The sequence below is a fragment of the Hordeum vulgare genome, chromosome 7H (assembly GCF_904849725.1).
Source record: "Hordeum vulgare subsp. vulgare chromosome 7H, MorexV3_pseudomolecules_assembly, whole genome shotgun sequence".
In the NCBI taxonomy this organism is placed as follows: domain Eukaryota; kingdom Viridiplantae; phylum Streptophyta; class Magnoliopsida; order Poales; family Poaceae; genus Hordeum; species Hordeum vulgare.
This window is the reverse complement of record NC_058524.1, coordinates 41,573,170-41,645,258: the sequence shown is the minus strand read 5'-3', so window position 1 is coordinate 41,645,258 and position 72,089 is coordinate 41,573,170. Positions and strand designations below refer to the sequence as shown.

Genomic DNA, 72,089 nt, shown 5'->3' with positions numbered 1-72,089 from the left:
GTATCAATCGGATCGATCAGGCATGTCTGTCGTCGTCGTCGCCGCTGCCGACTCGCCGCTGTCGTTTGTAGCAGTCCACGTCGTCGACGTCTTGGTTGGCTTTCTCGCAGGCGTCGATCCACTCGTGGTAGATGTCGACGGGCTCGGTGAGGTGGTGCGCCGCGGTGTGGTAGGCCTCCTGGCAGACGTAGCAGACGGCACTGGCGACGAAGAGCTTGAGGTCGATGGTGCATGCGACGCCGTCGGGGTGGTTGCAGAAGGGGCAGCAGAAGGTGGTCTCCAGCTTCGGCGCCGGCTTCTTTCGCGACGCCATCTTGGAGCTCATCGACTTGCGCTTCGCCATCTCGATCACCGCACCACGAGATCGCGATCGCAGGTAGGAGGTTCCGGCAGCAAAACAAAAGCTTCGAGGCGTAGGTGCAGGAGAGAGAGAGAGAGAGGCGATGTGTTGGTAGGGAAAGGGTTGGGCGTGCTGCCTTATATAGGATGTGTCCACTCCGACTCTAGCTCCAAGATCTTGGGCGGCAGCAATACATTGCGTGGTGTGGCGGTGCAACGAAGCTGTTACCGAGTCGGAGCCGGATTCTGGCGCCCAGTCGATCAACCAAAGCCAGTGCCAGGCATGCAGACTGTTTTTAATTTTTATTTTTTGAAGCAACATATTTCATTAGACAATCTGTTCACAGACACTATCACTAGTGGAAAACGGACCTTTGGCCGGGACCCTTTAGTCCCGGCCTGCCTCTGGTCCCGACTAAAGGCCCGGCCACGTCGCCCCAAATCGCAATGCCTCCCTCGAGGCTTTAGTCCCGGCCCGTAAGGAGCCTTTAGTCCCGGTTCGTGTCCCAAACCGGGACTAAAGGACTACGCGGTGTGCAGCCCGCATGTGCGCCACCTTTAGTTCCGGTTTGTGTCTCAAACCGGAACTAAAGTCCTCTGCCTATATATAGCACAACCCCCCTCTCCCCTCTTCCTTGCATTTTTCTTGGATGGAGGATTGTGGGTGTGTGCTAGCTCTCCACTTTTTTTTGATGCACTAGAGGTGTTTGTTGAAATGTGTGTTAGAGCGATGCCGCTTCAGTTCACCGAACACAACTACGATATGAGATGCCTGAGCCACGCTTAAACCTCTTCCTCTTTATTTCTACTTATTCTAAAAGGTTAGCAACTATATTTCCTCGTTTAGACCGTGCGGTACTAATTTTTAGGATCGTGATTGTATTTGATATACTGTCGTATAACGCAGATGAGCCATCCATGGATGTACGGTGATCGACGCACAGCCGCTTACAGAGAAGGCGTGCATTCTTTTCGAGATGAAATCATGGCGGGGTTTCATGATATGGAGCTTGACATAGCTGGACCCGAAGATGAGAGGACACTCGGAGAAGTACTGGGTGGAGTCATCCTATGGGACAAGAACTACATCAAGCTTCCAGGCTCGGCCCCAAGGACAACACCGTCTCTGAGTCGTCGCAGGTCACCTACACCTCCATTACCTCCAAGCCCTTCACATGACGTCGGCCAGCACAACACGAGTCCATCTCGATCACCGCCGCCGGACTTGGATCGTCCGTCTCCGCCGCCGCCCGCTCCGGATACTAAGCGGAAGCGTGCCAGCAAGAACGCTCCGCCGACGATTTCTAAGCGACGGAGCCCCCCAAAGCGCAAATTGTCGCCCCTCCCAAAGGTACCTCATGCTAATCTTCCTATCAGACCTTATGATCGTACCCCCGAGGAAAACGCCAGGATAGCAAAGGAACATCATGATGCGCAGATGAAAAAGAAGGAACCCGAGCCCCGCCCGGAATACACCGAGAAGCAAATAGCATTTGCAAAATACTTCAGACCCTTCCATCACAGTATGACTTACACCATAAGCCTGATGACTTACTATACACGCACATTGCAGAAGGAAGTGAAAAAGAGCAGATCACGTGCAAGTGCAAGTGGGAGCAAATCAAGTTCAACTACAAGCAAGAAAAAATCAGACGTTCCTCAGCTTGGACAACAGGCCAAACAGTCGATCCCACCCCTCAGGATGTTAACCGAGAATGTGCCCCCTCCGGTGCAGGGGCAAGATTTGAAATTAGCAAAGAAGTGGGCGGATGAATGGGGTATCCCGGTTGAAGACATTCTGGCTTTCCAAGATGACAGGTTACCCAAGGCTGTGGTAGCCGCTAAGCCACAATTTGTCATCGGAGCGCCTTTGGTGAGCAAAGATGATCTCCCAACAAATATGTGTTACTTGCATACATGGTACTTCAGTGAATCAAAGAATGGGAGAACGATGATCGTGGTGAGTGTCCCACGGGAGTACTACGGCCGCCCCGAAGAAATCCATATCGACTTTGATGAACTTTTCCAGATGTACAATGGCAACGCCCTCGACAAATCGCTTATGAGTTGCTATTGTTTGTAAGTTTTTCAATTCGTTGTCTACATATAACTTGTTTAGTTATTTTAATTCATTGTCTATATATAATTTGTACTCTATTATGCAGAATGAAGATTCTGGATTATAAAAGTAAGGACATCCTAAATATTGGGTTTATTGACCCAGATAAAATACATATAGCGACGCTAACTGATAAACCCAAGAAGACGGAGGAAAACCTTCTAAGGTTTCTAACAGATCAAAATTTCTGTGACCACATACTGTTTCCATACAACTTCAGGTGAGGGTCTTTACTCTGCTGTGTCCATTCATTTATAAATGTAATTGATAAGTTACTGACACACACACACACACACACACACACACACACACACATATATATATATACATGTGCAGCTTTCATTGGATTCTGTTGGACATTCAAATTGATAAGGGAAGAGTTGATGCCTTCGACCCATTATCGAGACCCTTGGAACAGTTCCAAAGCCTGCAGGACATGCTCCAAGGGTAATTTCAATAATTCTTGCGCTCTATCGGTCTCTTTCGATGATTTTCTGATATATCAATTAACGAAAAACTTAGCAAATCATTATCCTTGTCGGGCAGGGTTTGGAAGCGGTTCAAGTGCGTGACTCCCGGTATCGAGCCTGAGAAGCTGACCTTTAGAGCGGCTCAGGTAAGTAGTAGTATGATATACTTCTATTTTCAATACATTTATGATGCTAGATTATTATTTTGATTATATATATTATATTCTCGTAAAGTGCGACCAGCAGCCACGGGGGACGCATCTATGCGGATACTATGTTTGCGAGACCATTCGCACGTTTACCTCTGAGCATAAGGATCACAGATTTGACGTAAGCAATGAACATTCACACCTCTATTTTTACCCGTCATTCTTTGTTATCATGATTGATATTCGTATTCATCTCCTCTTCTTATATAGTACACGTCCATAAGGGAGAAGGTCCTACCAGAGCAACGCGCGATTGCTGCAGAGGAGCTTGCGACCTTTTTGAGGACGGAACCTATAGATGACAAAGGACGATTTAGTGTAGCTAGGGGCCATTACTCATGTGTGTCCATGTAATCGAATAGACGGGCTCTAGTCCCGATAATTCAGATCTCCATATAATTGTATATATATGCTCGCTTGTAAGATAAGTTAATCTTATATATATATATATGCATAATTATTTTTATTTAGAATTATATGAAAACTAATTCCCGAACACCAAACGAGGCATCACGTTAATCCCCCGAACACCTAAACCCTAAAACCCTAAAACCCAAAAATAAACAAAATATGAAACTCTTTAGTCCCGGTCCGTGTAATGAACCGGGACTAAAGGGCCTGCCCCTGAGGGCGCTACGAGGCGCCCACGTGGAGCACCTTTAGCCCCGGCTTGGAACAGGGCCGGGACTAAAGGTTAGGCCTTTAGTACCGCCCCTTTAGTCCCGGTTGGTGAACCGGGACTAAATCCCCTTACGGGCCGGGGCTAAAGGCCCTGTCCCCACTAGTGTATACGTATGGTCATCATAAGAGACAAACATGCTTATGAGAGCATCTCCAACAGGCGCCCAAAAACTGCTCTGTGCGCTAAAACATCCGTTTTTTGGGCGCCGGACTGCTCCAGCAGAAGCTGCAAAACACTACGCGCGCTAAAAACTTTTGGGCGCGCGCTAAAAAACGCTATCGCGGCAGCATATTTGGTGCGCCGGCTTGCGCGCGCAGCAAACTCTGAGCTGCTGCAGATGGGACCGCTGGATCGACTAGATTGGGCGCCGCACTAGCGCGCGTCTGTTGGAGATGCTCCGGTCCCCGTGCTTCAAAACTGCTACAGTGGCGCGCTAAAAAAATTATTGGGCGCGGATTTTTAGCGCTGTCGTTGGAGATGCTCTGAAGCCTGCAACTTTGCACAAAAAAAATCTGGAAGAAGTAGAATTACTATTTCACCCTTGAAGAAACTTGTGCCTAGTCGAAATTTAGTCCATAAGCGTCCTTTCTTCGTCATCATGGTAACGCCGGGAAAAGAGAAGGCCAACCGCCATACTGAGATCTAGGAGAGTATACCATCACATACAAAGATACTTTTCGAGCCGATGAATGGGACCGTCGCAAGCGACGAGACCAAGACTTTGTGGCACGTCGGCCGGAGATCTTCCCCATGGTCACCAGATCTCGAAGCAGTCAACTTCATCCGATCTAGTCTAAGAAGAGGAACACCGCCGCTTGCCGTCATTCACGCATCTAACTGCAAGACAACAAACACAACTACAATAGGCGACACAGTCGCCACCTGTGAGAGCGCCGATGGCGGACCACCAGACACGAACCTCACCGGATCCATAGGTCGGGAAGACGATCGGGCCGCTTGCCCCGTGACACCATTGATTGGAGAGACGCCGAGATGAAGGAAGAGCATAGACAAATTATTCCGATGCGGCGTCGTCTCCTCCATGAAAACAACGCCTCAAGTAAACACTAGACCAACCCAAACTACATGCGAGAACAGAAGCACTAGGGTCCTCACCCCCTCCCATCGTCGGAGGAGCGGACGGAGGAGGCATGGACGGCGGGCAGCGGCGCATATCCCTTTTTATGGGAAGGGTGGTTGATATGGGAACCGCGTGTGTTTGCTTTCGCATAGATTATTTCAGAATGGTGGAAATCCAACAACCATGAAGGACATACAGAAATAGCTACTTATGTTACAACGATAAGCTGGGAGAAGAGGGGAGGACCGACATAGGATATCTAGGCATAGATTATGACCGAGAGAATCTGCAACTTAGGGTAACTCGAACACGTCGATGCAAACTGTCTCTGCATGTCCGTGTGGGTCGAAATGGACAGAAACCACGGCCACTGCGCCGAGGCAAACGGACGAGCGTTCACATATTGCCAGCACATGATCCATTTGTTACTCAATTCTGGGCCGTTTTTGCGTCAGGGCAGACACAGCATGGACGCGCGCAACGCCCACCCTTGTCCTCTCCTTGGCCGTCAGTCGATCGCACATTGGCCATTCCACTCCCATTCCCATCGACATCCAACACACCCTTCCCTCGCCGCCGCCGCCGCCCCTGTTCCAATTCTATGTTTCCTAGGCTGCCGCCCACACCCACATACCTCCCCAGTAGCACGCCACACCAGCGGGGCACCATTCTTGCCAATGTTGGTGGACTATATTCTTTGTTGTCATAGCCCCCCCCCCAATTGTCCACACCACCCTCTTACATCTGCCGCCACCAACAACACTCCAAGCTCGGCTACTTGGCTCGTCGATCGTCGCATGGGCGCCTCCACATTCACATGTGTGTTGCCTGGTCAGGGAGAGATCTGGGGCTCTTCACCGGCCGGCTTCTTCACCACGCCCGCAAGGTGTTCGACGTTTTTCTCGCAAGGTACAAATGGATAATGGCGATGGGTACTGTTTCAAAGACTTCATTTACGATTTGGATAATTTGTCGTCCAACGATGAGGAGATTGTGGTTGCGACTTTGGTCGTCCATGACAACATTAGTAGGCAGCGGTCGATGTTCAGGGGCTCGGTTCGGGGCATGTTCTGGCGTTGAATCACAACAGAGAGAGTGGCCATTGCCTACTCTGGGAGGACTACTTCCAGTCCGTTGACCCACTCTTCAAACGCAACATATTCCGGCGTCGCTTCCGGATGGCTAGACATGTGTTCAATCATATACATGACAAGGTGGTGGTGTAGGATAAATATTTCAAATGTAAGGAGGATGGCCTGCGAAAGGTTGGCTTTCCCTCTTCATTAGAAATTCACTCCAACTATTCAGATGCTTGCATACAAAAGACCTGGTAATTTATTAATGAGTATGTTCGCATGAGCGAGCCCATGTGCCTAGGCTTCATGTATATGTTCTGGAAGGCTGCGATAGCAGTATTTGCCCGAAATTCTTCAGAGAGCCAAATGTTGCAGATACAACCCGATTGTTTGCGATCAATGCCGATATGGCTTCCGGGATGCTTGGTTGCATAGACTGCGTGCATTGGGAGTGGAAGAACTACACTTCTGCTTGTCACTGACAGTATATGGGCCGAGTGAAACTTTGCACTATCATACTTGAGGTCGTGGCTTCACAAGATCTCTAGATTTGATAGTCTGTCTTTGCATGGCCGTCTACCACAATGACGTTAATGTGCTTCAACGCTCTCCGGTGTTGGCAAAGCTTGCATAAAGCAACTGCCCAGAGGTCATCATTGAGATCAACGGCCACCCCACTACAACAAAGGATACTACTTAGCTGATGGTATCTATCCTTAGTGGACTACTCTTGTCAAAACAATCTCCAACACGAAAGGAGAGAAGAGGCAGAGATTTATCGAGCACAGGAGAGTGCTAGAAAGGATGTGGAGCGTGCTTTCGGTGTTCTTCAATCTCGACGGGGCATCGTACAATATCCTGCTAGAACTACCGAGAAGTTACTGGAGGTGATGACTGCTTGTGTGTTCATTAGTCATACACAATATGATCATAGAGGATGAGCATGAGGATGAAATCTTCGATCACGGATTTCAGTTTTAGGATGAAAATGTTATGCTTGAGCATGGAGGAGCGGCGACATTTGCATTGTTCGTCGAATTTCATTACCAAATGCATGTTTAATTAATTAACTCACATTCAACTACAAGATGATTTGATTGAGCATATGTGGGTTCACCTTGTCAACCAATAAATGTATTGACTGCTTTTTTTCTTCAAATATATTTGTGACAATTTAATTTTTATTTGGTTTGTAAGGTATGAAATTTTATTTGATTGTGAAACTATGATATTTGTATTTGATTAAATTACGCCATGTTTTAGTAATGTTTTTGACATGTATGAAAAAAGCAAAAATATGGCCGCATACCGACCAAGCGGAGGAAAAAGCATCACTGCATTGGGCATACTGCCCACCTAAACACTGTCAAAGGCCAAAACACCGAATCAAATGTACAGAAAATGGACAAAATCCATATCGGTTTGTGTCACCGCTTTGGAGTTGTCCGTAGGATACATCGACAAACTTGTTCCAATGAGTACAGAATACGAATATCGTGTCATGGGTTTATTCAGTAATCAGGACAAAAGGAAACAAATCATGAGGGCCTCGGGAGTTTCTATTGGGCACTTCAGGCGCGAGAGAGGCTCCGTAGCCCCCACGGGTTGTCCGGTCCATGTACATGTTTATATTTGATGAAACAAAATCTGGAAAAAATAGCCAAAAACAAAAACAATTCGAAAATTAAAAATAAGTTCATTAATTTGAAAAAAATGTAAACTTGAAAAAAAGTTTGTTAATCTGAAAAGGTTTGCCGATTCTAGAAAACAAGTTCGTCAATATTGAAGAATGTGAATCAATTTGAAAAAAAACATTGATTTTGCAGAAATTTCTACAAAATTCATCATTTCTTAAACTTCATGGATTTTGAAAAACTTCATCAGATTTTGCAAAAAACAATCACAAATTGAAAATGTTACACGTTTAAAGAAAACTTTACTGATTTTGACAAAAAATCAGGAAATTGAAGTAAATTGAAAAGAAAAGTAAAAGTAAAAAACGGAAGTAAAAGTAATTGAGGGAGAATTTATCACAACAAGGCGTTGTGGTTGGGTGGTATATCAGGGACAAAAGATCCCTGCTTCAATTTCAGAAAAAAAAAAAGATCCATCACACACGCGTTAGTTTTTTCATGCACAATAAAGGATGCCTGAACCGCCATCAAACACAATAAGCTACGCAGAAGGGGTGAACGCTGGCGCTATCCACGTCGGCAAGGCTTTACTGTACGCAGCGATGAAAAAAAGGAAAGAAATCTTATGAAGGGAGTAAAAGGCCTCTGTACGCACGTACGCAGCCCAACCCAAACACTCCACGTTCTCTACCACCACATGCAACCTATCATCTCTCTATCTCTCGTCCGCATCTTCTTTCGGCGGCATCTTCTCCGAGCGAGGCGGCAGCCTGGGAGACGCGGTGCTCCCGCCGTCCAGATCGAACCGAGCGGAAGGGGAGAACAACCACCGCCTTCTCATGTTGCTCGTCTCCACCGCGCCTCGTCTGCGCCGCATGGTGATGACCGGCGTCTTAGCCGGCGTTGGTGGCCGTGGTCAACCCCTCGACTTTCGTAGCTTCAGGAAGACCGGCACTAACGAGGTCCCCAGCCTCCGCGACTTTCACGGTTCGTCTCTTTGATCCCCAGCCTCCGTGGTTTCCACGAGATCCCAATGCCGGTTGGTTTGCCCGGTCTCAGATGCGCTACAGATAGGGGACCCATGTGTTGGGTAGACTGCTAGCTTCAAAATCGAGCATGGATTATTTGAATTTTGCAACTGATCGTTTAACTGTTGAAACTGGAACTTCCCAGGGGCATGTTCTTCACTGGCGTCATGAGAGAGTGGGGGCGAGGATGAGGCCTCTTCATTTGGCAAGGTAAGATCCACACTTCTCTTTCGGTTTTCCATCGAAATGTTGATTCTTAATCCTAGATTAGCAACTTCCTTACAAGAGCAAGAGGATATCCAATATGTTATTGTCTACAAGTAGTTGGCTAATTTATTTCATACCCTTTATATGATTGACGTCTCCTACTTCTGTTCTGATTTCTTCTTCTTGCTTTTGCTGCTCCTTTGGATTTTTGTTGGGGTATTTTAGCTGTTTGTTGAGTGTTTGGTCCTTTGATTTTAGCTGTTCACTTTCTTTTTCTTCTCCTTCTTTGTTTTTTCTTTTTCGATGATCTTCTCCTGATCTACACTGTACGGTTCATGCGTTGTTTCGTCTCATGATATTTAATCATACATTCATGTCACATGTTATTCGGAGAAGCTGAGGAACATATCGCTGCTGACGAAAATAAGTGAATCTGTGAATTGGAGGATATGTTCTCACCTTCTTAATGCTCACATCCTCTTCCCTTTAATTTGAATGCTACTTAACCAGCTTCCATTGCCAGCAAATGAAAAAGTCTCTAGAGCATTAGACTATTCTGGGTCATTTTATAGTGTTAAATTGATTTAAAGGCAAACCTGACCAAGAAAAACTAAACCATCCGACTATTATGTTAAAAGGTTTTGCACTTCCGATGAGAAATGGTAGAATTTTAGCTTAGTTACTTAGCTTGATGTTTTTTTCATAGGATAGGTTTGGAGCCTGCGTTTACTTTTCTCTAAGTTGGAGACTTAGATCCAAACAATTTATAATATTCATCTCAGTTATTTATAAATTTAGCATATAATTCTTCTCATTCAATGATATTTAAGCCTCTTCCATATGCCAATTCATTTGGTTATCGGCTGATCCGGTTAAAGGTTTCATTTTTCATTACGCTTTTATGCTTGGAGCCCTTTTTATTTTCTGCTGAAGGCATTTGAATTAACCCGATTACTGTCCCAAACTGTGCAGATGTTCCACAGATGGTCCAACGGTGGATTATGAGAAGAGAATTGCATTAGGAGATCTTGTACATTGTGATGGCTTCCAGGTTAAGCTCTACTTGTTCTGTCGAGTTTGTTGTTTTTAGATGATATACATGGCTAAAGCGCATGCTCAAATTTTCTTGGTGAGCTCAGCGACAGCCCAAGCATTGCTGCTTCCATCTAGGGTTATGCATTTAGTTCAACGTCTGTGACATGCAAATCAAACCAAGTTAACATGACATAGCTTTAGGACACGAGAAATGAACGTGCAAAGTAGATCCTGACTGTTAGTGCCTAAACACTACACAGAAAGAGTAACTATACTCTTTGCATCTGCCAGTTTTATGATGATATTCAACCTTACTGTAATTTATCTTGCGTCTGGTATGTGCTGAATTTTTTGTAGAACTTAGACAGAGGCACATTGCAGCAGTACTTTCTGACGGTTAGGTTGCGTACTCATTTGGTCTGTTGCAAAAACGGACTATTGTCTTAGACCCTGCAGTCTGACCCTTAGGATTAAGTATTCGCCGAGTCAGCATGCATGAGTTTGTGCGCGACAAAATTCATGATGCTATTTTTAATTGCCTGAACAAATTATTCAGTTCTTGGCATTGCCATTCCAGTGACTCGGCCATGACTTTTCCGATTATAATGATGAATAAAATTGCAAAGTTTCCTTTCTCATTGCATCAGCTATAGATACGATTGAATCTGGACCATTTTGTTCAGTGTTCCAGTTAGTTATATACGCTCATGGTATTTTCAGGATTGCGACCTTGATTTTGCCATAGAGATAGTAGGATCAGATAGAGTGCGAGAAGTCGATGGTCTTGCCATGAGCTCTCAAAATGTATGCATAGCGCCTGAGGAAAGGAATAAGGTTGATCTTCTGGACAAGCTGTTTTCACACACTTATATTCTGTCTTTTCAAGGATACATTTATAGAAGACAAAATTATTTTATCCCAATGTCTTATTATTTATGGACATTTTTGTTATTGGGATCTTCATCTTAAAGACTTGTATAATCATTTAATAATTATTTTGCACCAAGACGTGGATCTAAGTGGCTTTTTAACATCCTAATTTTACCCTTTTACTTTATATCTAGGTGACTGTAGGTTTGTTGAACACTAGATGGGAATGTACTCGACACGCGAAGTGCTTAATGCTACCGCGGCTCGCGTCCATCATCCAGCACTCCGTTTGCACGAGCTGAACCTGAAAGATTCTTTGTCGGGGGAGGAGCTACCAATGATGTGAGGCCTGGAGGAATGGGCACCAGGAACCATTTGTGTTTACTCGATGGGTTCTGTTCTTTCTGTTTGGTAGCAAAAATTCAGTGAATTGTAGTCACTGACATGGTACAACCTTTCTACACCAAATGCACCTCACCCATCATATGATGACAACAAACCTTTTTTGCTTTCTTCAAGTTAAAATACTGTTTGCAAAATTATCTTCAATCAGCTATACAATCAGTGTATAATTGTTATTACACAGGTTTTGTGTATTACAACTCTGATTACGCTTCTTATGATAATTGGACAATCCAGTTTTTCTCGATAAAGACACTAATAGTTTATTTCTCCTGTTTTATATGTGTGTGGTTTCATTAACTATGCAATCAATTTTTTATCAACATCCTTTGCTATAATTTTATTGTAATCATATGATGGGTAAAATCTCTCAAGCAATAAGAATTTTGACCTCAAATATCACAAGAGTCATTTTATTATGGACTATGTAACGAGGAATCATTCTGTGTTCATGATTATAACTTTGATCAGCTAGGTACAGCGCATGTTTCATGAGAACCTGATGTGTTTTTGTGCTATTGGCAAGAGATGTGGACTCGCTTTGTTATTGATGCTGCTCCTGTCCTAATTGCAGATACATTTGGTACGGATTTACTACTCTCTTGTATGGAAACACTAAAACATGGTAAAGTTGTTGAAATTCTGAGTTACGACTTCAAAACACATAAGAGCGTCTCATGTGCAAGAAGGGTAACACTATACAAAGGTGTGGTCAGGACCAACAACAATTTGATAAGATGCAAAAATCAAATTTCTGGTCACGGCATTCTTCTAATGGATCTGTATCTGCTATATAATATTAGTCCTCCGCAACAATTTGATAAGATGTTGAAATCAAAGGTGTCGTCGGGACTAACAAGAAAAATGATTGTCATAATCGAAAAAAGATTGATGCCATCAAATGTTTCCTGTCAGGAACATAATTATTTAAGGGTAAAGCATTTCATGATATTTACCAACCTTTTGTTATGTCAATGTCAAATGAAAATAAAATAGTATTTTACCTCCTTGTCAGCAAGAACTTTCTTGCTGAAAACATTTGGGGACTGATTTATAACATTGGAAGCCATGGCACTCTAACCATGTTGTGAACAATACAACATTTCTCTTGCCATTTGTATCTATAGATATTTTGTCGAAAAGCATTGTGCAGCTAAGCCTTATAAATCATAACTCTTGCATACAACTTTTTGCACATTTTTTTGTTAGGATGCATTACTACTTTGATGAAATTTACTTGTTTATTTTTGTTTTCTTTGCATTTCAGATCTGACAGATAAAGGTACGGTGCCTTGTATCATGCATTTTCATCTTGATATCTGTTTGTGACATCAAGATACCACAAACACTTACCCGTTTGTATCACCTTTTGCTTGCTACTGGACTCCCACTGTCAGGCCAAGAAAGAGGGCGATAGAGACGTGAGCTTCCAACGGAGAAATCGGAGTGGAAGGAGCAGATAATCTGGCGTGGTGATGAGGTTCAGGGGCTCATCCCCGTTGTTGGCAGCAAGGATGGAGGAGGTGGCGGGGCTCAGCCTCGGTCATCTGGCAATCACTTAGTATACTTATGTCTCATCTATTGTTTGTAGGAATCTTATATTCTTCTATAATCATTTACAAATCTGTAAGAACAAGTCATGTGAGCTTAATTCTACTAAGCACCAATATATTGCTTATCAAAACAGCCTATCATCAGTTGATTTTTTTCTTGTTTTTCCAACCAGCAACTTGCACCTGACTATGCTATTGCATATGATGCGGTTTATTCTCACGTGAACAACCTATATATTTTGTTGAAGCGGTTTTCATAGCTTGCATGCAGATGCATCACACAAATCACAAAGAAGCAAGAGAAAAGAGCGAGTGCCTACATAGCACCGCAACGGCACGCCTCAAGGGGCGCAGCAAGGCTGTGCCCCAACAACTAGTATAGGATATGCCGTGCGCCTCTGGAGCATGCAAGAGGCTGCACTCAGTAGTAAGGGCTGAGGTTGTCTAAAAAAAGTAATATGGGCTGAGCCCACAGGCCCACTGTGCGAGCACGGGCCACAGCGTGCACCTTGAAATACCCCCGCCTTGGCGCCCGAACGCAACCGTCTCAACCAACAGCTTTCGCTTCTCCTCTTCTCCCCGTCGCCATGGAAGCAAGAAACCCACCATCGTCTCCACTGCGCGCCTCTGATCTCCTGCGGCACCGAAGAGCCACGGAGCAGTTCCAGGACGGCCACCACGTGCGTCTGCGGAGCCGAGAGACCGGCGCGTACCTGCACGCCGACGAGGACGGGCGTCGCGTCTCCCTCCACCACCGCCGGGCGTCGATGAACGCGGCCTGGGCGGTGCACATCTACCAGGGATATGGAGATTCCCAGTACGTTCTCCTCCACAGCGCCGCCTACGGCCGCTACCTCGCCGCCACGAACGCGCCGGCGCCGCGAGGCCACAGCGGACGCCGCGTCGAGCAGTGCGACTACGAGCCGTGGGAGGAGGAGTACATCAGGTGGCAGGCCGTCAGGGTCGGCTCAGGGGACGACGTCCTGCTCCGCAACGTCGCCGGCCGCCTCCGCGCCAACGGGAGGTACCTCAGCGTCGACGACTTCAACAGCATCGGCACGATGATGCACTGGGTCGTGGAGCACATCCCCGCCAGGAACGACGCGCCTCGCCTTGCAGCTCCGACTGGGGTGAGTCCGCCATGCCCCCTTCTTCCTACTTCTCGAACTTCTTTCAGCGGAACTGTCGATTGGGCGCATTGGGTTCTTCGACGATTGCAGATTTCAGCGGAACTGTTAATTTGCGTCAGAATTCAACCGCGGCGATTGCAGATTGCGTTAATTTGATTCTCCTGGGAGCAATTCTTGCCAAATTTGCGCCATGCCCGCTTCTTGATTCTTCCCGAATTGGGTTCTTGGGGATTCAATTGGGGATTTGTGTTTCCGGTCAAAGAATTCAGAGCAGTACCCTGCTTCGTATTTGATGGTTCTTTGGAACTGCAGCTCCGCCTTCCCAGAAGCCTCGCCTTCGTGTTGCCGTGGCGGGTGATACAGTACGAGCAGGAGGGCGCCGAGGAGTCCAACGCCAGCTTCGCCTGGGAATCACTCGTATTCAGGGGCAGGTCCGCATACCACTTGAGGAAGGAGCTGGCCAGCCGGCTGGGTGTCGCCATGGACGTCTCCAACCTCGTCATGTGCGTCCGAGCAGGTATGCACGGGCGGCTTACCCCACTGGTCGTCGACTTGCCCCACAGCCGCGAGACCCTCGACATCATCGTCGTCATGCCCGGGACGCCAGGTGAGACGCGCCATTGCCGCATTAATTTACATGATCAGCTTGTGTTATGAAACTGTCTGAAGAACACTTTACTGAAACTGTTGTATTCTGCATAATCTTCAGTTAGATGTTTACTGAAACTGAAACTGCTGCTAATCTTCAGTTAGGAATTGGGAGTTGTCTGGATTCTCGTAGTATTAGACATAAGTAGCAGGAGTTGAATGGAAACAGTTGGTATTTGCATTATGCCTGCTGTACAGATGGTAGAAGGTAATCTGAATCTAGTTTTTACATTATGCCTGCTGTACATATGGAAACAGTTGGTAAAAGTTTTTCCATTCGGCACTATTTCTCACCTGTACAAACTTTGGAACTTCGCTATCCAACCCAGTCAAGTCACTTCTACTGTAAATTCGGTTTGATTTAGCATTTTATAAATGATTTGAACAACATGTGAACCAAATTCAGGTTATATTGTGGTTTTTCACGATTTTGCTGCATAAGCTGTCTTCTTCGTTAATTCTGTAAGACAGTGATATTTAAGTTATTGATCTTCTCAAACTGTTGCGCTACCCGGATGCCTAACTTCCTCACTCTATTCTAATTCAGCCCACGCAGAGCTGCGGTACCCGGATGTCGGTGCAGAGTAGAGAAAGATAAGAGCAGGATTCCTGACAGTCCACCTCTTCAGAAGTGTCGCCGCCTATGACATGAAAATTCAGAAACTACATTTTGCATTGAGATATAGGTTTAGGAAGGGCCTCTTGTGTCTGTTAGCATAGAAAAACTTGATTCATTCTCGAGACAAGAGGAACCTGTCTATTTTACCCTTGTGGCTCTAAATTTCAGAACTTGTGTGAAGAAATTATACATTGGCATTGGTCTGTAATGATTGCGTTTTTATTGTTCTAAGATGTCAACTTGAGAACCTCTGTGAACAGTTATGCAATTGCATTGGTTTGTAATGGTTGTGTTCTTATTCTTGCTGCTACTTTGGCGCTGCCGGGTGCATTTCTCTTAGATGTCACCGCTGTCGTTTGAAGTTTCAGTCATTCAGCAGAAAATAAAATTTGCAAGATATTTACAGGTCAATATTATTTTCTGCATTGACATGGTCTTTTATCTTTTGGGATTTATTTTAATGGAGCACTGATAAGCATGTGCTGGAAGATATATAGTGATAATCTTCAGTTAGGAGTTTACTGAAACTGCTGTATTCTGCAACTGCTGCTAATCTTTAGTTAGGAGTTTACTGAAACTGTTATATCCTGCAGCTGATGCTAATCTTCAGTTGGGAATTTACTGAAACAGTTGTATTCTGCAACTGCTGCTAATCTTCAGTTAGTAGTTGGGAGTTGTCTGTATTAGATATAAGTAGAAGGGGTTGAATAGAAATGCTTGGTATTTGCATTATGCCTGTTGTACAGATGGTAAAAGGTGATCTGAAGCTAAACTGATTGTTGGGGAGGAAAATCATTACGCAAGTTACATATTCACACTAAACCTTGATACATATTTTTTTTTGTTTCATACAACTGGCACATCTAATTAAATTTTCCCATTTGGAACTCAGAAACCCAACTCAGTCAAGTCTCAGCCTTAAACAGAGGACACATATTTCTAGTTGATTTAGCATACTGTACATTTTTTGAACAACATGCAAACAAATTCAGGTTATATTGATGATACCAAATTCAGGTTGTTTTACAGGTTCTATACATAAGTTGTCTTCTTAGTCAATTATGCAATGCAGTGATATTTAAGTTCTGGATCGTCTCCACGATTGCCTACGACATGATTCCTTACTCTTTCACTGTCTGGTCTAACAGCCCACGCTGAGTTGCGGTACCCGGATGTCAATGCAGAGTAGAGAAAGATGAGAGCAAGAGTCCTGACCGTCGCCTGATAGTCCCCTGTTCAGAAGTGTCTGCCTGAGAATTCAGAACTGTACAATTTACATTGATATTTAGGTTTAGGAAAACCCCAGAAGCACTTGTGGTCCTCTTCAGTTAGGAGTTTACTGTAACTGTTGTATTCTGCAACTGCAGCTAATCTTCAGTTAGTAGTTAGGAGTTGAATAGAAATACTTGTATGGAGTGTTGTCCGTATATTAGATATAAGTATAGAAGGAGTTGAATAGAAATAGTTGGTATTTGCATTATACCTGTTGTACAAATGCTAGACGGTGATCTGAAGCTAAACTGGTTGTTGGGGAGAAAATCATTACTCACGTTGCATATTCACACTGAACCTTGATACAGATTTTTTTTGGTTTCATACGACTGGCACGGATAATCGTATTTTCCCATTTGTATCTCAGAAACCCAACTCGGGCAAGTTATGTGTTCTCAGCCTTAAAGAGAATATACATATTTCTGGTTGATTTAGCATACTATGCATTTTTTGAACAACATGCAAACCAAATTCAGGTTATATTGGCATACTGTACATTTTTTGAACAACATGCAAACCAAACCATAAGATGCTAATTTCTGCACATTACATTTCTCATGTTTCTAAATCAGCCTTTTCTTCTTTTTGTTAGCAAAATCATAAGGTTTTTATCTGCCTCAACTGTTGCATAACAACTTTCGGACAGAACTTGCAGAGCATCTTGTGCTTGCTTCCCTGTTTTTCTCAGGTTTTGTACGTGTGCATGCCAACAACTTCAAACACAAGTTGAGACAGTAAAACATTGACATGTCAGTAAAAAGTACGTTTAGCTTACAAGACAAATTCAACCATCCTCGCAGAGAAAAGAAGCGAAGAAGAGAATTTTAACCCCATAACAGTTGGTAAGATTTCATCTGAGCTCATCAGTTTCGCATTCGACAGCACGAAAGCAACAGGCTCCAACAAGTATATTCATCTGATGTACCGAGTACAATTTCAGCCAAACTGCGGAAACTCGAGAGACACGGACGCAAGCGTAGATTCACAGCGTATCGATCGACCGATCCTTGTCTGAAGTCAACTCGATCAGGCATCGCTGTCGTCGTCGCCGCTGCCGACTCGCCGCTGTCGTTTGAAACAGCAGTCCCCGGCGTCGACGCCTTGGTTGGCCTTCTCGCAGGCGTCGATCCAGTCGTGGTAGATGTCGACGGGCTCGGTGAGGTGGTGCGCCGCGGTGTGGTAGGCCTCCTGGCAGACGTAGCAGACGGCGCTGGCGACGAAGAGCTTGAGGTCGATGGTGCAGGACACGCCGCCGGGGTGGTTGCAGAAGGGGCAGCAGAAGGTGGTCTCCAGCTTCGGCGCCGGCTTCTTCCGGGACGCCATCTTCGAGCTCATCGACTTGCGCTTCGCCATCTCTTCCGAGCACCAGATTGCAGTCGCAGGTAGGTTCCGGCGGCAGCAAAACTTGGAGACGTAGGTGCAGGAGAGAGGCGATGTGTTGGTAGGGAAAGGAAAGGGTTGGGCGTGCTTATAAAGGATGTGCATGCCCACTCCGACTCCGGCTCCTCTTCGGCGGCAGAATGAGAAATGCATATGCATATGCATTGCGTGGTGTGACGGTGCAACGAAGCCATTAACGAGTCGGAGCCGGATTCTGGCGCCAGCCAAGTCGAAATGGCCGTATCGCCGGGAGATGACGGGAGCATGGGCTGCGCATTGGTGGCTTTGTTATAGCAATGACCGCTTTTTTCCCCACCTATTTTCTGCTAAAAAAACACTAGTAATAAAGAGAGCTTCCTCTTCGATTTTCATAATCGTGGAGTTGTTCAGCCAGTGGTACAGGACTACATGCTCCAATTAATGCAATTTCATCCATCCGAATACTTTGTAATCCCGTATCATGACAAACATATACTAAAAGAATTTACGGATCGGTGTTGAAGATGTCCTAAGGCATCATAGACTTAGAGTGGTTCCAATTCATTGGGATCTGACTAGGTCATTATCTTAGCCCGCGATCACTCCGGCTTCTTGTTAATGAACGATGGATCCTTTGCCAAATATGATCATGCTAAAACCCGATGAATACTTAAATGTACTCGCAAACTAATCAAATAGTATATGCGTCAAGCAAAACAAGCCATGACATTCAAGCATGTATCAACTATTTTAACAATACTAACTATCATGTCATAGCAGGATCATCTATCAAGATTACTACTAAAGATAACTACTTGGTAGTTAGTATTGTTAAAATAAGAAAAGTATGATTGAGAAGGTTATTATTATTATTATGTCTCCTTTTCCTTTATCACTGCAGGAAGCAATATTCTATCTATGGTCATGTCGTTGATGTTTCTAACAATGAATCATATATCAGTGTAAAGGCATAAGGGCATCTGCAACGGTAAATCGCAAAAAAAATTCTGCATCCGTTCATGGATAAAGGGACCAATCAATTGACACAGATACGGGAGTACAACATCCAACACTAGGATCATACATTTTAACAACAATTCGAACCAACCGATCAAAATTCGTGCAAACGCGGCCGGATTTGATGCAAACATGGCAGATTTCATACAAACACGGCACTATATTTTAAACATTTGGAACAAACAAAAAACCCGCACCTAAACCTATCCTACGGCGGCGGCGGACGACGTCCAAGCCTGTGTCGTCCTCCATCTACCGTCTTCATGAGCACCGGCGATAAGACCGATGAAGTGAAGGAGCGGTCTACAGTGAGGAATAGTAGAACATGGAAGACGGACGGGCCGACTTGGGACACCAGGCCCTGCCGCCTCCCGTGGCCAGCTAATCCTTGGAGGGGTCTGCGCCCTGTACGTCGCCGGTGGACATGAGGTCCACGAGGGAAATGGTGGTGCATTGGCTCTCGTCGTCCCACCGGGCCGCCTGATGGTTCGTCGGCGGTAGGAGGTAAAGTTGGCGTTGTTCTCCTCTGTGATTGCCTGCAACTGTGCCTTCGGGACGACCGCTTCCTGGCGAGGGACGGATTGAGCGTAGATGGCACGTTGCTCCGCAACGAAGTTTGGGTTCATCGCGGCCATGGCTGTCAGGGCCTCCTGGCTTGCGCGCTCGTCGTCGATCTGACTCAACGCGAGCCGATATTGCTCCAGTGCCCAATCTAACATCAACGTACGCACCAACGCAGGATACCCTTGTGTCATCGTGTAACCGGAGTACAAAAGAGGCAGGAGAATTGGGGAGGTGTCATCAGAGCCCATCTCCATCATGGTGTCGTCCTCGTCATCACCGGAGACCTCACGCGAGATGGCCGGCAAATCGGCCTGATCCGCCTGGCACGACGGCTCCAGACGACGGCAAGGGCGGCCACCTCCTGGTCCATCTCTGGGGAAAGGTTGTCCCATAGAATGTCGCCACCTGTAGTCATGGCGGATGTGGTGCAAGGGAGGAGGATGTGAATCTGATGTGTTGTGTTGTGGAGATAGCCGGGTGTGGCCACCCTTAAATAGCGTCTTCCGGTGAGGCCAGGCATCAACGTGGGATGCTGGAATGAGTTTCTCGATTGGTGAGCCTGCTTAATGGAGACATATAGGTGAACATGGCATTGAACGGACGTGGTAGATATCCATCCCGTCCCATCCAGTCACGTGTCTCCGGCATTAAAAAGGCGTGGAGACCAAAGACGCGTTGCGAGGGTGCCCTCGGCCAGCGAGCTGCTTCGATGATGGCGCTAGTGAGAGCTCCCGCCCTCTCTACAACGTCATGCATGCGGGCAGCTGGCGCCGGGCAGGAAGCACATGCAAGAGGGATGAAGGTGGTTTCGATGGGCCTGGACGGTAAGAATCGGGCGAAGTAGCGGTCCAGATTCCAGTAAACCTCCCACGCATTTGTCTCCGGTTTGAGGGACAAAACATGTCCGGACTGCTCCTCGGACCCGATACAAGACTATGTTGGATGGTTTCTACGGTCCAGACCGTTACGGAAGGTTTGCGGATCCGCCTTGAATATGCCCTAACAACCTAGCTCCATATTAGTGTCACATATGAGTCATTAGTGCAGTAATATCATACACCTCGCATAAACATATTTATATTTACAAACATACAAGAACAATAAAAAAGCAATTCTTTAGGGCATATATAAGATGGTTAGCTTACACTACTAGGAAAAACCCTATAGGTAATGGATTAGTAGTAGTGCGGCTTGTGGGCCCGCGCTACTGCTACTTATCAGTAGCGCAGGTCCAGACACGCCGCTACATGTAGAAGTTAGTAGGAGCGCAGACGTTGGTGGGCCGCACTACTACTACAAGGCCCCCACCATGTCCCCCTTTGCTAGCTATTGTAGCAGCGAGGAAGCTCAACACACGCTATAACTAACATGTTAGTCGTAGCGTGGGTATATACCCGGCGCTACTACTAGAGTCACCTTATCCACACCCTACACGTCTGTTTTTGTCTCTCTCACTCCTCCTCTCACACTCTTGATGATCCACAAGTATAGGGAATCAATCGTAGTCCTTTCAATCATTAGAGTGTCGAACCCAACGAGGAGTAGAAGAAAATGATAAGTAATTTTCAGCAAGGAATTTTCTACAAGTGTTGTAAGTAAGAGTGATAGATAGTTTCACAGCAAGGTAATTCATAACAAGTGACAAGTAATAATAGTAGCAAAGGTGCAGCAAGATAGTCCAATCCTTTTTGTAGCAAAGGACAAGCCAGAAAGTACTCTTATATAAAATAAGTGCTCCTACGAACACATGGGAATATATGTCTAGTCATGTTCATCATATTGAGTTGATTTGTGTTTGCTATTTTGAAAATTTGATATATAGATGGACCAGTGCTAAGGTGTTGTTCTTACTTGAACTAACAACCTACTTATGATTAACCCCTCTTACAAGCATCCGCAACTACGAAAGAATAATTAAGATAAATGGCTGAGACAGCTCGCGGCTGGTCGACTTATTGACTTTTAATCGTAGATCATTGACTTTCTGGAAAAAGAATATATCTGAAAATAATTATAATAAGTACACCACTTTTGAAACAAATCTTGAATTTGAAAAAAGTTTAAAATTAAGAAAGTGTCCTAAATGCAGAGTGAAAGTGGAAAAAAGGAGCTGGATGTGTTGAGCCCAAAGACGAACACGGGTGTGTGCCAAGTTGCGAGAATATTGGTAACCGGTGCTGAAAAATCGTATATGCGGCATACTTTGGCAAATAGTCATTGTTTCACACAGGAATATGTTTTATAGTTTTGGTTTTGGGAACTTTCTAAAAGGTTCTTGAATCTAATTTTCCTTTTGTTTACTATTTCTATATTTATAGTGTTTCCCATTTAAAAATTGTCTAGGGATTCATTTCTTTGTTCAGAATAAACTTTTTATGTTTCCATAAAGTCATCATAAATTTTCATTCTGGTTGAATAACATATGGTCACAAAATTTTAGAAATATTTACGTTTACAGAATATGTTCAGTAATTCCAAACAAGGTTCTCTTTCTCAAATTTGTTCATAAATACTAAATGTGTCATGTTTGTAAAAATATGGTTAGTACTTATTTTTCAAAATTGTAAAAATGCTCCTGTTTTCAAATGGTTTCATAGATTTAATTCGTGTTTCATAAGAATGTTTGATTATTTCAAAAAGTTGTTCAAATATACAAACGATATTTGTAGTTTTATTCATAGATTCAAAAGGTCTTTTTATATTCTTAATTTCTTTTGGAACTTTAAAAGAGGTTCGCATTTTCAATAATTCTTTAGAATTTTGAATTTCTTCATGTTCAAATTTATTTCGAGAATTTGAAATGTTTGCACTTTTCATAAGAGTTCTACAAATTAGTTTTTTTTGGAAAATGGTTTGACTTTCAAACATTATTTACCGTTTAGAAAATTGTTCATAATGTTAAAAGAAATATTTTAATTTTTTTTAACAATGTGCATATATGCCAAGGAATTCGTGTAGTACTTGGCGTAGTACTGCTACATGCCGGCCTAGTCTTGGGTGCGTGGCGTCTCAAGACTCAAATGGGTGCGTGGCGTCTCAAGACTCAAAGGAGCTAAATAGAAAATGGGCCGGCCCACTCTACGCTAGCCGGCTTCCCCTTGAAATACTCTGTTTGGCGCCTGAACCAACAGCTTTCGCTTCTCCTCGCCGGAGCGCCAAGAAACCAAGAACCCACCATCCCCGCCTCTGCTCTCCAGCGTCACCGGCGAGGCGGAGACCGATGGAGCAGTTCCAGGACGGCCACCACGTGCGGCTGCGGAGCCGCGAGCGCGGCACGTACCTGCACGCCGACGAGGACGGGCGTGGCGTCTCCCTCCACCACCGCCGGGCGTCGATGAACGCGGCTTGGGTGGTGCACCTGTACCACGGCCACGTGGAATACGTGCTCCTCCACAGCGCCGCGTACGGTCGCTACCTCTCCGCCACGGAGGCGCCGGCCCCGCTAGGCCACCGCGGGCTCCGCGTCGAGCTGCGCGACTACGCACAGCCGGAGGTGCAGGCCATCATGTGGCAGGCTGCCGGGGCCGACTCGGGGAACGACGTCCTGCTCTGGCAATTCACCGGCCGCTGCCTCCGCACCAACGGGAGGTACCTCAGCTGGAACAATGGCGTCAGCGCCGAGGACATCGAGTACACTTACAAGGTCAGCACGATGATGCACTGGGTAGTCGAGCCCATCCCCGCCAGGGAGGGCATGCCTCCCCTTCCACGTTCGACTGGGGTGAGTCCGCCATGCCCGCTTCTTGATTCTTCCCGAATTTGCGCGAATTGGGTTAACATGCGTCGGAATTTGGCCGCAAAGATTGGAGATCGTGTTAATTTCATTCGTCTCCGAGCAAATTCTTGGCTCTGTTCTTGCCAGATTTGCGCTTCTTGGTTGCCACCCCTGTTTCTTTGTCTTCTTGCGCCTCCCCATTCCCCGGCATTCGGGCAGATGATTCTTTGCGACTCAACTGCAGCTTCCCTTCCTCGGAATACTCGCCGCCCTGTTGCCGTCGCGGCTGATCGTGTACGCGCGGGCGGGCGTCGACGGGACCCGCATCAGCCACGGCGCGTTGGTGTTCAGAGGCAGGTCCGTGGTCCGCCTGAGGAAAAAGCTGGCCCGCCGGCTGGGTGACATCAAGGACGTCTCCAACCTCGTCATGTGCGTCGAAGCTGGTACTTTCGGGCGGATTACTCCACTGGCCGTCGACCTGCCCCGCAGCCTCCGGGACCTCCACATCGTCGTCTTCGCGGCCGGGACGCCAGGTGAGATGAGAGCCTCCATGATGTTTTGGGTTCTATTTTCATGGAGTAGTCTGGTTGCGTTGGAAAACAGTATACTGAAATTGCTACAGTTTACTGAAACAACTGCTAATTTGCTTCAGTTAGGACTTGACAATTGTTTGAACTGTTGTCTTTTCATTGTGGCCGTTGGATTAATCTGGCTGTGTAATCTGAAACTTAGTTCGTTGTTACATGCCACTTTTCGAACTTGAAAACCCAAATCAGTTCAGCTTCACATAGAAGATATTGACTTCCATATGTATAATTCAGAAAAAAGAATCAGGTCGTATACTACAACACTAGTAGTCTGAAAAACAGTTTACTGAAACTTTGGGTGAAACTAGTAGTCTGAACTGCTGTAGGAGATATCAATAGAAGTTGTTGACCAAATCAGTCAACTGCATGTTGGATTTATGGACAGATGCTAGAAGGTTGTCTGAACTCTGAAGCTTGTTATTGCTAGGTTTTGAATTTAGATGATTCAGTTCTTCAATATTGTAATATATGCAGCTAGAGGAATACTCCGCAACTTGAAAATCAAAATCACTTCAGCCTGCTCATTTAAACTTCACAGAGAAGATACCGATTTCTACTATTTAGCCTACAGTAATTATTCGGAATAATGTGTGGAGTAAATTCAGGCTGTATCCACATAATTACATTGTTTTCAGTTTTTGTACATCAGCTTTCTTAAACTTTTCATTAACCTTTTGTAGTACCTGTGACATGATGTCTAACTGCTTCGATGTTTCTACTAATTCAGCCCACGCGGAGGTGCAATACCCGGATGTCGATGCAGTGTATTGAAAGACCTGAGCAGGACTCCTGACCGTCGCTTCACAGTTCACTTCTTCAGACTGTCGCCAACTCGGTCATGTCAATCCAAAACTTTTTGGATTAAGATGGGGGTTCAGGAAAACCCAGCAGCTCTTCTAGCTAAATTTTGTCCATTCTCCTGACAGTAGAAAATCTATTTTAGGTTTGTCTCGCTGTTATAAAATTCAGAAACTACTTGAAAATGATGCGGTGACATTAGTCTGTAATGCTCGCGCTTCTGTTTTCTTGGCAGCTGCGCTTCTCTTATACTTGTATTAGCAGATTATTTTGGAAAAAACACAACCCTATGTGTATGTTACACATCAAAGACAATCAACTGCATGAATTTCTACCAGCCCCTTGCAAGATATAAATTAAAAAACTGGATAAACGGCTCTCTTAATAATTAGCAATTTTTTTTACAAAACTTACAATCTTATGTGTATGTCACACATCAAAGGAAATCAACTGGATGAACTTCTAACAGCCCCTTGCAAGAAAAAAAATTTAGATAAAGTGGATAAATTTCTCCATGAAGAACATGGCATAAGCTATTTAGTCTGCGTATATTAAACATGGAATCAAATATTCCGGAAAGCCTCTATATTCTACTGCAAACTTCATATAACTTGTGGTACGAGGTATAGGCACAAACATGGAACAAAGGTATTAAAATGGAAACTAAATGAGCCTCAAAAGGTAAACTGTATCAAAGGTATATTTGATTAAGGGCGAACGGATGGTTCAGGATCGCAGGGACGAACGGTTGTGAAGACCCCCTCTATTATATTCCAATGCACGCCGCCGTTCAGGATAGGGTAAAATACGATGGCGACGCAAGTTGCGAGACGAGGCAAAACCCTAGCAGCGTGTTTGGCTATATTGGGGAAGGGGAATGGGAGTTTAGCGGAGGAAATTGTACTAACATTACACATGGGATGGGTCAAGTTATCCCTAATCCTCTCTTTGGCTCATGATGGGAATTACGTGTGAGAATTTGAGGACAAACTTATTCCCTTGTTTGGTTCGTGGGAATTAACAAGAGACTAAACAAGGAAAGTTAACGTAAGTTATGATGAAGGGTTACGATTGTCTCGTTAAAACAATTCCCTTCCTACTCCCATCCCTCCCCTGTTAATAAAACGGTGGGAGTTGGATTCTCAAGTCTCGTGACTATTTTCTTATAAATTCCCAATCCCTCTAACCAAACAATAGATTTGTAGTCTCATACCCCTTTAATTCCTTTTCCCTAGCTCTAATTAACCCCAACCAAACACGGCTTAAAAGTTATCGCTATATCTTTGACCGCAGCCGGTAGCAGCATATATAATAGGAGCGAAGGCGGTATCGTGTCGCGTTCATGATCTCAAATCTATTTGAATTCTAGGTAATATACTTATTGAACAAGAAATAATTAACTTCTCTGTCAAAACACAAATTTTTTTTTTAAAAAAGGCAAGCCATTCATGGGCATGTCGTGTGCACGTGCCTCCCCGCCCCCGAGCTAGTGAAGAGACCGAGCGCGTGTAGTCTCGTATTTCTTTCATTCACACCTTATTAAAATATGATGCAGAGAATCCAATACATAAAGAGGTCCATCAGTTTCTCAACTAGTAGTATGGAATTAAATTTTAGCACCATTATTTACCATTTTGCTCAACGGCTGATTTGACATTTTAGTTGCTGATGGGCTAAGCCGTTTATTTCTAACTTGTCATTCATGGATGTGAGTAGATTCAGAATTATATGAATGGTAACCATCACATTATTTCCATCGCAGCCATCCCAGGTCAGCTTCACAAACATGTAAACAAAATTCAGGATGTATCCACACTAAATGACAACAAGTTTCATATATTACATTGTTTTTAGGTTTTATGCATCAGATGTTTTTCTCTATCTAGTTATTGGCTTGTTTTACCAAACGTATATATTTTGTTCTTCTTTTACTGGAGTACCTATCTTCTCTATCTAGTTATTGGCTTGTTTTACCAAACATATATATTTTATGCTTCTTTTACCGGAGTACCTATCTGCTAGTGCTGTAAAAGCATCTCCAACCAATCCCTAAAAGGAGTTACAGGAGTAAACGTTCGGTTTCCCTCTTCTAAACCGCACCTAACCGATCCTCTATTGCCTTTAGAGGAGTACATTTTTTTACTTCGGAGCCACCTCGACTCTCAAATATATGCGAGCGCCCATCCATGGAGTAAAAACTATGCCCTCCCACCTGCAATGTGCCCTCCAGCAACCATACTTTGCCATCATCGATACCCGCTGCCCTCCTGTCCTATTCCAAGACGCACGTCACCCGTTGTCTCTATTGTCGTCGTTGCCACGGTAATCCGTCGTGGCAAGCATGCACCAGATCTTCTTTCTCCTAGACCCTCCGTTAGTGGAGCCACCTCCACTAACGTCTCCGGCCGCATGTGACACCTCTGCTCGCATTCAAGTGTTCGACTATTTGTCAAGGTGGGTTGTTTTGCTTCTTAATCTCGTTTTTCTTTTATTTTGGCAATTAAACCTAGTCATTTTAGTGTAGATGAAGAGGCTGGGGGAGTTGATCGTCGATGAATTTTCATCGTCGGAGGAGAAAGAATACGACGACAACTTGGAAATGGATAAATTGTCCTGATGATTAGTCCCTTTAGTTATCTGATAAAGGAGCAGAAAATTCGCGTCTTTTCCCCACAGGTGACCTTGAGTTATCAAACCCACCAGAGGAAGACACCTTTAAAGACAAGGGTTTCTGTCAAGATTTTGCAAGAGTATTAATTCCTGTTTTTGACCGGATCGGAATCAAGTTGAAACTGAAAACACTTATAATAAAAATAGGCATGAGTTTGAGGACTTGTTCTTACAACCATGTATTTGTGAACGGAATTATTATGATATTAATTTGTTCCCTCGAAGTCATCCATCTAGGTGCGCATGCAACATTCCAAGGAGGGGGGTCCAAATTATGTCTTGACCGGAGCGCGCCCTACATCAAGAGTCAGTGGTCCAACCGAAAGGCCATATTCATCTCACGGGTTTGCCTCGGTACTTAAGATAAATTCATACAAAAGTATTATGTGTTTCATGACTACACCTCCTGTATCCTCAAGGATAGGATCTGCTTTACCGTACTGAGCTGTTTTGTCACTCGTGTTTAGAATAATAGTTCATGGTCGCCCTGCCCTTAGCTTCTTTGTGGCTCGCTCTCCATGATTCTGGGTACCTGTAGGACAAAGAACACGAATGAGACAAGAGACAACTACGAAGAATTAGAAAGAATTATGCACTATTTGAAGGGCATTACGAGTTACGGGATTTGCTATACTGGGTACCCAAAGGTGTTTGAAGGGTATAGTGACTCAAATTGGATCTCTGATGCTGATGAGATAAAGGACACGAGTGGATATATATATTTAATCATGGAGGTGGCGTTGTTTCTTGGAAGTCTTGCAAGCAAACCATCTTAACGAGGTCAACAATGGAAGCAGAACTCACAACACTGGATACAACTACGGTCAGAGAAGATTGGCTTCGTCGGCTCTTGAATGACTTGTCGGTTGTTGAGAAACTTGTACCGGGTATCCTTATGAACTACAAAAATCAAACTATGATCACGAAAGTGAGAAGCTCAAAGGATAACATGAAGTCATGAGGACATATTCAAAGAAGGTTAAAGTCTCTCGGAAAAATGAAAAACTCCGGAGTTATTGCATTGGATTGTATCCAAACGTCTAGAAATTTGGCATATCCTTTTTTACTAAGGGTCTATCACGTAATGTGATAGATAATGCATCGAAGGAGACGGGCATGAGATCCACAACATGAGTTGTTTAGAGTGATAACTGATAACTTACTCTATGTGATCGAAGATCCCGTGAATTAGATGTGGAAGACAAGATGTTTGGTCAAATGAGAGGAGAGTATCCTTACTATTAATAATACCACTACATGAATATGCAATACTCTTCTAATCTGCATGGGAGGTTGATAGATATCTTAATGTGTTCTAAGTTGCTTATTTAAGCAAAGATGTTGTGCCACAGAACATCTTTTGAAGAACATACATATATGAGTCGGATTGTTAAACGCCACAATCTATGAGAGCAGGATGCTCTCTAGTAAACTCATGAAATGCCTCGGAGTATGACGCATAATATCCACCCACGGGGAAGTCCCATGGTAGCCTGGTATCAGTCAAGGCTTTGTGTGCAGATAGATTCACAGAAAACTTGCACTTCAAGGCCTAGTTCACTATTTAAGTTGCTTAGTAGTGTACCATAGAGTTCTAAGTGAAAGTTTAACTTAACAATCTCCACTGTAGTATCGGTATATAAACAGTATTTTGGAATCAAAGGCAAAATTTGTGTACGTCTGGGATCTGGTGGTGGTGTGGGGGGGGGGGGGAGTTGCTACAATTTAATATATTTTTAGGTCAGCTCAATAGCATTTTCAGAATTCCTAATAAATCATAGAGACCCACTTACCCCATTCATGCAAGACAAGAGGTGGGACTAAAGTTTAGTCCCATACTGCTCGCCTAGTAGGAGTTAGACCTACTTATAAGGGAGGTTGTTTCTCCACATGTATGAGTATGAGAACAAGAGAGACATTCACGTGTGCTTCTCCTTCGCTGCCCACCTCGCCATGGCACGCCCCGTAATGACGCGCCGCGGGTTGCGGGAATGAGCCGAGTCATTGTATAAAATTTTGCCACACACGAATGGTATACGAAAGGTCACACGAAAGCTGAAAAGTTTTGTTGTTGTGGAGACCGAATACGAACGCTGCTCCCTTTGGTTGTTGCCTGTTTGTTTCGTCTCCCTCTTTTGCTTCACCTCCCGTCACAGTCTATTCACTTTCTTCTCCTCGGCCTATAAAACATAGGTCTCTCCTCTACACAGGGACACATCAGAACATCATCTTTCTCATGGCGTCAAGTACTCTCAGCTGCTGCTAGGTTCTCACCATCCCGGTTTACTGTTGGAAATATGCCCTAGAGGCAATAATAAAATGGTTATTATCATATTTCCTTGTTCATGATAATAGTCTATTGTTCATGCTATAATTGTATTAACAGGAAACAGTAATACATGTGTGAATAAATAGATCACAAGATGTCCCTAGCAAGCCTCTAGTTGGCTAGCTCGTTAGTCAATAGATGATCATGGTTTCCTGATCATGGGCATTAGATTTCATTGATAACGGGATCACATCATTGGGAGAATGATGTGATGGACAAGACCCAATCCTAAGCATAGCACTAGATCGTATTGTTCGTATGCTAAAGCTTTTCTAATGTCAAGTATCTTTTCGTTCGACCGTGAGATTGTGCAACTCCCGGATACCGTAGGAGTGCTTTGGGTGTATCAAACGTCACAACGTAACTGGGTGACTATAAAGGTGCACTACGGGTACCTCCGAAAGTGTCTGTTGGGTTGGTACAAATCGAGATCGGGATTTGTCACTCCGTGTGACGGAGAGATATCTCTGGGCCCACTCGGTAGAGCATCATCATGAGCTCAATGTGACTAAGGAGTTAGTCACACGATGACGTGCTATGGAACGAGTAAAGAGAATTACCGGTAACGAGATTGAACAAGGTATTGGTATACCGATGATCGAATCTCGGGCAAGTTCTATACCGACAGACAAAGGGAATCGTATACGGGATTGATTGAATCCTTGACATCGTGGTTCATCCGATGAAATCATCGTGGAGCAAGTGGGAGCCACCATGGGTATCCAAACCCCGTTGATGGTTATTGGCCAGAGAGGTGTCTCGGTCATGTCTGCCTGTCTCCCGAACCCGTACGGTCTACACACTTAAGGTTCGGTGACGCTAGGGTTATAGGGAATTGTTATACGAGGTTACCGAAAGATGTTCAGAGCCCCGGATGAGATCCCGGACGTCACGAGGAGCTCCGGAATGGTCCGGAGGTAAAGATTGATATATAGGACGGATGATTTTGGACACCAGAAGTGTTTCAGGCGTCACCGGTAACGTACCGGGACCACCGGGACCACCGGAGGTGGCCCCGGGGGACCACCGAAGGGGGGGGGGCAACGACCCCGGGAGGTTAGATGGGCTAAGTGGGGAAGGGAACCAGCCCCTAGGTGGGCTGGTGCGCCCCACCCAGCCCATGCGCACCAGAGAAGGGGGGAGGGGGGAAACCCTAGGCGCAGGTGAGGCCCAAGGCCCACCTAGGGTGCGCCCCCCCCTTTTCCTACCCTGGCCGCCGCCCCCCTCCCATCTGGTGGCTGCCGCACCACCTAGGGGGGAACCCTAGGGGTGGCGCACCCCCCTCCCCTCCTCCTATAAATAGAGAGGGGTTTTGGCCATTGGGGGACACGGTTTTCCCTCTCTCTCGGCGCAGCCCTGCCCTTCTTCCTCCTCCTCTGTGCCGGTGTTTGGCGAAGCCATGCCGGGAAACCTCGTCTCTCCATCGACACCACGCCGTCGTGCTGCTGGAGTTCTTCCCCAACCTCTCCCTCCTTCTTGCTGGATCAAGGTGCGGGAGACGTCACCGGGCTGCACGTGTGTTGAACGCGGAGGTGCCGTAGTTCGGCACTAGATCAGAATCGCTGCGAGTACGACTCCATCAACCGCGTTCTAGCAACGCTTCCGCTTAGCGATCTTCAAAGGTATGAAGATGCTCTTACCCCTCTCTCGTTGCTGGTCTCTCCATAGGAAGATCTGAATATGCGTTGGAAATTTTTGAATTTATGCTACGTTACCCAACAGTGGTATCAGAGCCAGGTTTTCTATGCGTAGATTCTATGCACGAGTAGAACACAAAAGTTGTGGGCGATGATTTGTCAATTTGCTTACCGCTACTAGTCTTATTCTTTTCCGGCGGTATTGTGGGATGAAGCAGCCCGGACCGACTTTACACGTACGCTTACGTGAGACTGGTTCCACCGACAGACATGCACACCGTGCATAAAGGTGGCTAGCGGGTGTCTGTCTCTCCTACTCTAGTCGGATTGGATTTGATGAAAAGGGTCCTTATGAAGGGTAAATAGCTTTGGCATATAATCGTTGTGGCTGTCACGTAGGTAAGAAGGCATTCTTGCTAGAAACCCAAATCAGCCACGTAAAACTTGCAACAACAATTAGAGGACGTCTAACTTGTTTTTGCAGGGTTTGACATGTGATGTGATATGGCCAAAGTTGTGATGTTGCATGTATGATATATGAGATGATCATGTTATTGTAATAGGTTTCACGACTTGCATGTCGATGAGTATGACAACTGGCAGGAGCCATAGGAGTTGTCTTAATTTATTGTATGAGATGCAACACCATGTGCTTACTACTTTTACTTCATTGCTAACGGTTAGCTATAGTAGTAGTGATAGTAGTAGTTGGCGTGACGACTTCACGGAGACACGATGATGGAGATCATGGTGTTACGCCGGTGACGATGATGAGCATGCGATGCCTGAAGATGGAGATCGAAAGAGCAAAGATGATAATGGACATATCATGTCACTATATGATTGCATTGTGATGTTTATCATGTTTTACATCTTATTGCTTAGAACGACGGTAGCATAATAAGATGATCCCTCTTAAAATTTCAAGAACGTATTCCCCTAAGTGTGCACCGTTGCGAAGGTTTGTTGTCTCGAAGCACCACGTGATGATCGGGTGTGATAGATTCTAACGTTCGCATACAACGGGTGTAAGCCAGATTTACACACGCGAAACACCTAGGTTGACTCGACGAGCTTAGCATGTACAGACATGACCTCGAATACAAGAGACCGAAAGGTCGAACATGAGTCGTATGGTTGAATACGATCAGCATGAAGTTGCTCACCATGGTGACTAGTCCGTCTCACGTGATGATCGGACACGGGTTAGTCAACATGGATCATGTATCACTTAGATGACTAGAGGGATGTCGATTTAAGTGGGAGTTCATACTTAATTTGATTAAATGAACTTAATTGTCATGAACTTAGTCTAAAAATTGTCTTTATAAATATTGTAGATGGCCAACGTCAACCTCAATTTCAACGCATTCCTAGAGAAAAACAAGCTGAAAGATGATGGTAGCAACTATGCGGACTGGGTTCACAACTTGAAGCTCATCCTTGAAGCAGCTAAAAAGGCTTATGTCCTTGATGCGCTGCTAGGTGACCCTCCCGCTCCCGCAGCAGCCCAGGACATTATGAACGTCTGGCAAACGCGGAGTGATGACTACTCTCTGGTTAGGTGTGGCATGTTATACAGTTTAGAAACGGGCTCCAAAGGCGTTTTGAGCAACACGGAGCATATGAGATGTTCCAGGAGCTGAAGCTAGTTTTTCAAGCTCATGCCCGTGTCGAGAGATATGAAGTCTCCGACAAGTTCTTTAGCTGTAAGATGGAGGAGAACAGTTCTATCAGTGAGCACATACTCAATGTTTGGGTTGCACGGTCGTCTGACTTCACTTGGAGTCGAACTTCTGGATGATGCTATAATTGACAGAATCCTCCAGTCTCTCCCACCAAGCTACAAAGGCTTTGTGCTTAACTACAACATGCAAGGGATGGAGAAGACCGTTCCCGAGTTGTACTCGATGCTCAAGTCTGCAGAAGTAGAAATCAAGAAAGAGCATCAAGTGTTGATGGTCAACAAGACCACTAGTTTCAAGAAAGGCAAGGGTAATAAGAACTTCAAGAAAGACGGCAAAGCTGTTGCCGCGCCCGGTAAGCCAGATGCCGGGAAGAAGAAAAAGAATGGACCCAAGCCTGAGACTGAGTGCTTCTATTGCAAGGAAAAAGGTCACTGGAAGCGGAACTGCCCCAAATACTTAGCGGACAAGAAGGCCGGCAACGTTAAAGGTATATGTGATATACATGTTACTGATGTGTACCTAACCAGCGCTCGTAGTAGCTCTTGGGTATTTGATACCGGTGATGTTGCTCACATTTGCAACTCAAAGCAGGAACTGCGGAATAAGCGGAGACTGGCCAAGGACGAGGTGACGATGCGCGTCGGGAATGGTTCAAAGGTCGATGTGATCGCCGTCGGCACGCTACCTCTACATCTACCGTCGGGATTAGTTTTAAACCTTAATAATTGTTATTTAGTACCAGCTTTAAGCATGAACATTGTATCAGGGTCTTGCTTAATGCGAGACGGCTACTCATTTAAGTCAGAGAATAATGGTTGTTATATTTATATGAGTGATATGTTTTATGGTCATGCTCCGCTGGTGAATGGTTTATTCTTGATGAATCTCGATCGTGATGTTACACATATTCATAGTGTGAGTACCAAAAGATGTAAAGTTGATAATGATAGTCCCACATACTTGTGGCACTGCCGCCTTGTTCATATCGGCGTTAAGCGCATGAAGAAGCTCCATACTGATGGACTATTAGAGTCTCTTGATTTTGAATCATTTGACACATGCGAACCGTGCCTCATGGGCAAGATGACTAAGACTCCATTCTCAGGTATAATGGAGAGAGCAACCGACTTATTGGAAATAATACATACTGATGTGTGTGGTCCAATGAACGTTGAAGCTCGCGGTGGCTATAGTTATGTTCTCACTCTCACCGATGATTTGAGTAGGTATGGGTATATCTACTTGATGAAGCACAAATCTGAGACATTTGAAAAGTTCAAGGAATTTCAGAGTGAGGTCGAGAATCAACGTGACAGAAAAATCCAGTGTCTACGATGTGATCATGGAGGAGAATATTTGAGTCACGAGTTTGGCACACACCTAAGGAAGTGTGGAATCGTTTCACAACTGACGCCGCCTGGCACACCGCAACGCAACGGAGTGTCTGAACGTCGTAATCGCACTTTATTAGATATGGTACGATCTATGATGTCTCTTACCGACTTACCAGTATCATTTTGGGGATACGCATTAGAAACTGCAGCATTCACTTTAAATAGGGCACCGTCTAAATCCGTTGAGACGACACCGTATGAACTATGGTTTGGCAACAAACCTAAGTTGTCGTTTCTTAAAGTTTGGGGCTGCGATGCTTATGTGAAGAAACTTCAACCAGAAAAGCTCGAACCCAAAGCGAAGAAATGCGTATTCATAGGATATCCTAAGGAAACTATTGGGTATACCTTCTATCTTAGATCCGAAGGTAAAACCTTTGTTGCCAAGAACGGATCCTTTCTAGAGAAAGAGTTTCTCTCGAAAGAAGTAAGTGGGAGGAAGGTAGAACTTGATGAGGTAATTACACCCCCTCTCGAACAGGACAGTAGCGCAGTGCGGGAAGTTGTTCCTGTGGCGCCTACACCAACTATAGAGGAAGTTAATGATGATTATCATGAAGCTTCGGATCAAGTTACTACTGAACCGCGAAGGTCCACAAGGGCACGCTCCGCACCAGAGTGGTACGGCAACCCTGTGATGGAAATCATGTTGTTAGATAACGGTGAACCTTCGAACTATGAAGAAGCGATGGCGGGCCTGGATTCCAACAAATGGCTTGAGGCTATGAAATCCGAGATAGGATCCATGTATGAGAACAAAGTATGGACTTTGGTGGACTTGCCCGATGACCGGCGAGCCATAGAAAATAAATGGATATTCAAGAAGAAGACTGATGCAAACGGTAATGTAACCGTTTACAAAGCTCGACTTGTCGCAAAGGGTTTTCGACAAATTCAAGGAGTTGACTACGAAGAGACTTTCTCTCCCGTAGCGAAGCTGAAATCAGTCTGAATCATGTTAGCAATTGCCGCCTTTTATGATTACGAAATTTGGCAAATGGACGTCAAAACAGCGTTCCTTAACGGGAACCTTAAGGAAGAGTTGTATATGATGCAACCAGAAGGTTTTGTCGATCCTAAGGGTGCTAACAAAGTGTGCAAGCTCCAGTGCTCCATCTATGGGCTGGTGCAAGCATCTCGGAGTTGGAACATTCGCTTTAATGAGGTGATTAAAGCGTTTGGGTTCATACAGGTTTACGGAGAAGCCTGTCTGTACAAGAAAGTGAGTGGGAGCTCTGTAGCTTTCCTCATATAGAGATGTTGGAGAGCATAAAGGCCTATTTTAACAAGAGTTTTTCAATGAAGGACCTTGGAGAAGCTGCATACATATTAGGCATCAAGATCTATAGAGATAGATCAAGACGCCTCATAGGTCTTTCGCAAAGTACATACCTTGACAAGATATTGAAGAAGTTCAATATGGAAAACTCAAAGAAAGGGTTCTTGCCAGTTTTGCAAGGTATGAGATTGAGTAAGACTCGGTCACCGACCACGGCAGCAGATAGAGAGAAGATGAGTTATGTCCCCTACGCTTCAGCCGTGGGCTCTCTAATGTATGCCATGCTGTGTACCAGACCTGATATAAACCTTGCCATAAGTTTGGTAGGGAGGTACCAAAGTGATCCAGGTATGGAACACTGGACAGCGGTCAAGAATATCCTTAAGTACCTGAAAAGGACTAAGGAAATGTTTCTCGTTTATGGAGGTGACGAAGAGCTCGTCGTAAAGGGTTACGTCGACGCTAGCTTCGACACAGATCCGGATGACTCAAAGTCATAAACCGGATACATATATGTGTTGAATGGTGGGGCAGTGAGCTGGTGCAGCAGCAAGCAAGAAGTCGTGGCAGCATCTACATGTGAAGCGGAGTACATAGCTGCTTCAGAAGCAGCTCATGAAGGAATTTGGATGAAGGAGCTCATCACCGACCTTGGAGTGGTTCCAAGCGCGTCGGGTCCAATGACACTCTTCTGTGATAACACTGGGGCCATTGCCATAGCCAAGGAGCCCAGGTTTCACCGGAAGACGAAGCACATCAAACGCCGCTACAACTCCATCCAGGACCATGTCCAGAGTGGAGTGATAGATATTTGTAAAGTACACACGGATATGAATATTGTAGACCCGTTGACTAAACCTCTTCCACGAGCAAAACATGATCAACACCATAATGCTATGGGTGTTCGATACATCATAATGTAACTAGATTATTGACTCTAGTGCAAGTGGGAGACTATTGGAAATATGCCCTAGAGGCAATAATAAAATGGTTATTATCATATTTCCTTGTTCATGATAATCGTCTATTGTTCATGCTATAATTGTATTAACAGGAAATAGTAATACATGTGTGAATAAATAGATCACGAGATGTCCCTAGCAAGCCTCTAGTTGGCTAGCTCGTTAGTCAATAGATGATCATGGTTTCCTGATCATGGGCATTAGATGTCATTGATAACGGGATCACATCATTGGAAGAATGATGTGATGGACAAGACCCAATCCTAAGCATAGCACTAGATCTGTTCGTATGCTAAAGCTTTTCTAATGTCAAGTATCTTTTCCTTCGACCATGAGATTGTGCAACTCCCGGATACCGTAGGAGTGCTTTGGGTGTATCAAACGTCACAACGTAACTGGGTGACTATAAAGGTGCACTACGGGTACCTCCGAAAGTGTCTGTTGGGTTGGTACAAATCGAGATCGGGATTTGTCACTCCGTGTGACGGAGAGGTATCTCTGGGCCCACTCGGTAGAACATCATCATGAGCTCAATGTGACTAAGGAGTTAGTCACACGATGACGTGCTACGGAACGAGTAAAGAGACTTACCGGTAACGAGATTGAACAAGGTATTGGTATACCGACGATCGAATCTCGGGCAAGTTCTATACCGAGAGACAAAGGTAATCGTATACGGGATTGATTGAATCCTTGACATCGTGGTTCATCTGATGAAATCATCGTGGAGCAAGTGGGAGCCACCATGGGTATCCAGACCCCGCTGATGGTTATTGGCCAGAGAGGTGTCTCGGTCATGTCTGCCTATCTCCCGAACCCGTAGGGTCTACACACTTAAGGTTCGGTGATGCTAAGGTTATAGGGAATTGTTATACGAGGTTACCGAAAGATCTTCGGAGTCCCGGATGAGATCCCCGACATCACGAGGAGCTCCGGAATGGTCCGGAGGTAAAGATTGATATATAGGACGGATGGTTTTGGACATCGGAAGTGTTTCGGGCGTCACCGGTAACGTACCGGGACCACCGAAACCACCGGAGGTGGCCCCGGGGGACCACCAAAGGGGCGGCAACGACCCTGGGAGGCTAGATGGGCTAAGTGGGGAAGGGAACCAGCCCCTAGGTAGGCTAGTGCGCCCCCCACCCAGCCCATGCGCACCAGAGAAGGGGGGAGGGGGGAAACCCTAGGCGGAGGTGAGGCCCAAGGCCCACCTAGGGTGTGCCCCCCCTTTCCTTGCCCTGGCTGCCTCCCCCTCCCATCTGGTGGCTGTCGCACCACCTAGGGGGGAACCCTAGGGGTGGCGCACCCCCCTCCCCTCCTCCTATAAATAGAGAGGGGTTTTGGCCATTGGGGGACACGGTTTTCCCTCTCTCTCGGCGCAGCCCTGCCCTTCTTCCTCCTCCTCTGTGCCGGTGTTTGGCGAAGCCATGCCGGGAAACCTCGTCTCTCCATCGACACCACGCCGTCGTGCTGCTGGAGTTCTTCCCCAACCTCTCCCTCCTCCTTGCTGGATCAAGGTGCGGGAGACGTCACCGGGCTGCACGTGTGTTGAACGCGGAGGTGCCATAGTTCGGCACTAGATCGGAATTGCTACGAGTACGACTCCATCAACCGCGTTCTAGCAACGCTTCCGCTTAGCGATCTTCAAAGGTATGAAGATGCTCTTACCCCTCTCTCGTTATTGGTCTCTCCATAGGAAGATCTGAATATGCGTAGGAAAATTTTGAATTTATGCTACGTTACCTAACATTTACGACGTGCACCGCAGGTCCGGACAATAGGCCTTCGAAACCCATCATTTTGAGTCATCTATAGGAGAAGTGATAAAGTTTTTCGGGAGCACTCTGCGCGAGTACTGACTTCTTCAATACGAACGCCGATGACCACTTTCCGAATGACGACTTCTTCCCCGACGTCAACAACCACTTCAACGACATGGCCAGTGACGACGTCAACGCCAATCCCAATGCTACTACTACAGCTCAGTACGTGTTCGTGTTTTTTTAATTTGAGATCCTATCATGACTTCTTGTTTTACTTTCTGTTCTAAGTATGTTCTGTTCATACTCATTTCTTCGGATGCTATTTGCATACTCTCTGTCTGATTGCATGAATTGTCTTATATTTGCTATGATAGTCATGATTTATTTACTATTTATGTTAATAAAATCATATAGTAAAGTTCTCATATTTCCATTATCTTGCATATCATGATCATTGAAGAGGAGAGATACATGCGAGAGAACTTTCTATACATCTCCAATGGGGATCTTGTTGAGCAGGAGCACGATGCCACCACATGATACATAGATTCTTCCCTGCACATCGAAGCATCGAGAACTTGAGAAGTTCATACCCATCTAAAAGATGATATTGTTGAGCATGAGTGGCCAACTCCATAGTTTTGCTTTTTCTATTCCCTTCCCTCGGTACGTTTGAATTTGAATAATTTGATTTGTAAACTCCAAACTTGTAATATTCTTGACTTGCGTGCACCTTAATTACTATGTTTGGATTTAATATGTGTGCAAATATGTAGTTGAAACATAGTATGTGAACTAAAACTACGAAAATTTGGCGTCCTTTTTGGGGAATCGGTAAGGAACCACACTTTTATAGAGGAGAAATGTAAGTTTAGGATACCGTGCGGTTTGCTCCTCTAGATTATAAGGTATCGGTTAGGGATGCTCTAAGTAGAAGTTGTTGAGTGGAAACAATATAATTCAGTTTTGCCATTTGGTACTATGTGCAGCTAGCTGGCAGAAACTTTAGAACTTCGCAAATATGTGTTTTCACCCTTAAAAAGAAGATACTGATTTCTAGTATTTGATTTAGCATATTGCAAATGTTTTGATTAACATGTGAACCAAATTCTGGCTATATATAAGTTGTATCCTACAGTACATTGTTGTTTTTCAGGTTTTTTACATAAGCTGTCTTCTTCGTTAATTCTACTACAAAACAATGGTATTTTACGTATTGACCTTCTCAAACCGTTGCACTACCTGTAACATAATAAATAACTTCCTTACTGTCGTCTGTTTTAATTCTGTACTCCTGACGTCGCCCGACAGTCCACCTCTTCAGAAGCATGAGAATTCAGAACTACAATTTGCATTGAGATATAGGTTTAGGAAAACCCCAGCAGCTCTTGTGATTCTGCTTGCTGAAATTGATTCATTCTCCTGCCAGAAGGAACCTATCTGCTTCAGCCTTGTGGTTCTGTACTTGCAGAGCGTCTTTGTTCTTGAATGGTGCGAACTGTTTTTTCTAGAGACAACACAGCACTCTTTTTTTTACTTTCGATTGCGCAAGTAGGTACTCTTCTCCGTCGAAAAAAAGGTAGCACTGCAACAACTAAACCAGTGACAGATTCAGTACAAGGTCTTATGCAAGATTGACTGATGATCAGAACTCATGAGCTACACACTGCGTGCAACAACAGAGGTAGAGGACTACATGCTCCAATCAATGCAATTTCAGCCAAGCTGCGGAAACTCGGGAGACAAAGATAAATCAAACATCCAATTACGCTAGATTACATCAGGGTGTGTTGATCGATCTATCTTGTCTAAAGCCAACTTGATCATCGATCAGGCATCGCTGTCGTCGTCGTCGTCGCTGCCGACTCGCCGCTGTCGTTTGTGGCCGTCCACGTCGTCGACGTCTTCGTTGGCCTTCTCGCACGCGTCGATCCAGTCGTGGTAGATGTCGACGGGCTCGGTGAGGTGGTGCGCCGTGGTGTGGTAGGCCTCCTCGCAGACGTAGCAGACGGCGCTGGCGACGAAGAGCTTGAGGTCGATGCTGCAGGACACGCCGCCGGGGTGGTTGCAGAAGGGGCAGCAGAAGGTGGTCTCCAGCTTCGGCGCCGGCTTCTTCCGCGACGCCATCTTGGAGCTCATCGACTTGCGCTTCGCCATCTCGATCAGCGCGAGATCGTAGGTTCTGGCTCCGGCTTCCGGCAGCACAAGATGGAGACTGGAGACGTACGTGCAGGAGCAGGAGAGATCGAGAGAGAGAGCCGATGCTTATAAAGATCGAGAGAGAGGTCCGACTCCGGCTCCTGCTCGGCGGCAGCAACGCATATGCATATGGGCATTGCGTGGTGTGGCGGTGCAACGAAGCCATTCACGAGTTGGAGCCGGATTCTAGCGCCCAGTCGAAATGACCGTAGGCGCCGTGTATCGCCGGCCGGGAGATGACGGGAGCTACGCGGTACGTAGCGGTGGGCGGCGGCCGGCCGTGCAGCTCTCGCCCTAGTGCTCTGTTCCCGCGCGTCCGCGCTCATACGGCCCAACTACAGCACAATTGTGCCCTGCCGCGCGTCCGCGCTCATACGGCCCAACTACAGCACAATTGTGCCCTGTTCATTATCGTTGCAGGGATCCCACTATTCATCGGACGCCTGAAAAAAAAGTCAATTATAGCGCAAGTGCTTAAACTTAACAAGAAAAATCAGTGCTAAAACTTACGGTATAGATCGACGATATAACTTGGCTTGGGTTTGCATTTATGATGCTAATCATATTTTATACGCTCAACATGCTGACGAGGCTCACGAAAAACACCCTAAAATTTGTATTTATCACAAAAGAGCTTGTTAATTTTTTTTCTTAAAAAGACCATCAGAACCCATCCGTCTGAAAACAATACAAAGAGGAAACAAATATTTACGCAGAACTCAGAGGTTCGAACACGTGTCTTCATCCTAAGCCGAAGGAACAAGCAACCCAGCCAAGTCAGGCTTGTTATCCTTTTGTGATAGCTATACCTGGTGATCCATGTTTTGCACCAAAAAAACATAATAACCCAGATGGGGTTTAAATGGGCTGCACTTACCGCAGTCCATTATTACCATGATAGTGTTTTTAGTTCATACTAAATACGATTAAAATTATCTAAATTGATTAAAATTCGTATTTACTATTTTCCCCTAAAAAAGTTCATATTTACTACTTAAATTATGTAATTATTATTTTAAATAATTCTTCAATATATGTTAGAAATACAAGAACAATACTTTAAGTAATATTTTTCTCATAAAGTAACTACACGAATATCTATCGGAATGCATGAATACAGCCAAAAATAAATGTATATTTTTCTGAATAATTTAATAATGCATGATTTGTTTATAGTTGATGGAAATTATTATAATTCATAAATATTTTTTAAATGCAGAAATATTTAATATGATAACATTTACCTTATTTTAAAAAAAATAAAATTCAGAATTATGTGAATATTATTTTTAGAATTACATGAACATTATTCTAAATGATAATAATTTTTAGAATTACATGACCATTATGTTAAATAAGAATATATTTTAGAATTACATGAACATTATATTAAATATTTTGCTTATAATTACAAGAAGATTATATTAAATATTTTGCTTATAATTACAAGAACATTATATTAAATAAGTTAATTTATTTGTATTTATAATATTTTTTACTTTACATATTCTTACAAAATGTTGCTTCCTCCGTCTTAGTTTACAGGACGTGCACGTAGTCCTAGGTCATTTATTTGATTAAATTATATGTCACAAAATTATATCATTAGATTATTAAACGGATGTAGTTTCTAAACATATATGTTTCATTATGTATGATACATATTTAGTTAGTTAAATTGTTAATCTAAAACTACATGCATGACTTGTAAACTAGACGGAGGAAGTATGAAAAACTAAAAGAACTAACATGTGAAAATGGCCCACGGTGACTGCAGTTTATTTAAAACCTACGTGTGTCATTATATGTCATTATATGTATGACTTCTATTTGTACATCGAGTGATACACGGTGTGATGGCTAGCATTTCCGAGCTAGCGTTAAAGGTGTTGTGTTTTAACTTGGCCGGTGCTAAATTTTGTATCCCAATTTTCCTTTGTTGTATTTTGTCCTCGCGTGTGTTGCCCAATTGTCATAGTAACGTTTCAGGGTTACTTTAAGAAGAAGAAAATTGAGGTGCTTTTTGTGAGGAAAAAATAAAATGTCATGATGTTTTAAAAGAAAATCAGACCTCACGCCCGACCCCGCCTTTCGGTCACTAACATTGGGTCCCATACCATGTTGGCGCGTGATACGTCTCCGTCGTATCTATAATTTTTGATTGTTTCATGCCAATATTCTACAACTTTCATATACTTTTTGGCAACTTTTTATACTATTTTTGGGACTAACATATTGATCCAGTGCCCAGTGTCAGTTCCTGTTTGTGGCATGTTTTTTGTTTCGCAGAATATCCATACCAGACGAAGTCCAAACGTAATAAAAACTTACGAGGATTTTTTTGAATATTTATGATTTTTGGAAAGAAGAATCAACGCGAGACGATGCACGGAGTGCCCACAAGCCCTGTCGCCGCGGCCAGGGGGTGGGCCCGCGGCAGGCAGGCTTGTGGACACTCCTTAAGGCGGTTGGAGCCCTTCTTTCGCCGCAAGAAAGATAATATCTGGAAGAAAATCGTGTTAAAATTTCAGCCCAATCGGAGTTATGAATCTCTGGGAATTTAAGAAACGGTGAAACACAGAATCTGGAAGAGCAGAAACAGAAGGACACAGAGAGAGAGATCCAATCTCGGAGGGGCTCTCGCCCCTCTGCCGCCATGGAGACCATGGACCAGAGGGGAAGCCCTTCTCCCATCTAGGGAGGAGGTCAAGGAAGAAGAAGAAGGAGGGGGCTCTCTCCCCCTCTCTCCCGGCGGCGCCGGAACACCGCCCAGGACATCATCGTGTGATGGCGATATACACCAACACCTTCGTCATCTTCACCAACATCTCCATCATCTTCCCCCATCTATATTCAGCGGTTCACTCTCCCGTAACCCGCTGTACCTAGGGATGGCAATTTTATCCATGGATCTGGATACCCGTGGATACCCGATCCGATTGGGTGAGGGTATAGAGCACATTTCTACCCATGGATCCATGGATATGGATACCCATGAACAACCGAGTTGGACATGGTTTTAATTTTTGCTCCATGGATATCCAGTGGATACCCATATGACAAATGGGCCCCTACGGTAGTGACATTAAACTAAGAAAATGTCCAACCCCAAGTCACTCGCAGTCAGAGAAGGTCGAAGTGTGACCCATGTTCCCTAATCCCCCACAACTCCACTAACATAATTATTAAACCTAATCTTAGTTAACGAACGACGATGAGTTAATTTTAAATTTGTGAAGGCTTCATGTTGATTTTTCTATGCCCATGGAGCTCCATGGATATCTGGATATCCAATGGGTTTGGGCATGGGCACAATTTGTGCCCATGGATACTTTGGTGGATGGGCAGAGGGTAGGAATATGGGTCATGGGTTGGATTTGGACCAGCTCCACCCTCTCCAAACCCGACCCATTGCCATCTCTAGTTGTACCCTCTACTTTAACATGGTGCTTTATGCTACATATTATTATCCAATGATGTGTTGCTATCCTATGATGTCTGAGTAGATTATCGTTGTCCTATCGGTGATTGATAAATTGCTATGGTTGGTTTAATTTGCTTGTGGTTATGCTGCTGTCCTTTGGTTCCAATCATATGATCGCGCGCGTGGATCACACCATAGGTTAGTTGTATGTTGATAGGACTATGTATTGGCAGGCTAGAGTGACAGCATCTTCAAACCTAGCATAGAAATTGATGCATATGGGATTGAAGGGGGACCAATATATCTTATTGCTATGGTTGGGTTTTACCTTAATGAACGTTAGTAGTTGCGGACGCTTGCTAATAGTTCCAATTATAAGTGCATAAAATTCCAAGTAAGGGATGCCATGCTAGCAAAGGCCTCTCCCACATGATACTTGCTATCGATCTAGTAACGTAGTCAATTGCTTAGGGACAATTCCGCAACTCCTACCACCACTTTTCCACAGTCGTTAGACACTCGTAGTTGTTTCTTTATCTAACCAGCCCCTAGTTTTATTTACGTGTTCTTTACTTTCTTGCAAGCCTATTCTATCACTCCTACAAAGTACTTCTAGTTTCATACTTGTTCTTGGTAAAGCGAATGTAAAGTGTGCGTAGAGTTGTATCGGTGGTCGATAGAACTTGAGGGAATATTTGTCCTACCTTTAGCTCCTCGTTGGGTTCGAGACTCTTACTTATCGAGAAAGGCTACAATTGATCCCCTATACTTGTGGGTTATCAAGACCTTTTTCTGGCGCCGTTGCCGGGGAGCAATAGCGTGGGGTGAATATCCTCGTGTGTGCTTGTTTGCTTTATCACTAAGTAGATTTATTTGTTGTTCTAAGTTGTTCTCTATCTTTAGTTATGGTTATGGAACACGAAATACCAAAAAAATTAGGTGTACTTGCTACTCATGGAGATGGGGAACTTCCTAAAACCCTCGAGGCTCGTTATGTGGAAAATATTATGCACTCCTTTAATAATCCTGAGAAAGCCCCATTCAATTATATAATGGGATACACGTTGAATCAACGTGAATACTTTAGGGATTATCGCTTGACTCAAAAAGGGAAACTTTTATGGGATCAAATCCATTTGTTGAAATGGTATGATTGGGAACTATGCAAGAGATGTGGTGTTACTTGTTGCTCTAGGATGAAGGCTCCACACCTTCCCTTTTCTTGTGAGTTTAATGATCATAGAACCTTGGCTTCTTATGCTAATGGTATATATGATTACTATGATGTGGATCAAATAGAAGAGTTTGTTGCTTTTATGGGTGCTTATGAAATTGAGGCTCTGTTTAAAAGGTGTGATGATAATGATGATGCTCCTTACCGATCTGAAAATTTGGCTATGCTTCGTTATTGTTATACTAATTATGAATATAATGCCCATATTGAACGATTTAAGGAGAAATTCCCCGCTGCCCAAGAAGAGACTAATATTTTGCAGGAAACTATGGAAAAAGAAAATGATGAAACTGTGAGCTCATTAGATGAAAAATATGACGAGGAGAGCAAAGAACAAAAGGAGGAAGAGCGGGCTAGCTACCCGTGCCCACCTTCTAATGAGAGTAACTCTTCAACTCATACATTGCTTAATTTACCTTCGTTCTTACCGAAGGATGAATGCTATGTTGATTGCTATGATCCCTTGGATTCGTTTGAAATATCCCTTTTTGATGAACTTGATGCTTGCCATGCTTGTGGCCATGATGCCAATATGAATGATGCTTATGAAGATGAGCTAGCTATAGTCCCTTATGTTAAACATGATGATTTTGATGAATATAATATGCATGTGCTTGCTGCTCCTACTTGCATTTATTATGAGAGAGGAACTACATCTCCACCTCTCTATGTTTCCAATGCGATCAAATTGCAAGAAACTGCTTATGCTATGTATTGGCCTTTACTTGGTGTGCATGAATTGTTCTTTTATGACATGCCAATGCATAGGAAGAGAGTTAGACTTCGTCATTGCTTGATATATGTTACCTTGTGCTCACTACTAAATTTCAAAGCATTGCTAATTAAAATTGGCTTTGATATACCTTGGGATCCGGGTGGATCCATTACTTGAGCACCTTATGCCTAGCTTAATGGCCTTAAAGAAAGCGCTGCCTGGGAGACAACCCGGAAGTTTTAGAGAGTCATTTATTTTTGTTGAGTGCTTTTATTTAGTTTAAAAACAAAAAAATATAGAGGGGAACTTAAAACTTTTTCAAAAAGAGAAGCGATTGAAAGGTGATGCATTGCGGAAGTGAGGGTCGACCTTGAACACTTGTGTTCATGCTCATGGAAACAATGTAGAATTTTTCATGGAAGTTTCTCACAAAAATAATTACCCCCCTGTACAATTCCTTTGTGTTTTTAAAAATAATGTGCCAAGTAAAGCCTTTACGATTAGTTTGGGTGATAGTTGTTTGATCACGCTAAGAAAAGACAGAAACTTTCTGCTCACGAAAGTAATTTGCATTTTTATTCTGGAAGAGATTTTGAGTTGATTCTTTTTGCTGCTGATTTATATGCAAATTTTCCAGACGTTCGTAATTTTTCAGATTTTTTGAGATATCAGAAGTATACGGAATATACAGATTGCTACAGACTGTTCTGTTTTGACAGATTCTGTTTTCTATGCATTGTTCTCTTATTTTGATGAATCTATGGGTAGTATCGGGGGGTATGAACCATGGTGAAGTTGGATTACAGTAGATATAATGCTAATATGAATTTAAAATGAGTTCACAATAGTACTTGAAGTGGTGATTTATTTTATTATACTAACGGATCTCACGAAGTTTTGTTGAGTTTTGTGTGATTGAAGTTTTCAAGTTTTGGGTGAGAGCACGATGGATGAAGGAATAAGGAGAGGCAAGAGCCTAAGCTTGGGGATGCCCGAGGCACCCCAAGGTAATACTCAAGGAAGACTCAAGCGTCTAAGCTTGGGGATGCCCCGGAAGGCATCCCCTCTTTCGTCTACAATCTATCGGAAATTTTACTCGGAGCTATATTTTAATTCGTCACATGATATGTGCAAATGCTTGGAGCGTCTTTTGTGTTTTTTTATTTTTATTTTTTGCACCATGCTGGTATGAGATAGTCCTTGGTTGGCTTTATAGAATGCTTCATGTGCTTCACTTATATCTTTTGAAGTTTGGATTGCCTGTTTCCCTACATATAGAAAACCGCCATTTGTAGAATGCTCTTTTGCTTCACTTATATTTGTTAGAGCAGGGCATATATTTTATAGAAAGAAGTAAACTCTCATGCTTCACTTATACCTATTTAGAGAGTTAATAGGAGTTGGTCATTCACATGGTTAGTCATAAAACCCTACATAAAACTTGTAGATCACTGAATATGATATGTTTGATTCCTTGCAATAGTTTTGCAACATGAATATGTGATATTAGAGTCATGCTAGCGAGTAATTGTGTATTCGTAGAAATACTTGTGTTAAGGTTTGTGATTCCCGTAGCATGCACATATGGTGAACCGTTATGTGATGAAGTCGGAGCATGATTTATTTATTGATTGTCATCCTTTGTGTGGAGGTCGGGATCGCGCGATGGTTAACTCCTACCAAGCTTTCCCCTAGGAGCATGCGTGTAGTACCTTGTTTTGATGACTAATATACTTTTGCAATAAGTATGTGAGTTCTTTATGACTAATTTGAGTCCATGGATTATACGCACTCTCACCCTTCCACCATTGCTAGCCTCTCTAGTACCGCGCAACTTTCGCCGGTGCATTACACCCACCATATAGCCTCCCTCAAAACGACCACCATACCTACCTATTATGACATTTTCATAGCCATTCTGAGATATATTGCCATGCAACTACCACCGTTCCGTCTCATGACATGTGCCACCACTTCCACATTCCCATTGCATGATTGTAAGATAGCTAGCATGATGTTTCCATGGCTTGTCCGTTTTTTGATGTCATTGCTATGCTAGATCATTGTCACGGTACACTGCCGAAGGCATTTCATATAGAGTCATCATTGCTCTAAGTATTGAGTTGTAAGTGTGATGATCATTATTAATAGAGAATTGTGCATGTGAGGAAATAAAAGAGGCCAGCGAAGCCCATTTACAAAAAAGAGGCCAAAGATGCCAACCAAAAAAAAGAGGCCAAAGAGCCCACAAAAAAAATGAGAGAAAAGAGAGAAGGGACAATTGCTACTATCATCTTTCCACACTTGTGCTTCAAATAGCACTATGATCTTCATGACAGAGAGTCTCCTATGTTGTCACTTCCATATACTAGTGGGAAATTTTCATTATATAACTTGGCTTGTATATTCCAATGATGGGCTTCCTCAAAATTGCCCTAGGTCTTCGTGAGCAAGCAAGTTGGGTGCACACCCACTAGTTTATTTTGTGAGCTTTCATACACTTATAAGCTCTAGTGCATCTGTTGCATGGCAATCCTTACTCACTCACATTGATATCTATTGATGGGCATCTCCATAGCCCGTTGATACGCCTAGTTGATGTGAGACTATCTCCTCCTTTTTTGTCTTCTCCACGACCACCATATTCTATTCCACCTATAGTGCTATGTCCATGGCTCACTCTCATGTATTGCGTGAAAGTTGAAAAGGTTTGAGAACACTAAAGTTGAAACAATTGCTTGGCTAAAACCGGGGTTGTGCATGATTTAAATACGTTGTGTGGGGAAGATGGAGCTAGTGAGACTATATGATTTTGTAGGGATAACTTTCTTTGGCCATGATATTTTGAGAAGACATGATTGCTTTGTTAGTATGCTTGAAATATTATTGTCTTTATTTCAAATGATAGACTATTGCTTCGAATCACTCGTGTTTTAGTATTCATGCCATGATTAGATTATATGATCAAGATTATGTTGGGTAGCATTCCACATCAAAAATTATCTTTTTTATCATTTACCTACTCGAGGACGAGCAGTAATTAAGCATGGGGATGCTGATACGTATCCGTCATATCTATAATTTTTGATTGTTTCATGCTAATATTCTACAACTTTCATATACTTTTGGCAACTTTTTATACTATTTTTGGGACTAACATATTGATCCAGTGCCCAGTGCCAGTTCCTGTTTGTTGCATGTTTTTTGTTTCGCAGAATATCCATACCAAACGAAGTCCAAACGTAATAAAAACTTACGGGGATTTTTTTTGAATATTTATGATTTTTGGGAAGAAGAATCAACGCGAGACGATGCATGGAGTGCCCACAAGCCCTGTCGCCGTGGCCAGGGGGTGGGCCCGCGGCAGGCAGGCTTGTGGCCACTCCTTAAGGCGGTTGGAGCCCTTCTTTCGTCACAAGAAAGATAATATCCGGAAGAAAATCGTGTTAAAATTTCAGCCCAATCGGAGTTACGGATCTCCGGAAATTTCAGAAACGGTGAAACACAGAATCTGGGAGCGCGGAAACAGAAGGACACAGAGAGAGAGATCCAATCTCGGAGGGGCTCTCGCCCCTCCGCCGCCATGGAGACCATGGACCAGAGGGGAAACCCTTCTCCCATCTAGGGAGGAGGTCAAGGAAGAAGAAGAAGGAGGAGGGCTCTCTCCCCCTCTCTCCCGGCGGCGCCGGAACGCCGCCCGGGACATCATCGTGTGACGGCGATCTACACCAACACCTCCGTCATCTTCACCAACATCTCCATCATCTTCCCCCATCTATATTCAGCGGTTCACTCTCCCGCAACCCGCTGTACCCTCTACTTGAACATGGTGCTTTATGCTACATATTATTATCCAATGATGTGTTGCTATCCTATGATGTCTGAGTAGATTATCGTTGTTCTATCGGTGATTGATGAATTGCTATGGTTGGTTTAATTTGCTTGTGGTTATGTTGCTGTCCTTTGGTGCCCATCATATGATCGCGCGCGTGGATCACACCATAGGGTTAGTTGTACGTTGATAGGACTATGTATTGGAAGGCTAGAGTGACAGCAGCTTCAAACCTAGCATAGAAATTGATGCATATGGGATTGAAGGGGGACCAATATATCTTATTGCTATGGTTGGGTTTTACCTTAATGAACGTTAGTATTTGCGGATGCTTGCTAATAGTTCCAATCATAAGTGCATAGAATTCCAAGTAAGGGATGACATGCTAGCAGAGGCCTCTCCCACATGATACTTGCTATCGATCTAGTAACGTAGTCAATTGCTTAGGGACAATTCCGCAACTCCTACCACCACTTTTCCACACTCATTAGACACTCGTAGTTGTTTCTTTATCTAACCAGCCCCCAATTTTATTTACGTGTACTTTACTTTCTTGCAAGCCTATCCTATCACTCCTACAAAGTACTGCTAGTTTCATACTTGTTCTAGGTAAAGCGAACGTAAAGTGTGCGTAGAGTTGTGTCGGTGGTCGATAGAACTTGAGGGAATATTTGTCCTACCTTTAGCCCCTCGTTGGGTTCGACACTCTTTCTTATCGAGAAAGGCTACAATTGATCCTCGTCAGCATGTTGTGCGTATACATAACGTGATTAGCGTCGTAGATGCACGACCATGTCAAGTTTTGGCACCTGTTCAATGTATGTCGTAAGTTTTAGCACCAAACTGACTTTTCTTGCCAAGTTCACGCATCTGTGGTGTAATTGACTCGTGAAAAAACTCTTAGTATCAGTCACTTATGATTTAGACCATCAGATCAATATTCAACGGTTAGAAACACGTCGTCACCGTTTATCTTCCTAGTCCCGCACGATCTTCTTTCTCCCACGGTCCACAACCTGCCCTGCCATAACCGCCGACATTCATCACCCACGGTCGGCATGCGCTACCACACACGGCCTCGCCGGCCTGTCGTCCCCTCGACCCCTCCCCCTCCGTCGTTGTTGGTTGTCTCCCCAACCATCCCTCTAAGCCCCACCGCAATCCCGCAACAGAGAAGAACTCACACGATCTTCTACAACCCTTGCCAGAAATAAGATGGATAATGCGGCAATGACTTCCCTCCTAAGATAGATGGTGTGGCGATGGCTTCTCTATTGAGGTTTTTTCTTCTTCGGTGAAGTTGGAAGTAAGTAAGGCGGTAATTAACGTAAGAAAAGATTCAGGTACGCGAGAAATAGCAAAATTGATAAAAAAAAGAGAATTTTTATTTGTGTTGAGTCTGACTTCTTTGATTGCAAACTCCTCCATGGACAATTCCGACTTCCTCCAACATCCATTCGGGCCTTGCTAACGGTGGTGGATTGAAACTTGAATTTAAAGATGAGAATCCAAAGTTCAACCTTGTGTTGGACTTGTCGTTATTAGTGCACGTATGACAATTCATTCTTGGAGGCCTAGCCTGAGAGGTGTGTATTTTTTGTTTTGATGTCGTCTATGTAACATAGAGTTAGTAGCTCCCTGGTGGAGCTACTGTCACGAGGCATGAGGCTTTTTTTTTGCTTTATTTCCAGGTCTATGTTGTTCGACTGCTAGATTTTGCACTCTTAATATTAAATGGATGTATGCATCGCCCTAATGCACAAACCGGGGGTTATCCTCCTTTAAAAGAAAAACTCAATCGGACCAGAGGGCCTCACTCCTCACCCGAGTCCAAGTCTCATTTGTGGACTCCACTTCATTGCGTCACACCCCAATGACGAACTACTCGACAATCGAGACCTCTAGTCCTGGTCTGACTCATCCTCTGCTTTTTCATAGCCTGAAGAGGTGAATGTCGAGTGGACCTCGTTACTTATGGGGCTAGGGTGGACGAAAGACTCCCTCGATGGCAAGCTTCTCCGTGGCTCAGTTTGAATCCTCCATGATCGAGTGAGACTTCCTCAAGGACTTTGCTTTGCCACGTGGCATCATCGATGGTCGGGTCCGACTCTTTCATGCCCCGAGTTCGAGTCCTCTGTGGTTGAGTCCCCCAACTCTACTTGTTAGAATTAATTGGCCTAGACAATGTGAATATTAAACAAATTTCAAATAAATCTCAAAAGCCCAGGTATGGCAAGGGATGGAAGTGCAATCTTTAGTTTCACGCCAGGAGTGGAGTTGGTGTGAGACCCATGAATATTCAGCAATTTTTTAGTTTTTGAGTTGTAATTCGTATTAGCACCATTGGCGTAATGAGCATTCGTTTCAGTTACAACTTGATATAGTTTGCCCCCTTCTTGACTTGATTTGGGTTTTACGCCATGGGCACATCAAGTCATCTAGTTGGTCTAAATGATCATGTGCCTTGATTTCGGAGGAAAGAGGGAAAACATCTAGTTCCTTGTTTTTAGGGTCACGGGGAGTAGGTGAATTTGTCCTAAAACTTCAACTTCGTATCTTTTTTGGGAGCTAGTTTAATAGGGATGATAGTGACGTCAGTTCCTCTGAATGGGGGTGTATTTGATAGACTCGCTTAATAGGAATGATAGACTACTCATATCAATAAAGAATTATTATTTTTTCGGGAGCCCATTCGAATAAAACTCCAAAGTTAACTGTGCTCAGCTTGGTGTAATTTCAGGATGGGTGACCGACCGGGATGTTCGTCCCGGGTGTGTACGAATGAGGACAAAATGCCCATGATAGACTAGTATTGATCTATGAGGCGACTATCGGTGTGTGTGTCCGAGGCGTTACATAGACATCGAGTGTTAGTTTATCGAGTAGTTTACACGTATTATGGCAGTAGATGATTACTGTTTCACACAGGAATTACATGCTCTGGAAGACAACATTTTCTAGACAATATTGATAGATTCTTAAAGGAAGTGCTTTTGAAACTCATAACAAACTTGATAAGTCAGTTATTGTTGGTATTAAATATTTATTTGCAGAATGATGATAACTCCAATGGTGGAGAAAAATTTGAGAGAGCTTGGTGCTCCATCAAAATTTACTATTTAGTCTCATACTGCTTTACCCACCAATCATGCTAAAGGGTTTGCTACTGATATTGATTTTATCCATGAAGTGGAGGATAAAACCCTTGTTGGTAGTCTAGACCATCACTCTGTATTTTTTCCTCTGTTCATATTTGTCAAAAAAATCTGGGCCTAACTCCTTTTGAAATATATTTATTCAGGGAGCATCTCTTCTTTCAGCGGCATTTACGAAAACTAGGTAGAGAATTGTAGTAATCTAAAATATTAGTATCCCATTTATGGGCAATTGATACTTTAGCTTCGCTAAACCAAAGATTTTTCTGGCCAGTTTAGGAAAAATAGGGCAATACTTATTTTTCAAATACTGCAAAAGAAAGGCCTCAGCCCTGAAGATGCTATGGATTATTAAACAATTGTATTTATTCATGGCAAAAACATAAAAAATATTTAAATCCAAGGTTTTGTTGGAAACCGCGATATTCTCCTAAAACTCCCAAAACAGTGAGATACCAAATGTAGCATAAGGTGCTTCATCTGCTAGCTTCACATCACCTAACACTCACCCAACCCTGGAGTTGATGTGAAGTTATATGCCAATATAAATAAATGGCCTCAAGCCATTATCCTACATGAACCCCTTAAATGCCTTGACTAGGTGGCACTCTTGTACGTTCATCAATTGTTCGTGATGACAAATGAGATACATTAGAAGGCTAGAAACTCCATCTCATAATGTGTGAGCTGGAGAAGACCAAAATCATGATCGATAGAAAAATAACTTAAGAAAAGTAAACCATTTAAAGGAGTAATCTAGATATTTCACAACAACCTCTCTCTAATATGGATCTACTTCGAATTTCTTAGCCAAACTTCCTTTTGCTGCTCTAGACCTAGGAAGTGGAGTTAAATTTAAAGGTGAAATTGAACTGGGGTCGAGCGGATCTGCCAAAACATTACCTTAAATTTAAAGACCAGAGTCATTCAATGATGCTTCAACGACCTAGATTTGATCTGCAGACCTATAAACCAAGATATACTTGGAAAGCCGCTACAGACATATTTTTTAGCATAAAAAATAGGCAAGGCCCCTATTATGTCATTTTATCTTTTATCTATGAAAATGACCATGTGGAGTTACAAAACAGAGTGATGAAATTACAAATGATCTAGTGATATTTGCATTTTGTCCTTAAGACTAACCATATGTGTATGATCATGGAGAATGCTCCTTAAAGACAAATAGACATACCATGTTTCTAATCTGGTTACCAAAGATGATTGTGTTCATGTTCTTCAGTATGCTCCAAAACCTAGCGATGGATGGATATCTCACGACTATAAGAACTCACAAGGTTTCCACAATGATCCGAAAAAATAAATTTTTTGGAGAACTATCCAATTCAATTTCTGTTATTACCAAAGAAAATTACACTTAAGTGAAAATAAGTAAACATTCTCGGAAGACGTGATTTCTACTCTCTACTCTTAATTTCTTCCTTGACCTTTCCCAATGTCGGTAGAGCAAAAGATCTCGGACACGCCTCAAATGTATCCCTAATTTTTGCTATGTCCATGCTACATTTATACCATTGTTACATAGTTTTGGCACGCGCGCGCACACACACGCACGCACACACACACGCACACATGCACACACACACACACACGCACACACGCACATGCACACGCGCGCATGAACACACACACGTATCAATCCAATGCCAAGCGTTAGTTGCAATCTTCTGGATGCTGTTGAATTTTGCACATATAATCTGTCACAAAGTTTCAAGTCAGTAAGGACACCAGGAGCACCGAAGCCCACAAAGTTTCAAGTCAGTAAGGACACCAGGAGCACCGAAGCCACCAGGGGAAGCCCTGTGAGCTCGACGTGGTGGGCCGGCATTACCTAGGTCTGGAACATGTCGTACCACTCTCCCAAGGGTGTCGGTCCGCCGCCTCTCAGCCTCGACGCCTTTATGGAGATATAGATGAGAAACCCCCAAAAACATTTATCTTGCATTTTTCCATGCCGCCACTATGCTTTCTCGGGCGATCCAATCTACAAGCTTTTTCGAGTAAACTGTTGATGGGAAATTTTCCGCCAGAGCTATCTTCATCAAACTCATGACCATTTGTGGGTAGTCCACCTTGGAATGTGGGTTCATAATAATGGCTATGTGGCATCCTATCTCTGTGTCTTCTTTGCAATACAAAGATCACATGAGCTGCCTTGCATGCCTGTGGTCTATTTGATGTAGTTCCCGATGTGTTTGTTGCGGTGTGATGAATTGTCACTTCATCATCAGATTATATATGGATCTTTATTTGGTTTGTTTTATTTATTCCCTCCGGTCTATTAGTCTTTCACTTGCCATGATTAGATGAATGATCTATGATGACCCACAAGTATAGGGGATCAATCGTATAGTCCTTTTGATAAGTAAGAGTGTCGAACCCAACGAGGAGCAGAAGGCTCTGATAAACAGTTTTCAGCAAGGTAATAACTGCAAGCACTGAAAGTAGCGGTAACAATTGATGGTGTAGCAAGGTGAAACGTAGCAAGTGAAAAGTAACAAGTAACAAGTAGTAGCAACGGTGCAGCAAAGTGGCCCAATCCCTTTTGTATCAAGGGACAAGCCTGAACAAAGTCTTATAGGAGGAAAAACGCTCCCGAGGACACACGGGAATTTCTGTCATGCTAGTTTCATCATGTTCATATGGATCGCGTTCGTTACTTTGATAGTCTGATATGTGGGAGGACCGGCGCTTGGGTACTGCCCTTACTTGGACAAGCATCCCACTTATGATTAACCCCTTTCGCAAGCATCCGCAACTACGAAAGAAGAATTAAGACAACGTCTAACCATAGCATTAAACTAGTGGATCCAAGTCAGCCCCTTACGAAGCAACGCATAGACTGGGGTTTAAGCTTCTGTCACTCTAGCAACCCATCATCTACTTACTACTCCCCAATGCCTCCCTCTAGGCCCAAATATGGTGAAGTGTTATGTAGTCGACGTTCACATAACACCACTAGAGGAAAAGACAACATACAGCATATCAAAATACCGAACGAATACCAAATTCACATGACTATTATCAGCATGACTTATCCCATGTCCTCAGGAACAAAATTAACTACTCACAAAGCATAATCATAATCATGATCAGAGGTGTAATGAGTAGCATCAAGGATCTGAACATAAACTCTTCCACCAAGTAATCCAACTAGCATCAACTACAAAGAGTAATCAACACTACTAGCAACCTTACAAGTGCCAATCGGAGTCGCGAGACGGAGATTGGTTACAAGAGATGAACTAGGGTTTGTAGAGGAGATGGTGCTGATGAAGATGTTGATGGAGATGACTCCCCTCCGAGGAGAGGAGTATTGGTGATGACGATGGCGACGATTTCCCCCTCCGGGAGAGAAGTTTCCCCGGCAGGATCGTCCTGCCGGAGCTCTAGATTGGATCTGCTCAAGTTTCGCCTCATGGCGGCGGAGAATCCAAGAAAAAGATCCACCTTGATCTTTTCTGGAACGAAACCCTTCATATAGCAAAAGAGGGGGCCAGTGGGCCGTCAGGGTGCCCACAAGCCCTGTAGCCGCCACCAGGGGGCGGCGGCTACCAGGCTTGTGGGGCCCTAGTAGATCCCCTCTGGTACTTCTTTTGCCCGGTATTTTTTATATATTCCAAAAAAATTCCACGTTGATTTTCAGGGCATTTGGAGTTGTGCAGAATAGAGGACTCAGACTTGCTCCTTTTCCAGTCCAAAATTCCAGCTGCCGGTATTCTCCCTCTTCAAATAAACCTTGCAAAATAAGAGAGAAAAGGCATAAGTATGGTACCACAAGGTAATATAACAGCCCATAAAGCGATAAATATCAACATGAAAGCATGATGCAAAATGGACGTATCAACTCCCCCAAGCTTAGACCTCGCTTGTCCTCAAGCAAAAACCAAGTTCCATAAACATGTCCACATGTTTAGGGATGAAGGTGTTGATAAAACATAATACGGACATGAGGGCATCATGATCACACATAGAACAGCAATACATCCTAAAGATTCTTATGAGAAAGTAACAATTCCTTCACAAGGCAAAGTATGAAACAAAAACTTTACCCAGAAGTAGCCAACAACAGTCCATAGTCATTGAAGCAATTGCAATTTATCATAACATCAGAAAGAGTCAAATAAGAGCTTGTAAAGCAAACCCACATACTCAATCATCTCTTTTTTCCACAATTGTTACAACTCACGTGGTACTCATGGTATCAAAGTTTCAGCTAGACACAGAGGAAGATAGGGGCTTATAGTTTTGCCTCCCAACCATTTACCTCAAGGGTAAAGTCAACAATAATAAAGCATAAGTACTCATCTCCAAGTTGATATATGAATATAGATCTTTCCCAAGCATGTGACGGTAGCCAAGACAAAGGCAAAATAGGGAATTGGTGAAGATCACCATGACTCTTACAAGGGCAAAAAGTAAAGGTACAAGAAAGGCCCTTCGCAGAGGGAAGCAGAGGTTGTCATGCGCTTTTGAGGTTTGGATGCGTGTCCTCTTAGTGCGGAGGAACGTCACTTTATATTGCCTCCTGTGATAAAGAACTTTATTATGCAGTCTATCGCTTTTATGTCTTCCTCATCACGGGTTCGTATAAAGCTTATTTTCCACACACTAATAGATCATACATATTAGAGAGCATTTTTTATTGCTTGCACCGATGACAACTTACTTGAGGGATCTTATTCAATCCATAGGTAGGTATGGTGGACTCTCATGGCAAAACTGGGTTGGAGGTTTATGGATGCACAAGTAGTATCTTTACTTGGTGCGGGAGTTTTGGCTAATATGAGGTGGAAGCAATCGTCACATGCTAAGGGATCTCTAATCATATAACATTGTTTGGAACCAAGCAAACACAATTCATTATGTTGTCTTCCTTGTCCAACATTTACTTCTAAGCATGTAATAGTTTGGTGAGTGCTCACAATTATAGAAAGTGTGTAAGATGATATATTTATATGTGAACCTCTCTTTCCTTATTACTTCTTATTAATTGCAACAATGACTGAGGTCTATGTTGGTTTGTTCTCAACAAGTTTCAATCATCATACTTGTTATATGTGAAGCTATCACTTTCCATAAGATCATCTCATGATCTTTCATGCTATCGTTCTTTTCATACTTTTGATCATGGCACAAAACAAAGCCCTTGACTAAGATACTCTTTATTATATAGCTCGCAAGCTCGAATACATCGGGGGAGACACAAAGAAAAAGACTCAAACTAAACACTAAAGACTTATTCCACTAAGAGAAGAAATAAAAAACTAAAAAGGAAAGAACTAAAACAAAGGTAAAAGCAAAAGATATAAAGGTGATACGATACCAGGGCAACTCCCCCAAGCTTGGCAAAAGCCAAGGGGATTGCCCATACCAATGCTTAGTTGTCTTCCTTTGGTGGTGGTGGTGGTGGAGTTGTTGTGGTAGTCTGATCCTCCGTCTTCCAAGGCATAGGTGCTCCATCATGGCAGGATGAACGAGTCGCCGGAATCCTCAAATCTGCAACCAACCGTATTGATTTAAATCTATACTCATACTCACAGTTTTGGTTCTGCAGGACATAGATCTGGCCCTGAAGTTGATCAACCCTGTCATAGAGCCTGGAGAGATGTTTCCCAATGTCAATGGCATCCATCTTGTGCTTGCTGGTGAACTCCGTGATCATCATGTGGTTGGCGTTGAGTCCACGCTCCACCATCCCTTGGCACTTGAAGACTTGTTGCTCCATTGCTTCGACCCTCGTCTCCATGCTTCCGATCTTCTTAGGCCCCTCAACATCACGGATGTGCAACATCCCCTCGCTCATCTTGATAGATTGAGGGTGTTTCAGCACTTCCGTGAGATCGGGATTGATGACCTTATCGAAGATCTTGTCCTTAGGAGCTTTTGGGGAAGTCATGATGATCTAGATCTGCAACAGAAACAGGCTCGAAATGAAAACAGAGGAAAACTGCGTGATACGGAGATCAAAACCCTCAGTCGTATATATAATGATTTTTTCTGGACCAGAAGGAGTGCTCCGCAAGAAAACGGAGTCCGGGAGGCACACGAGGTGCCCACAAGCCCTGTAGCCGCCGCCAGGGGGGTAGGTGGCGGCTACCAAGCTTGTGGCTGCCTCGTGCGCTCTCCGGACTGCTTTTATTTTTCTAATTTTCCAAAAATTCCAAAACGGAGGAAATTTCCTATTGGAAAAGCTTCGGAGTCCAATTACTTACCGAAACACATACCTCTTCGTTTTCAGGGTCAGAAACAGGCTGATAAACATCCCTTATGTACTCCTCTGGAGTTATGATATTGATGATATTGGTCTCAACATTTATGGGTGTACCAGAGATATAATGCTTGATTCTTTGCCCATTTACCACTCTAGGAAAATTTCCTTCCGTGTTATTGATTTTGATGGCACCGGAACGATATACTTCCTCGACAACGTAAGGACCTTCCCATTTAGAGAGAAGCTTGCCTACGAAGAATCTTAAGCGAGAATTGTATAGCAGGACATAATCACTTACATTGAACTCTCGTTTCTGTATTCTTTTATCATGCAATCTCTTAACCTTTTCCTTGAACAACTTGGCATTCTCATATGTCTGGGCCCTCCATTCATCTAATGAGCTGATATCAAACAACCGCTTCTCACCAGCAAGGTTGAAATCGAAGTTAAGCTCTTTATTGCCCAATAAGCCTTGTGTTCTAGCTCAAGAGGTAAATGACAGGCCTTACCATAAACCATTTTATACGGCGGCATGCCCATGGGATTCTTATAAGCAGTCCTATAAGCCCATATTGCATCGTCAAGTTTACCAGACCAATTCTTTCGAGATCTATTAACAGTCTTTTGTAAGATCAATTTGATCTCCCTATTACTCAACTCCACTTGACCACTAGACCGAGGATGATAAGGAGATGCAACCCTACGGTTGACATAATACTTAGCAAGCATCTTGCGGAAAACACCATGAATGAAGTGTGAACCGCCATCACTCATCAGATATCTAGGGACTCCAAACCTTGGGAAAATGACTTCTTTAAGCATCTTAATAGAGGTGTGATGATCAGCATTTCTAGTGGGGATAGCTTCTACCCACTTAGTGACATAATCAACAGCGACTAAGATGTGAGTGTACCCATTCACTACTGGAAAACAGTTATTTGCCATCTGCTGCTTCTTTGCCGTCTGCTGGCTGATGGCAAAGACCCTCTTTGCCATCAGCTACCAGAAACCAGACGGCAAAGCGCACGCTGATGCCAAAGGTACTATTTGCCATCAGCCAGCTCTTTGCCGTCTGCCAGCTCACGACAAAGAGCATGCAGGCAGACGGCAAAGAGCATGGGCGGCCCACCCCGCAGCCCCTCTCTCCCCCCTAACGGCCACTTTCTTTGTCGTCTGCCTGCATGCTCTTTGCCGTCGAGAGGCGGACGGCAAAGAGGGTGCCCCCCCTAACGGCCGTTAGCCCCACCCCCACGCGTCTCTCTCTCCCCCTAACGGCCACCCCGACTCCCCTCTCTCTCACCCCCGACACCACCACCGCCGCCGCGCCCTCCTCTGGCCTCCCTGCGCCGCCCTGCGCCCTCCTCCTCCCCGGCCGCCCTACACCCTCCTCCACCGCCGCCCTGCGCCCCCTCCTCCACCCCGGCCGCCCTGCACCCTCCTCCACCGCTGCCCTACGCCCCCTCCTCCTCCCCGGTCGCCTTGCACCCTCCTGCACCACCGCCCTGCGCCCCCTCCTCCACCCCGACACCCCTCTCTCTCACCTCCGACACCACCACCGCCACCTCGCCCTCCTCCGGCCTCCCTGCCACACCGCCGCCGCCACCCCCACCCCAGCGCCCCACCCCACCGCCGCCGCCCTCCTCGCGCCCTCACCGTGCCCCTCCTCCCCCTGCTGCCCTCCTCCCCCTGCGGCCTCTCCTCCCCCTGCGGCCCTCCTCCCCCCGGCTAGTTTTTTTTTTCTTTTTTTAATAGTTTTTGTTTAACTAGTTATATGTTTTAGTGAGGTTTTGGCTTAGTTTTAGTTTAGTTTAGGTTCAGTTTTAGTTTAGGTTTAGTTAGATTAGTTTCCTGTTTAGTAAAGGAGAAAAGGAGAAGAAGAAGAAGGAGAAAGTAGAAGAAGAAGAAGGAGAAAGGAGGAGAAGAAGAAGGAGAAAGGAGAATAAGAAGAAGGAGAAAGGAGAAGAAGAAGAAGGAGAAAGGAGAAGAAAAAAATAAGAAGAAGAAGGAAAAGAAGAAGAAGGAAAAGGAAGGGAAGGAGAGGAAAGAAGAAAGAATAAGAAGAAGAAAAATAGGAGAGGAAGAGAAGAATAAGAGGAAAAAAGAAAATAAGAAGAAGAAGAAGAAGAGAAGAAGAAAACAAGAAGAAGGAGAAGAAGAATAAGAGGAAAAAAGAAAAAAGAAAATAAGAATAAGAAGAAGAAGAAGAAGAAGAAGAAGAAGAAGAAGAAGAAGAAGAAGAAGAAGAAGAAGAAGAAGAAGAAGAAGAAGAAGAAGAAGAAGAAGAGAAGAAAAGAAGAAGAAGGAGAAGAAGAATAAGAGGAAAAAAGAAAAAAGAAAATAAGAAGAAGAAGAAGAAGAAGAAGAAGAAGAAGAAGAAGAAGAAGAAGAAGAAGAGAAGAAAAGAAGAAGAAGGAGAAGAAGAATAAGAGGAAAAAAGAAAATAAGAAGAAGAAGAAGAAGAAGAAGAAGAAGAAGAAGAAGAGGAAAAAAGAAAAAAGAAAATAAGAGTTAGGTCACATATTTTTTGATTATCTTATAAAAACATCATATTTGTGTTGATCGGGTGAATTTCAATGTGCAGTTGTTCGACGACCTCCACGTGCATTGGACGAGCTCCGCCCCTACGTTTGTTGGTGAGCACAAATGACTTCTCCTCCTACCCCCTTAATTTGCTCTGTCCCGGTCTTCGTGCCGATGAAACTTGCTAACTATATATAGGTTTCTTCAATCATGAGTATGCGTGACCAGTATGCGTCTCCCGTTCGAAAGGGCGACATCTATAAATATGCATGTCTTTGCATATTTATAACCGCCATCCTTTCGAATTGTCCAACATTATCCATGGACATCCCGAGTATGTGTAGATTGGGTTCGTTTTCCCCTATGTTGTGCTCTGGATCTGATGCGGAATTTCGTCAGTGCCTCCCTGTTGTTCTCCGGATGCACATCCTCTCTGTTTATTGCGGAGACGTGTATCAGGAGAACAGCGGGGAGGTGCTGCCGAAATTTTGCGTTGGATCCGGAGCAGAGCATGGGAAAACGAACCCAATCTACACATACTCGGGTGGGATTAGGACCTATCTTTACCTATTAGCGTGTAGGTTGCCTGGACGTAATAAAAAGGGCGAACCTGATTAACCGATGAATATAAATGCTAAATTATATATAAATATATTTCTTCTGTCTTTAGTAACTACGCAAGATGAGTGATCATGCGTGGATGTATACCGCTCACCCTAGTCAGAAAGAGATGATGAAAGAATGGTTTGTAAAAACAAAGGAATTTGTGAAAGCCGCATTCGCAAATGGCCAGGAAAGAAACTATTGCCCCTGTCCTGGATGCGACAACTATAAAAAGACGACAGAGGCTGTAATGATTAAACACCTGCAGAGGAGGGGTTTTAAGCCTAATTATACAGTGTGGACATTTCATGGTGAGTCTATACAACGCACAAGAGCTGAGGTGGTCCATCGTCGCACGGACGAGCATGGTACCGGGATCGAAGACATGGTGCAAGACTTTGATGATGCTCGGGATTCAGAAGATGAGATGGAGGAATCTGCAAAGGCCTTTAATGAAATGTTGGAGTCTTCAAAACGTCCTCTCCATGAGCACACCGAGCTCTGTCAGCTGGATGCAATTGCACAAGTAATGGATCTGAAGGCTCAGTTCAACTTGGGAAGAGAATGCTACGACGCGATGATGACACTATTTGGACGCTTCCTACCGAAAGGCCATCTCATGCCTGCAAACCTGTACCAGTCAGACAAAATACTTCGTGTACTTAAGATGCCCTATGAGAAGATAAATGCATGTGAGAAAGGATGTGTCTTATTTAGGAAGGAGTATACACACCTGGACTATTGTCCCAATTGCGAGTCTTGCAGGTATCTTGTGGTAGACAATGGTATGGGTAAGAAGAGGCACGCCAAAATCGCAGTTAGTGTTCTTCGGTATATGCCAATCGTACCAAGACTTCAATGTCTTTTCATGGTCGAAGAGACAACTAGACAGATGACATGGCACAAATTGGGCAAAAGAACTGAACTAGATGCGGATTGGAATAAGATGATGGTACACACATCCGATGGGGAAGCGTGGAAACATTTCGATGGATTGCATCAGGATAAAGCGGCAGATCCAAGGAATCCTCGAGTCTGCGCCGCCACGGATGGTTTTAATCCCTTCGGCATGACGGCAACCCAATACAGTTGTTGGCATGTATTTGTCATTCCACTCAATCTCCCCCCCGGGGCAGATTATGCAAAGAAAGAACATATTTCTGACGTTGATAATTCCATGGCCCAATTATCTGGGGAAGAATATGAATGTGTACCTGCAACCTCTTAAGGATGAATTGGAAGAAGCTTGGGATAATGGGGTCAAGACATACGATACCGCTAGAAAAGAAAACTGCAAAATGCATGTGTGGTACATGTACTCTATGCATGACTTGCCAGCGTATGCGCTATTCTCTGGATGGTTTGTGCATGGAAGGTTCCCGTGCCCCCAGTGCAAGGCAGCTCTTCAGTTTCATTGGTTGCAGGAGGGTCGGAAGTATTCTTGCTTTGACTTGCATAGACAGTTCCTGGATCCTGACCATCAGTTCAGAAAAGACAAGAAGAACTTTACCAAAGGTAAAGTTGTCAAAAACTTGGCACCACCTGTGTTCACAGGCCAACAGATCCTGGATCAGTTAAACGCCCTCGAGCCTGATCCAGAGCGTCCAGGGTATTTCAAGGGGTATAATTCAAAACACGCCTGGACTCACAAGCCATGCTTCTGGGATCTGCCTTACTTCAAAGACCTCCTTCTTCTACACAATATCGACATGATGCACACTGAAAAGAATATCGGAGAGGCTATTTTTGGTACATTGTTCGACATAGATGGGAAGACAAAGGATAATATTAAGGCTAGAGTCGATCAAGAGACATTATGTCATAGACCGTTACAAAACATGCGAGAAGGCAAAGAAAGCAGAAGTGGTCGAAGCCAAAGGCCTGGTTCAATCTTGGAAGGCCAGCTATGAGGGAATTTATCTTGTGGGTCAAAATGCACTTGATGTTCCCCGATGGGTATGCAACGAATCTAAAGAGGGGAGCGAGTCTTGAAAAATTAAAAATCTTTGGTCTCAAGAGTCATGATTGGCACATGTGGCTAGAGCGGGTAATGCCGGTGATGTTACGTGGCTTTATTCCTGAGGATGAATGGCTAGTACTGGCGGAGCTGAGCTATTTCTTCCGTGTTCTTTGTGCGAAAGAATTGTCGCCTGGCGTGGTAGAAGACATGGAGGAGTTTGCACCGGAGTTTTTGTGCAAGTTAGAGAAGATCTTTCCACGGGGCTTCTTTCATCCAATGCATCATTTGATTTTACATCTACCGACCGAGGCAAGATTGGGTGGGCCCGTGCAAGACCGTTGGTGCTATGCAACTGAGGGGATGCAGAAGACCCTTCGAGCTAAATGTAAAAATAAGCGTAGAGTTGAAGCATCGATGGCTAAGGCATTCATTACTGAGGAGGTGGCAAACTTTGTGACAGCACACTACGAAGCCAAAAATCATCATTTGCATAATCCGAAGCCTCGGCACAATGATGCAGACCCTAAAAAAGGTGGGTCCAACCTCAGCCTATTCAAAGGGAAGCTCGCACCAGCCGGTGCTTTGAAACCAATAACGTTGGATGTCGAAGAATGGCGGAACATTTCGTTGTATATCTTCAACAACCTAACAGAAGTGCGGCCGTACATCGAGTGAGTTCTCGGCACATTTTCCCGTAACTTCTGATTCATTTGAATTGCTCTTATTCCCGGATATTTCAAACAGCCGTTACGTCGCCAAATTCTCGGATGGAGCGGTGATCGAAAATGATTTCGTCGAAGAGTATGAGCTTCTGTCAAAGACAGGAGGCGGCTATCCCGGTTTCATCTCTTGGTTCAAACAAACGGTAATTTATCAATAATGGACCATTTCATTCTTGGTCTAACTTGCGGCTAATGCAACAATCGTTTCGTATTAAACTTGTAGGCTAATTCAGAGTCTATGGACGCCGAATTGAGACAAGTCGCTAATGGTTTTGACTATAAGGTCCGTTCATTTGAGAAATACAACATCAACGGCTATCTCTTTCGTACCTTTGGCAAAGAGCTATCTATGCCCGACCAGAAATGTACAAATTGTGGTGTCTCTGCTATCGACGAAGGTGTTATCGAGTATTATGGAAGAGTTGAAGCAATTTATGAACTTCAATTCTATGGTGAAAACACACCGAACGTCGTAGTCTTCAAATGTTATTGGTTCCAGCCGAAGAAGACTAGAAGGACTCATGAACATATAGGACTAGTCGAAATCAATCCAATCACCCATTTAGATGTTCCCGATGTCTATATTACGGCTCAACAGGCGACCCAAGTTTTCTATCTACCGTGGGCATGCCAAACGGATAAGAATCTGGAAGGTTGGTATGTTGTTTATGAAGTGCTGCCACATGTCAGACCACCTCTCCCAAATGAACAGGATTATGAACCTCACATTAAGCCAGACACATATGATGGAGAATTCTTCCAAGAAACACGTATTTCCAAGAAACGTTTCAAGAACCGCCGTGCTTCACCCAAGAACATGGAAGTAGACAACGACAATGAATCCGACTCCAGCCCTGAGCTGGAACCAGAAGACCTAGAACTCGTAGAGGTTACTGATGCGGATGACCTGTCAATGCTTCAATGATTAAAGGAAGGCCTTTCACAACTTCACGCCGTTGAACCCGACGAGCACGTCATTCATGAAGACATGCGTGATAGTGATGATGATGATGCATTTATTGATGATGATTATTAGTTTGAAAGATTCACAACTTAAATTATATATATTTTAATCTTTATTATTATTGTACATATTATTATTCATGTCAGTTATTCAATTTTGTTATGTTGTACTAATTTCTTTTAATCTTTATCATGGCAGGTCACCAGGTGTGGAAATATGGTGGGCGCAGGTCCAGATCGCTCGACGGGTTCTTCCCAGGCGCCCCGCACGAGGGCTGGTACTTCCCTTCCACCCCTATCTCTTCGTAGAGCCTTGGCAGACAGTCTGTCGACACCACCCGTGGGTTCTTCTTCGTCGGCGGCATTGCCCACTAGGAGAGGTGCTGGTCGGGTAGGGAAGAAGGGGAAGGGTACATGGAGAGGTGGTGGTCGCGGAAGATCCAGGAGGACTGTTGAGCCGTCCTCGCCACCACCACCAGCTCATTCACCCGAGCATAGGACTACTATGGTCGACCCGTTTGCGGAGGAGGCTACGGGGACTCCGTTCCAGGAGCCTGTTGTTGACGGGCATTCGTCCCATGAGACTCCGGTCCAGGAGCAGCCTCGGGTCGAGGTGCATTCGGCCTAGGAGCAGCCGGAGGAGACCACGGTTCCGGAGGCTTCACCCGACGTGGAGAGGCCCGGATGGGAGACCTGGCCGGATCGTACCGAGTTGCCGGATTGGACCGAGGGTCCGGGTGGCTCAGGGGGCGGGGATGGCGGGGATGAGCTTACGGATAGTGAGGGCGATGTGCAGGTGGACGGGGCCACCGTGTACAAGCGTGGTAGTACACGTCTCCCGGTCGCACCGGCTACCCGCGAGCAGAGGCCGGTGATTAAACCTGAAGGAGATAGGTAAGTACATTTACTCTTTTTTTAGCTTTTGCCTTCAAGTTTGTTCAAATATCTAATGCGTTGACCTTATCATACTGCAGGGGATGGGTACACCCTCTTGGAGTCCGCAGGCCGAACTCCGTCCTTGGTGTGCTTTGCCGGACAAATTTCCCGGGGTTTGTCACGTTGCCTGGTGAGGGTCAGGTTCCTACACTAAGATTTTCCTAGGAGCACTACCAGGCTGCGCAGGAAGAAGGAGAAGGAGGAGAAGGACTAGAAGGTCCTTGACCTTCTAGTCCTTCTCCTCCTCCTCCTTCTCCTCCTTCTCCTCCTTCTCCTCCTTCTTCTTGATTTATTCTTTTTCTCCTCCTCCTCCTCTTTCTTCTCCTCTTTCATATTATTCTTGCTTTAATTTCCCCAACAATGACATAATTAGCCCATTTAGCTCCAAAATGCCATAATAAGCTCAAAATGGCATAAGAACCTTGGTTAGCTCATGAATATTATATACTTAGCTTGTTTTCCTCTAAAATGGGATAATTAGCCCATTTAGCTCCAAAAAGACATAATTAAGTAATTTAGCTCCAACAAGAGGAGAAGAGGAGAATAAATAGGAAAAATGAAAAGAAAGAAGACGAAGAAGAAGAAGAAGAAGAAGAAGAAGAGAAGGAGAAGGAGGAGGAGGAGGAGGAGGAGAAGGCCAAGGACCTTCTAGTCCTTCTCCTCCTCCTCCTTCTCCTCCTTCTCCTCCTTCTTCTTGATTTCTTCTTCTTCTCCTCCTCCTCCTCTTTCATATTATCCTTGCTTTAATTTCCCCAACAATGACATAATCAGCCCATTTAGCTCCAAAATGCCATAATAAGCTCAAAATGGCATAAGAACCTTGGTTAGCTCATGAATATTATATACTTAGCTTGATTTCCTCTAAAATGGGATAATTAGCCCATTTAGCTCCAAAAAGACATAATTAGGTAATTTAGCTCCAACAAGAGGAGAAGAGGAGAAGAAATAGGAAAAATGAAAAGAAGCAAGAAGAAGAAGAAGAAGAAGAAGAAGAGAAGAAGGAGAAGGAGGAGGAGGAGGAGGAGAAGGCCAAGGACCTTCTCCTCCTTCTCCTCCTCCTCCTTCTCCTCCTTCTCCTCCTTCTTCTTGATTTCTTCTTCTTCTCCTCCTCCTCCTCTTTCTTCTCCTCTTTCATATTATCCTTGCTTTAATTTCCCCAACAATGACATAATTAGCCCATTTAGCTCCAAAATGCCATAATAAGCTCAAAATGGCATAAGAACCTTGGTTAGCTCATGAATATTATATGCTTAGCTTGTTTTCCTCTAAAATGGGATAATTAGCCCATTTAGCTCCAAAAAGACATAATTAGGTAATTTAGCTCCAACAAGAGGAGAAGAGCAGAAGAAATAGGAAAAATGAAAAGAAAGAAGAAGAAGAAGAAGAAGATGAGAAGAAGGAGAAGGATGAGGAGGAGGAGGAGGACGAGAAGGAGAAGGCCAAGGACCTTCTAGTCCTTCTCCTCCTCCTCCTTCTCCTCCTTCTCCTCCTTCTTTTTCATTTCTTCTTCTCCTCCTCCTCCTCCTCTTACTTCTCCTATTTCATATTATCCTTGCTTTAATTTCCCAACAATGACATAATTAGCCCATTTAGCTCCAAAATACCATAATAAGCTCAAAATGGCATAAGAACCTTGGTTAGCTCATGAATATTATATACTTAGCTTGTTTTCCTCTAAAATGGGATAATTATCCCATTTAGCTCCAAAAAGACATAATTAGGTAATTTAGCTCCAACAAGAGGAGAAGAGGAGAAGAAATAGGAAAACGAAAAGAAAGAAGAAGAAGAAGAAGAAGAAGAAGAAGAGAAGAAGGAGAAGGAGGAGGAGGAGAAGGAGAAGGCCAAGGACCTTCTAGTCCGTCTCCTCCTTCTTCTTGATTTCTTCTTCTTCTCCTCCTCCTCCTCCTCTTTCTTCTCATCTTTCATATTATCCTTGCTTTAATTTCCCCATCAATGACATAATTAGCCCATTTAGCTCCAAAATACCATAATAACCTCAAAATGACATAAGAACCTTGGTTAGCTCATGAATATTATATACTTAGCTTGTTTTCCTCTAAAATGGGATAATTAACCCATTTAGCTCCAAAAATACATAATTAGGTAATTTAGCTCCAACAAGAGGAGAAGATGAGAAGAAATAGGAAAAATGAAAAGAAAGAAAGAAGAAGAAGAAGAAGAAGAAGAAGAAGAGAAGGAGAAGGAGGAGGAGGAGGAGAAGGCCAAGGACCTTCTAGTCCTTCTCCTCCTCCTCCTTCTCCTCCTTCTCCTCCTTCTTGATTTCTTCTTCTTCTCCTCCTCCTCCTCTTTCTTCTCCTCTTTCATATTATCCTTGCTTTAATTTCCCCAACAATGACATAATTAGCCCATTTAGCTCCAAAATGCCTTAATAAGCTCAAAATGGCATAAGAACCTTGGTTAGCTCATGAATATTATATTCTTAGCTTGTTTTCCTCTAAAATGGGATAATTAGCCCATATAGCTACAAAAAGACATAATTAGGTAATTTAGCTCCAACAAGATGAGAAGAGGAGAAGAAATAGGAAAAATGAAAAGAAAGAAGAAGAAGAAGAAGAAGAAGAAGAGAAGAAAGAGAAGGAGGAGGAGGAGGAGAAGGCCAAGGACCTTCTAGTCCTTCTCCTCCTCCTCCTTCTCCTCCTTCTTGATTTCTTCTTCTTCTCCACCTCCTCCTCTTTCTTCTCCTCTTTCATATTATCCTTGCTTTAATTTCCCCAACAATGACATAATGAACACATTTAGCTCCAAAATGCCATAATGAGCTAAAAATGGCATAAAAACCTTGGTTAGCTCATGAATATTATATTCTTAGCTTGTTTTCCTCTAAAATGACATAATTAGCTCAAAAACATCATATTTTGTTATTCTTCTCACTTTCTTATTCACATTTTTGCAGATTGGATATACTACATGCATGGAAGTTGGCATTCATGGAGTTGAACAATGTCGATGGATGAACTCTATATGTATATCATTTAGTTTTCATTTGAGTTGATGAACAATGTCGAACTATATGTATATATGGATAAACAGTGCAATACTTTGTATGTTGGTTCTTTCGATATATGGGGATGTACATTGATTTATATGTATATCATATATGTGTGGTGAATTATATATATGTGTTGGCAAGTATATGTGTGGTGAACTATATATCATATATGTGTGGTGAATTATATAAATGTGTTGTCAAATATATATATATATATATATATATATATATACATATACATATATATATATATGCTGTGAAATAATATAAAACAAAAAAACAGGTACTATATGGGCTCTTTGTCGTCTGCCAGCTGATGGCAAAGACCTGTTCCATCAGCTGGCAGATGGAAAAGACATGTGCCATCAGCTGGCAGATGGCAAAGGTGCCACATGGCACCCAGCTGTGCATCCTAGGGTGTCTATATAGGCTCTTTGTCATCTGCCTCCAGGTTGGGCAGACGGCAAAGAAGAGGGCACGGAGGAGGGGGGAGGAGGAGGCATACAGAAAAGAGTCGTGGGGGGGAGGAGGAGGAGGCAGACGGCAAAGAATAAGGGGGAGGCAGACGACAAAGCCTCCGTTAACCCCTAACGGAGGCAACGCCTGTCGGCTGCCGTCTCGAGCACTTTGCCGACTGCTCCTACGAAAAGCTGGCGGCAAAGAGCTTTGCCGTCCGCTTTGGGGGGATAGACGGCAAAGAAGGTACGATGCCGTCGTAGGCTGACGCAGAAATTTTGTCGGCCATGAGATTCTTTGCCGTCTGTGGTATTCTCTTTGCCGTCCGGGATTTAGTCTTTGCCGTCTGTGATGGCAGACGGCAAAGAAGCTGATTCCTGTAGTGATTGGAACTCGGGAAGGGTCCCATATAATCAAAGCCCCAGACATCAAATGGTTCAATGACAAGTGAATAGTTCATAGGCATTTCCTGACGCTTACTGATGTTCCCTATTCTTTGGCATTCGTCACAAGACAAGACAAACTTACGGGCATCCTTAAAGAGAGTGGGCCAATAGAAACATGATTGCAATACCTTATGAGCAGTTCTATCTCCAGCATGGTGTCCTCTGTAGGCTTCGGAATGACACTTCTGTAGGATTTGTCCCTGTTCATGTTCAGGCACACAACGTCTAATAACATCATCTACTCCTTCCTTATAAAGGTGAGGATCATCCCAAAAGTAGTGTCTCAAGTCAAAGAAGAATTTCTTCTTTTGCTGGTAGGTGAAACTGGGTGGTATGTATTTGGCTACGATATAGTTTGCGTAATCAGCATACCACGGTGCACTATGTGAAGTGCGGATGACATTTAGTTGCTCATTAGGAAAGCTATCATCAATAGGACGTGGGTCATCAAGGACATTCTCTAGCCTGGATAAGTTATCTGCCACAGGCTTATCAGCACCCTTTCGGTCAACAACGTGCAAATCAAATTCCTGTAGCAGGAGAACCCATCTGATTAGACTAGGCTTAGCGTCCTTCTTCTCCATAAGGTACTTAATAGCAGCATGATCAGAGTGAATAGTGACTTTGGAGTCAACTATATAAGATCTGAACTTTTCACATGCAAACACGACTGCTAAAAACTCCTTTTCCGTAGTGGCATAGTTTCTTTGGGCACTGTCTAGAGTTTTACTAGCATAGTGAATAACATTCAACTTCTTGTCAACTCTTTGTCCTAGAGCAACACCAACAGCATAATCACTAGCGTCGCACATGATTTCAAAGGGCAAGTTCCAGTCAGGTGGTTGAACAATAGGTGCGGTTATCAAGGCCTTCTTAAGTATTTCGAAAGCTTCCTCACAATCCTCATCAAAAACAAAAGGAACATCCTTCTGCAAGAGGTTGGTAAGAGGACTAGAAATCTTAGAGAAGTCTTTAATGTTCTATAGAAACCAGCATGACCTAGGAAACTTCGTATACCTCTGATATCTATGGGGCAACGCATTTTCTCAATTGTATCAACCTTAGCCTTATCAACTTCAATGCCTCTTTCAGAAATTTTATGTCCTAAGACGATACCTTCATTAACCATAAAGTGGCACTTCTCCTAATTCAAGACGAGGTTGGTATCTTTGCATCTCTGTAAGACTCGATCAAGGTTGCTGAGGCAATCATCAAAGGAAGACCCGTAAACGGAGAAGTCATCCATGAAAACCTTGACAATCTTTTCACAAAAGTCACATAATATAGCCATCATACATCTTTGAAAGGTGGCAGGTGCATTGCATAAGCCAAAAGGCATACGTCTATAAGCAAAGGTACCAAAGGGGCAGGTGAAAGTGGTTTTCTCCTGATCAGATTGTGCAACAGGTATTTGCGAGAAACCTGAATAACCGTCTAGAAAGCAGAAGTGTGTGTGTCTGGATAGACTTTCTAGCATTTGGTCGATAAACGGCAAATGATAGTGGTCTTTCCTGGTTGCCTTGTTCAATTTCCGGAAGTCTAT

General features: G+C 43.9%; 5 protein-coding genes across 5 annotated transcripts; 2 read left to right on the top strand and 3 right to left on the bottom strand.

Annotated features, from left to right (window-relative positions):
• Positions 1-16: 16 nt before the first annotated feature.
• LOC123408193 (transcription elongation factor 1 homolog) lies at positions 17-343 on the bottom strand. The gene has a single exon (XM_045101360.1). The coding sequence runs from the start codon at positions 341-343 to the stop codon at positions 17-19; it is 327 nt and encodes a 108-aa protein (XP_044957295.1).
• A 12,949-nt stretch (positions 344-13,292) lies between these two features.
• On the top strand, positions 13,293-15,462 carry LOC123408192. Its single transcript, XM_045101359.1, has 3 exons — positions 13,293-13,835; positions 14,004-14,442; positions 15,335-15,462. Exons 1-3 carry the CDS (start codon positions 13,293-13,295, stop codon positions 15,460-15,462), a joined length of 1,110 nt encoding a protein of 369 aa, XP_044957294.1.
• Positions 15,463-17,400: 1,938 nt separating this feature from the next.
• Positions 17,401-17,727, bottom strand: LOC123408191 (transcription elongation factor 1 homolog). Its single transcript, XM_045101358.1, has one exon. It carries the CDS (start codon positions 17,725-17,727, stop codon positions 17,401-17,403), a length of 327 nt encoding a protein of 108 aa, XP_044957293.1.
• A 4,807-nt stretch (positions 17,728-22,534) lies between these two features.
• Positions 22,535-23,692, top strand: LOC123408190. The gene is made up of 3 exons (XM_045101357.1): positions 22,535-23,035; positions 23,274-23,562; positions 23,682-23,692. The coding sequence occupies exons 1-3, from the start codon at positions 22,535-22,537 to the stop codon at positions 23,690-23,692; spliced, it is 801 nt and encodes a 266-aa protein (XP_044957292.1).
• Positions 23,693-39,966: 16,274 nt separating this feature from the next.
• Positions 39,967-40,293, bottom strand: LOC123408189 (transcription elongation factor 1 homolog). Its single transcript, XM_045101356.1, has one exon. It carries the CDS (start codon positions 40,291-40,293, stop codon positions 39,967-39,969), a length of 327 nt encoding a protein of 108 aa, XP_044957291.1.
• Positions 40,294-72,089: the final 31,796 nt, after the last annotated feature.

What these genes read in the sequence shown, in the direction of transcription:
- LOC123408190 (XM_045101357.1), top strand. Translation starts at nt 22,535, where the DNA reads ATGGAGCAGTTCCAGGACGGCCACCACGTGCGGCTGCGGAGCCGCGAG. An exon ending in CCCTTCCACGTTCGACTGGG is followed by an intron (nt 23,036 to 23,273) that starts GTGAGTCCGCCA and finishes ACTCAACTGCAG; the next exon opens with CTTCCCTTCCTCGGAATACT.
- LOC123408193 (XM_045101360.1), bottom strand. Translation starts at nt 343, where the DNA reads ATGGCGAAGCGCAAGTCGATGAGCTCCAAGATGGCGTCGCGAAAGAAG.
- LOC123408189 (XM_045101356.1), bottom strand. Translation starts at nt 40,293, where the DNA reads ATGGCGAAGCGCAAGTCGATGAGCTCCAAGATGGCGTCGCGGAAGAAG.
- LOC123408192 (XM_045101359.1), top strand. Translation starts at nt 13,293, where the DNA reads ATGGAAGCAAGAAACCCACCATCGTCTCCACTGCGCGCCTCTGATCTC. An exon ending in GCCTTGCAGCTCCGACTGGG is followed by an intron (nt 13,836 to 14,003) that starts GTGAGTCCGCCA and finishes TTCTCCTGGGAG; the next exon opens with CAATTCTTGCCAAATTTGCG. An exon ending in CGTCATGCCCGGGACGCCAG is followed by an intron (nt 14,443 to 15,334) that starts GTGAGACGCGCC and finishes TATTGTTCTAAG; the next exon opens with ATGTCAACTTGAGAACCTCT.
- LOC123408191 (XM_045101358.1), bottom strand. Translation starts at nt 17,727, where the DNA reads ATGGCGAAGCGCAAGTCGATGAGCTCGAAGATGGCGTCCCGGAAGAAG.